The sequence below is a fragment of the Triturus cristatus genome, chromosome 6 (assembly GCF_964204655.1).
Source record: "Triturus cristatus chromosome 6, aTriCri1.1, whole genome shotgun sequence".
Taxonomy (NCBI): Eukaryota; Metazoa; Chordata; class Amphibia; order Caudata; family Salamandridae; genus Triturus; species Triturus cristatus.
The window spans coordinates 1245520255-1245592343 of NC_140589.1; positions in this window are offsets into that span (position 1 = coordinate 1245520255).

The window sequence follows — 72089 nt, forward strand, 5'->3', positions numbered from 1 at the left end:
CAGGATCATGTCGAAGTGCCTAGTAAATAGGCTCCATTCACTACTCTAACCCTTAGACTTGAATGGTAAGAGACTGAAGTCACATTCAATCACCTTTCCTCACAAGAAGGCCGGGAAAATCGAGCAGAACATTTCACCCTTGACTTCAGTCTATTATACATCCATTAAACAGAACTAATATCTGTGGAAGAATAATATGAAACAAAACTAACTGATCTATGTCTAGTACCAGGTGTGCAGAATTGAAGTAGTGAAGGAATACACTGAATAAAGCAACAGATAGAAATCAAAATGCCGATAGTAACCAGAATACCTCCTAATATCTGACGTAACATATGCAAATCAGGTAACCAATTAAAGAGCCAGTCAAACCAGCCCTGGTCAATGTGTTTTCTAACTTCTTCTGTCAAGTCATGTAGTTTATCAATGTGAGCTTGAATGGATTTTGTATGATCAGACAAGTTAAAACAACAAAGACCCTCAAAATCAGAACAATCGTGTCCATGTTTAAGCAAAAGATAATCAATGGCCGCTCGATTTTGCAAGATAGCTCTACGTTCACCCTGGGCGTCTAATAGCATGTCAGACAGGACTGTAGAAGTATGATTAATGGACTTTACCATCCAGCAGGCCATTTTCCCAATAGATTTGGCATTATAAACTGCCAAAGCAGGAACACCAACAATTGAAATAGCCAGGCTAAGGTATTCAGACTTGGAATATAAATGCAAAGATGAGTCACAATCCTCCTGTAACCTCACTGTATCTCGAATCACACGAGAGTTGGCATTCGGATGTGATGAAAACATTAACAAGCTCAGTCTAGTAATGGCACAAGGGCCTCCAGAAATATTTGCGGGGATATATGGCCAGGAAGTATTACCACATGAGAAAAGCCATCCGGCAGGTAGTAACATCGTGCGATAATGACTGGGGGTAACTACCAAACTCTTGCAAGTCATGTTATTCTGAACAGAAGTACATGTTTTCGGTGTCCTTTGAAGGCACAAAGTTCGTTCATGAGCGGTGAATGAAGTGGAACCTTTCAATCTTAAACGCATACATTCAGAAATCGCACTAGGATCACAAGTAAGGAAAAAACACAAATCACCCTGTGTGATATTATAGGTAACTATTTGGGACTGGATGGGGGGTATCGGGTCTGACAGTACAGTACACAAGGGGCAATACTCATGGGTAGCAAAATCGCCCAGAAGAACATTGGGGCGAGCATTCGATATATTGAAAATATGAGTCAAAGTCTCCAATGAAGCAGGGACAGCAACTAAACAAGTCGCTAGAATGTCAGTCACCGATCTCATCGGTGTCAAGCAGAAATGAGGGGCTTTAGTCACTCGTTTGGCTAACGTAGTCCAAAAGTTCGACGACGAATCCCACGCAGCGAAGGAACGCGACACTCGGGTTCTCAACTCAGCCCGGGTTGATGGGATCCCTCCTCTCTCGTCGTACCAGCCCAAAAGGAGTCCAACGCCGACACATCCTGCAGCAACAATCCAAAGAATGATCTGAAAGAGAATCAAATACAGGCATTATTCATTCTCGTAAGTAACATTTGTCAGCCGGGACTGCTTCCCAGCTATCTTTCCCTGGTCTCATAACTAAAATGGTGTTGTCTTGACCGGTTGCAATGACCTCTGCTTGTTCAGGGGGATTCTTAGGCGACTGCACCCAAACTCTGGCCCCAGGATTATCTGTGGAGCCAAAACCTTTCTGGCCTCGTACAGTTAGCAACGTTGGGGCAGTGCCTTTTGTGATCTCACCACTGAAAACAGGCATTATTAGCAATTGAGCCACTCGGTCAGTTTGATGTATCAGTAAGTCAACCTCACTGCTATTCAGCAGGAGCACCTTAATCTCTCCCTGATAATCACTGTCAATGATTCCTCCAAGCACCTGAACGCCTTTTACAGCCAGCCCCGATCTAGGGGCGATTAATCCGAAATTCCCAGTTGGTATATGAACACCAACACCAGTTTCAATGATGACTTGATTCTTACTTTTTATAACGGTGTCATCCATGGCATGCAAGTCTAAACCTGCCGACCCTGGGGTCGCTCTACATGGAGCCAAAGCTCCGGGAGTAAGTTCCCAGTACATCACAGTCTCTCTGATTTCATTGGGCTTAGCATCAATATTCGGAGGAAACAAACGCATAAGTGGGGATTCAGCATTTAGAAAAGGACGGTTATTCAAAATCAATAGCGCTTGAGGCAAAAAGTCTCGCCAATTCTTATACTTGTCATCTGTTAATTTACGTAACTGATCTTTCAGCAGGCCATTCAACCTCTCCACAAGACCCGAGGCCTGTGGATAATATGGTATATGAAACACCCATTCAATATTGTTTTCCACACAGAATTCCTGTACCAATCTTCCACGAAAATGGGATGCATTATCAGATTGAATTTGGAATGGCACACCATAATACATCATAATCAATTCCAATGTTTTAATAGTATTCAATTGGGTAGCTTGCTTACAGGGAAGGGCCACCAGCAGGCCACTGTATGTATCAACAATAGTGCAAACATATTGACAATTCCTACTCATAGGAAGTGGACCGATGTAATCAATCTGCCAAATTTGAGCGGGCAATTTCCCGCGATGTAAATGACCTTTAACAATTTGGGGCACTTTGCGCTGCCTGATATGCTGACAAATGGGACAATGTAAAATAACATTTTTGATTAAATCTAGGGGAATATAGATTCCTCGATCAGCAGCCCACCTGCTAGTGGCTTTCTCTCCAAAGTGTCCTGCTTTCTGGTGGGCCCATTTCGCCAATCCCGCAATATCAGAATCTTGCCTGTCCACCACTGCCTCAGCAATTTTAGATTTCTCATCTGCAATGTTATGAAAGAATTTGTCAAGAGAGTCTATCGGGGTATGAGCATCCACATGGAAGATTGTAACAGTACTCTGTGGGAGCATTTCCCAAATCTCCTGCCATAATTATTTTCCCCACAGTTCTTTTGAATGCAATTTCCAACTATGGGAATGCCAAGTCGGTAACCAAACTGCCAGTCCATTGGCAGTAGACCAAGAATCGGTGAAAATATGACATGTGCCAGGTAACTCTTGTTTCAGAACTTGATAAACAGCATAGAGTTCAGCAAATTGACTGCTCTTACCCTCACCAGTTGTACTCAGCAATTTTTGTGTGATCGGATTATAGGACACCGCCTTCCAATGCCGTTTCGTCCCTATGAACCTTGCTGAACCATCCGTAAACCAGACATGGTTTCTGTCCTCCGCGGACAAATCATCAAAAGGTCTACCCCACTTAACAGGAGACTCCTGTACTAAAGGTACGGAACATTCACTCTCAGTCTCAGTCGATGGCGCCCGCGCCACCTGCTCATGCAAAGATGCAACTCCTTTTTGTCCCACACGTGCCCTGTCTTGTATATACCATTTCCATTTAATCACACTCGCCTCTTGAGCGTGTCCAATTCGGTGAGTTTTCGGCGAACTCATAACCCACTGCATGATAGGAATTTCAGGTCGCAAAACTATATCATGTCCCAAAGTCAATTGCTCGGTATCCACCAGAGCCCAATAACATGCAAGTAACTGTTTCTCAAAAGGTGTATAACGCTCACCAGCATCAGGTAACTTTTTGGTCCAGAAACCTAACGGTACTCTACTCTTGCCTTGTTTCTGCCACAAACTCCAATTCGCATAAAGGCCTTGTACAGACACATTCAAATCCACATCACCATCACATACAGGCCATAAATCATCCAGAGCATGCTGAATTGCTTCTTTTGCCAGACTGAACGCATCTTGCTGTGGTTTATCCCATTCAAATGCATTCTTTTTACGAGTGACATGGTACAAAGGGGCCAATATTTGACTCAAATGAGGAATATGCTGGCGCCAAAAACCAAACAAACCAATGAAGCTTTGGGCTTCTTTCCTATTCCTCGGAACTGCAAAATCAAGAATTTTCTGTTTAACCTGAGGGATCACTTCTCGGTGCCCCTCATGCCAATTAATACCCAAAAATTTCACAGCCTGGGACGGACCTTGTAATTTATCCGGGTTGATTTCCCAACCTTTCTCACGCAGGCACTCAATGACTCTGTCCAATTGGGTCTGAACTTCCTCTTGTGTTTCGCCTTGGATCAAAATATCATCAATATAGTGACATATCTGAATTTGCGGATGAACCGGTACCTCAGCCAAATGCTCTGCCACCAGCCGGTGACATATCGTAGGACTATGCACATAGCCCTGGGGAAGACTTCTAAACGTCATCTGACGCCCGTTCCACGTAAAACTGAATTGTTCCTGACACTCAGGGGCAATCGGAATCGAAAAGAAAGCATTAGCAATAGCAATGGACGCATACCATGTACCTGGATGTTTTTGGATTCTTTCAATTAGGGTAATAACATCCGGTACTGCAACAGTCAAAGAGGGTGTGTGTCTATTCAATTCTCGATAATCAACAGTCATGCGCCAAGAATTATCACTCTTACGTACAGGCCAAACAGGATTATTCCAAGCAGAAGTAACTGGGGTTATAACTCCTGCATCCACCAACTCCTGAATAGTGGTACTAATCTCTTCATGACCACCTGGAATACGATACTGCTTCTGACAAACCACTTTTGTCGCCTGGGGAACTTTTATGGGGGGCATTCTTAAACGACCAACCCGTACAGGCCTGGACGATATATAATGTTTAGTTCCAAATTGGTAACATCCATCATCTAAGTGCAAAGTCATTCCTTTCAAAATATCAATTCCAATTATGAATTCTAAGAGTGGCACCACTAATACAGAGTATTCTTTTCTAGGAATTCTACCTATTCTCATTTCAAGTAAAGTTTGAACTGCGGGAGTTTCCTTTCCACCTAATCCGGTAATTGTAAAAGGCTGACCTTTAAACTTCTTTGATTTTCCATGAATAAGAGTGGCCTCCGCTCCTGTATCTACCAATGCTCGGGCCCTTTGGACATTACGATGTCTCCAATAAATATCAATATCTACATAGGGTCTATTATCTCTGTGAGCCCATCTGTGTACTGGAGCTTGACCTATTTCCTAGTCATTTTTACTGCGTTCTGTGTACCAGGATAAATCAGGATAAAGACTCTCACGTTTCTCAGGTATCGATACCTCCTGTTCATATCCATCTCTATTACGAAATGGATTCCTGTCCTCTGCATTGTACTGCGGGTTTCGATCGGCCAATCTGTGTCGATCCTCTCTCCTTCTCAACTCAGGGGATTGATCCCTATCATCTCTACGTCTGCTGTTAACATAATCATCTCTCCCCCTTTCTCTTTCCCCCTCTCTCTCTCTGTCTCTCTCACGACGGGGGGACAAATCACGTACATAACGTCGATCATCACGACGATTAGAGCGCCCACGGCGGTCGTCATCACCGCTACCGTCAGAAAAACCACGATCACACTCAGTCGTCCGAACACGCCGGGCACCCTCCTTTCGATCCAAGCCACGTTTGCGAAACATTTCCCACAAACGAGGAGTAGTCTCACCGTCAATGTCCTCCTTCCGCACACCATCGGCCATAAGACCAAAAAACATATCACGTCTAGTAAGTTTATTGTCACCAGGAGTACGAGTGTCAGGCCGGGACTGCCGTTCAGGTTTAAACCACTCACCCAACTCACCGAGTTGGCGTACCGATTCCAGCACCATAGATAACATGTTACCAGTCTGATTAATCAATAAAGTCATCATGACCTGCTTATAAGCAACAGGGGAAGAACGAATAATACGATTCCGCACAGAAGATGCCAACAAACCATCAAGCAACCTGTCAGCAGTATTCAGAAAAATTGCCGTTTTCATCACCCCCTCTTTGAGACGTTGTGCAGCATCGCGCAAAGTATACCACGGTTTGTCATTCACAGGCCAGTCAGACTCAGTAGGATATTTTTGATTACAACCCTCAGTCGCCAATTGAAGCAAAGTAATTTGACCACCACCATTAAAGTTACGAAAATGATCCTGTACAGTAGAATCCGAACTCAAGGAACAAAACTTCAAACAATCGCCAGCATCCAACATAATGCCAGCAGCGCCCAGTTCATAGAGGCGCACCATCCATGTGAGTAAGGTCTCACCAGCTCGCTGCCGAAATCGCTGCAAAATATCACTAATTTCTTGTTGAGTAAAATCCTCCAAAGAGTCTAAAGCAATACCATTCGGAGCACCGGGAGCCTGCTGCAACTTCCGCCGAAAAACTGGATGCACCGAGACCGCGGGACGAGCATCACAAGGAGCTCGATCAGTACACGTAGAGGAACAATCAGTGTAAGAAGCATCGACCCCACTCGAAGGACGAGCGCAATCACGGGGTGCACCATCAGAGGCGCAAGAAGCAGACTTACAATCACGGCCGGAGCGAGAGGACTCGCGCTTGGCAGACTCCTCACCCGAGGAACGAGAATCACTCGAGTTCCAGATATTACCATCCCATTCATCAGGATTCCAATCCAGTCCGGCTTTCGCCACGACCAGACGCACCTTTCGCGTCGAAACCCGACCACGCCGATTCTTGTATTTATAACGAGCAATTCGCACAGCCGCCCTCTCGGCAATAGTTTGGTACGTCTCAAGTTTGTCAGCAAGCAACTTATTTTGACACCGCAACAAAGTATGAGCATTCTGAATCTCAACAAAGTTCGCTTCCACATCCTTATGCAATTTCTGTAACTTCAACAACCTCTCATGCAGAATCCTGTACGCAGACAGAACAATCCAACCTCTGCGCCCCAAAACGGGAAGCTCATCACCCTTAGATACCGGCGCCTTCTGTAAACAAGTAATCACATTAGCCGGCTCCGCCAGCTCCAAAAAAGAATTCCAATTCTCACTCAAACCAGTAGAATCAGCCCACTCACGGGCTAAGGCTTCATAAGGCGTTGAATCCCAGCCGGGAATATCAACGGGCAACTTAAAAGTAGATTTCGACTTTCTAGAAAACATCTCGGAAAAGAAAGAAAAAAAAAACTATACACACAATTATATACAAATAATACACAAACGAAACCACGCACGCGCCGAAAGCAAACACGATACAACCACAACGCACACAGGTTTCGTAAACGGTTCGTGACGCCAAATGTTCTGCTTGGGTTTTCGGATCAGATAGAACCCGCTCATCAGAGCCTCACTAACCCAGCCAGAACGTTACCCCCTCCCCCTCCCCCTCCCTAGGGCCTATTTACAATAGGTAACCACATATATCTACCACCTAAGGACAGGGAATTCCTACTATACATACCAAGACCTCTTATAATCGGCGGCCTCGCGATCCCATACGGATCCAGACCTCTCTACCCAGACGGCAGTCTCAGCACAATCGGCGGCCTCGCGATCCCATACGGATCCAGACCTCTCTACCCAGACGGCAGTCTCAGCACAAGTGGCGGCCTCGCGATCCCATACGAATCCAGACCTCTCTACCCAGACGGCAGTCTCAGCACAAGTGGCGGCCTCGCGATCCCATACGAATCCAGACCTCTCTACCCAGACGGCAGTCTCAGCACAAGTGGCGGCCTCACGATCCCATACGAATCCAGACCTCTCTACCCAGACGGCAGTCTCAGCACAAGTGGCGGCCTCGCGATCCCATACGAATCCAGACCTCTCTACCCAGACGGCAGTCTCAGCACAAGTGGCGGCCTCGCGATCCCATACGAATCCAGACCTCTCTACCCAGACGGCAGTCTCAGCACAATCGGCGGCCTCGCGATCCCATACGGATCCAGACCTCTCTACCCAGACGACAGTTCATACGACAGTTCATCCTATGATCACCATAACATACAAAAAGGGAATCAGTCTCACTATTCATCAGATCACACAAGGACTGCCAGTTCGAGCATAGCCTGTTCTCCGGTTCGAGGGGCTCCTCTCTCCCTTATTCAGTTACCACTTACCTGATCAGGGTTAACATCTGTTCATGTAGCCGCAGCTGACTAGAAGAATAGGCTACCCTCTCATACAAGAACACGCAGCACATGTGGGTTCACTACAAACTGGGTACTTTATTACTCATTACATACGCAATCACATAACATTACAATATAACACATAACCTGCAAAGAAAAGTGAAAGATTAAGTTGTGCACTCTAATAAGAAAGGGTCGACATCACCTTAGTAGTGTGTAGCCTGCACTCAGTGGTCATCTAGGTTCCCTTCTCGTCTGTGCCTCGGCTCGCCTGGAAGTCACACCTCCGCAGTCACAGATACACGTCTGCACCACTATGCGCTGTTCCCTTCACCCTTCTCCGAGTCACTGGGACCTCTTCCTTATCGGCTACTCTCTCCTCTCTGGCTATTCTGCTAGGAGAGTATCTGTCTCTCAGTTTTTCTCCGCCTCCAAGATGGCGTCTGTCTTCCCTGGAATAAGTAGTAGCTTTACTGCTAACGGCTAGATGCCGCCTACGGACTGAACATGTAACTGCCTCAGACTTTCACTAATATAGAGGTGCGTTTCCTCATGGAAAATTCCGGCCCGTAACCTGCCGCCCACCAAATTCTTGTACCTCCCCGTACCAAGGACACGTTCCCAGCCGGCCGGCCTGATGTAGTGTCTTCGGCATGAAGAAAAATACAATCCTTCGATAAGGGCCGGCCTGAACCGGTTCTCTCCAAGCGAATAACACCTCATAACTAAAACATTACATTTGACCTAGAAGCATCCCAAGCTGCCGGAGCAGAAAGAAAGATGGAGTCTCTCCCGTTTGAGGCCTACCAGGCCTGAATTCAGCACGGCTCCATGAAATACCCTCACTACAGGACAGGTTATCCCTAATACTAACGAATCTATCCCCTAGGCTATGTGTGCAAGCCCTGATCTATGGGGAAGAGCACAGGATCACGTCGAAGTGCCTAGTAAATAGGCTCCATTCACTACTCTAACCCTTAGACTTGAATGGTAAGAGACTGAAGTCACATTCAATCACCTTTCCTCACAAGAAGGCCGGGAAAATCGAGCAGAACAGTTGGGTAACAGAGTCAAACAAGTGGAGGGTGATTGTGTGATCATAAATTTTCGTGACCCAAGGGTGGTGAGCCATATCTGCACTTTTCCCAACATCTTGAGAGCCACAGGTATATCCACTTTGGATTTGTCATATTTCTATCCACACAACTCTCATGCATTCCCATGTGACACGTCTACTGTTTGGGAAAGAGTTAACAGGAGCTTTCATCGACAGACAGGACATGATTTTCATTTCCCATTGTCCAATTTTTATGCCCCCTTGAATTCCTTAGAAGGGGTTGACTGACTACCTTCAAATAAGAAAAATCTGGGTAGTGTGTGTAAGGTCTGTCCTGGCCCAGATATCTCGGGGTTAGCAGGGAGGGGTGGGTTAAGGGGGGCATATGTGGGATCGGGTACTTTGCTTCCCAGTCCCACACTTATTCTACCAAATGGTCCATCCCTCACTCATATTGATTCCTGTTCCCCTGAGAGCGAGTGTAAGGGCTCTAATAACATCGCAACTCAACCAGCCATCTTGGGCCCCGCTCCTGCTTCCTCGTGGATTATCCCAACTAGCTCTTTTCCCATAACTCTGGTCTCGTGGAATGTCGCTGGTCTTCGTAGTAAGGTAACCTTGGAAGACTGGTCTGTCTGGGTAAATACCCATGATATCCTGGTTTTTCAGGAAACTTGGGCTGTGGATCCCATCTATCTTTCTGGGTATGTAAATTTCTCTAAGGGGGCCTTACGTGGAACAAGGGGCCGTCCTTCTGGCGGCCTTTGTATATGGGTTAAGCAAACTCTTGGGTATTCCCTTAGAGAATTGGTTATTGACAGCCCCGACTTATTGATTATCTCATTGCAACACAATGATGAACCTGAATTCTTGATCATAAATGTCTATAATAGGGGTCTCCCAGGTGGCCGTGGTACAAATACCTTTTCACAACTGGATGGGTTTTTGGACACCTTTAATATAAGCACTAATGTCTTAATTGTGGGTGACCTAAATTGCTGTTTTGAACCCCTGCTCTTTGCCTCTGATTCACTCACATGGGAGGTGGACGCGATCCTTAACATCCCACCTCTCGATCTCCCCCCTATCAAGAGGTGGACCGAGTCTGCTACCCAGTGGATGAGCTTATGTATGGAGCGGGGTTTCAGGGCTGCAAATGGACGGACCCCCTCTGATAAAGGTGATAAGATGACTTTTTCTGATGGTCGACGCTGTAACAGTAGAATCGACTATGCCCTAATCAAAGTGGAGTTTTGGTCCACATTATGCGACATGGTGGTTCAAGACCGCTCCGAGAGTGATCATAACCCATTGGTTTTGAGTCTTTTACTTTGTCCAGCCTATAGAAACAAACCCTCTGAAATAATGACTGCTGAAGCCGTTTTACTCAATAATCAACGGCGAGTACGCTGGGAAAAGGTTGCTATTGACGGTGCACTACTATCAGAGATTAGCTCCAAGGTTTCCTGTGCTTTGGATGATTTACAGTCTCTCCAGAGCACAGAGGATGTTGTTGGTGAGGCCGCACACGTACACGAACATCTATTCTCTGGCCTCAAATCCCTTTTTTCTAAACCTTGCAAGGCTATGAAATCTCCTATTTTAAAACCAACCTCCTGGTATAACAAAGCATGCCGAGATTCCTATAGCAAATTGAAACTTGCTATCACTATCAAAGATCCGGTTAACATCAGATTGGCTAGAAAAGACTATAATAAGGTCAAAGTCAAGGCCAAACAAGAGTGGGATAACGACCACTGGATTGACCTTCTGGCTGCCAGTAAACATCGGAACTTAACCTTGTTTTGGCATATTGTTAAGTGGGGCAACTCACAGAATACCCAGGTCCCTACCAACCATGTACCTCCGGATGCCTGGGTGACGCACTTTGAATCCCAGTTCTCGGATGCCTCTCAGGTCGAGGGGCTTGTCCCTGTAGCTAACAGGGACCTGTCCCCCTCCCAGACTTTAATCTTCGACTGTGCTGAGGTTGAAAAGGCTTTGAGTAAGGTTCCAAGTGGCAAGGCACCGGGTATGGACTGTGTTCCCATGGATCTTTTTAAATCTGACCTTGGGAATTGGGTGCCCTATATTGCTCATATTGCTACAGCCATAGCCAGAGGGGCCGCCATTCCTGATTCTTGGAGGGGCGCTGAGATCCTACCCATCTTTAAGAAAGGAGACCGCTCCTGCCCGGGGAATTACCGCCCGATTAGTCTTATTGATTCTGTTCAAAAAATCATTGCAAGAATGATCCTGGCAAGAATCCAGATTTGGATTGAGCAGGAGGACATCATCTCTCCTTTGCAAGCCGGTGTCAGACCGTGCACTAGTACCATCGACCAGGCTTTCAAGTTTCAATTGATTGTCTGGAAAACGGTCTATCTGTGTGTTGGTACTTTATATGCTGCATTTGTAGATCTTCGGTCAGCATTTGACTGTTAATAGGACTAAACTCTGGAGTGTATTGGCGGAGCTAGGGATCTTGGTTGATCTCTTGAATATCATCATTAGGCTCCATGATAAAAATTTCGCACAAGTTCGATGGGGGAAACAGGGCCAGGTTACTGATAGATTCAGGGTCAATAGGGGTGTCAGGCAGGGGTGCGTCCTTGCGCCTACTCTGTTTTTATTGTTTATTAATAGAGTTGTCCAGTATTTTTCCTCTACTCCAACGGACGCCCCAACGTTGGGTGGTATTAAAATTCCACTCCTTATGTTTGCTGATGACACCCTACTCCTTTCCCAGACTTTGTCTGGGTTACAGGTGGCTTTAAATGTATTTACCAACTTTTGCTCTGATTTTGACCTGTCTGTTAATGTCTCTAAAACCAAATATATGGTCTTTAATAAAGGGAGATGTGTGAAGGGCCATGTTTCCATGGACAATGACCTGCTTGAACGAACTAATGTTATGATTTATCTGGGGGTAGTATTTGAAAACAAGCTGGATTGGAGGCCGCAAATTGATGTTCTTACTCTTAAATTTGCCCAGCTTTCTGGTTGCCTAGTTAAAGAACAAAAGCAATCCCAGTCGAAAATGATAGGCCCCCCCCATTAAAATCTTTAATGTAAGGATTAATTCGGCGACCCTTTATGGCGCCGAACTTTGGGGTTTTGCCGATCTTTCTCCCCTGGTTAAGGCACAACATAAATTTCTCAGAATGCTTACGGGCCTTCCTTGTTCTACCCCAGTGAAACCGCTCCTGTTGGATCTTGGCTGTCATTCTTTTGATGACATTGCTAGGTTCAAGCCATTGGCCTTCTGGAGGAGATTATGGACAGTCCCCGAGCTAGGCCTCTATGCCAAGGCATTTCTTGATGTTCGATCGATCTTGGGAGCTGGTAACATTTCTTGGTTCAGGCAGGTTAAACAACTCTTGGATTCTATGGGGTTGGGAATTCTGTGGACCGACCCGGCTAATAACCCTTTCCCCTCCAAAAAAGATTTCAAGGGCCTTTATTGGTCAATGGTGCTGCAAAAACATCTATCTTCAGCTTCTGCTGAGTCCTTGACAGGCAGGTTTCTAGATCAAAAAAAAATCCCTCTTCTTGAAGCCTATTGGGATACTATCACCAGACCTGGAGACAGGAAACTCTACCACCAATTTAGAGTTGGCACTCTTCCGACTAATTCATTTACAAAAAAATGGAAGGGTGTATCTTGTGATTCTTGTAATTGGTGTACTGATTGTGTTGACTCTGTTGGTCACATCTTTTTTGTTTGCCCTGCCTATGCTGCCCCCCGGGCTAAATGGCTCAAACCAATATGTCGTACTTTGGGAACAAGACAAGGGTCAGAAGCACTTAAAATTAAAATTTTGCGTTTTGACTCAAGTGAATGTGTCGCAATTGCTGTCGCTACATTTTTGGCCTGGGTTTGGTATATTAGAAACAAGAGGCATTAGGTTACCGAAATCTGTTTATATGATTATAGTTTATTGTGACTACCTGGATTTGTTTTTATTATACATTCTGTTTGTATTTTTCTTTGTATTGTAACTGTCTTTTATGATGAAATACATCGATAATAAAGACTAATGAATGGAATGGACTTCCTGACATGAGGCAATATCTGCGTTGTCTCAATGTCTGTGTCATCAGTTTTTGACATGTACCCCTTCATGGAAATGTGTGTTATCTGTCCTTTTTCAGATGACATGTGACCTGTGCGTCTAGACTCCCGCCAGCTGTCTGTATGAGATGACATCCTTCAAATGCTGATATGTGGTTGTCTGTCACTCATGTAATGTGTCTGGCTGGTCACTTACACTGGCCCACAGCTATTTTAATGGCATGTCACGTCAACATTGCCATGCAACTATTGTGGCTGGCTCTTCGTAGGAGTATCACCTGGCTGGCCTACGTGTCCTGGATGTATTGCACAGACCAGACTCTGTATTAAGCAGATGTGTATTAGCTGTTGAACATGTGCTCACCTCAGTGACATTGGTGTGGTAATGTACTCACTCTTCGTTATTCCTTCCAAATCTCTGCAGGGCACCGCCTCTCCCTAGACGAATGCCAGACATGGATGCCATGCGTGAACATGACTGCATACGCAGATACCGCTTCTCGCAGGAGTTGATAGAGGACTTGACCCGCCGGCTTGAACCACAGCTCCAACCACAACACAGGTATCCTACAGCTCTGACCCCCAAGATGAAGGTGATGGCAGCCCTACATTTTTTTGCCACCGGCACGTTTCAATTGACCATAGCTGATGTTGGTGGCATGTCCCAGACAATGTTCAGCCGTGTCCTGCATGATGTTTTAGAAGCCATGTTGGTGCACCTGGATGAATTCATTCATTTTCCCACTCGTGAGCAGTTGACACGTGTCAAGGGTGAGTTCTATGCCCTGGGAGGGATGCCTCACGTAATTGGGGCCATTGATGGGACACATGTGGCTTTGGTACCACCACAGGCACAGAAGGTAGGTTTAAGTTAAGTTTAAATCACTTCTAAAGCGCACGTACACCTGACGGTTTAATGGCGCTGTGGTTCACTAAACCTCAATAAGCAGGAGGGGGCCAGGAGACAGGAAGAGACTCATTGGGGGAAGGCTTGTGAAAAAAGAAAAGTTTTTAATGCTTTTCGGAACAGAGGATATTGGGTAAGGGACCTGAGTTGAAACGGAAGTGAGTTCCAGAAGGTGGGGGCGATGGTGGAGAATTTGGAGCCTCCCCATTTTTTTCGACGAAACCGGGGGACAGCCAACAGATGTTGGGAAGATGATCGTAATTCTCTTGCCGGGGTATAGAGCTTTATCTCAGAGGAGATAAAGGCAGGGGCGGATCCTGACTGAGCCTGAAAGGTAATGCAACCCATCTTGAACAGTGAGCGTTCGCGAATAGGGAGCCAATGCAGGGATTTCAGGAGCGGGGTAATATGATGTGACTTGGCCAACTTATAGACTAGTCGAGCGGCCTGGTTCTGCACCAGTTGAAGCTGTCGAACATTGTAGGCGGGCATACCACAGTATAAGGCGTTGCCGTAGTCTAATTTAGAGACGACCATAGCCAGTACAATGAGTTTTAGGGCAGGGAAAGAGAAGAAGCGGGATACCTTGCGGATGGTGCGGAGGGAGAGGAAAGAAGAGGACACCACCAAACTCACCTGGGAGTGCAAAGTGAGTTGATCATTGATCTTGAAACCGAGCGCTTTGACGGAAGGAGAGGGGGAAGGGGGGGAACCCAAGGAAGGGGGCCAAAAGAGAGAGGACCAGGGGCTGGCACAACCACCAGTCAAAACCAGTTCGGTTTTATCCGGGTTTAGTTTCAGGTGGTTGTGGCTCATCCAGTCCCGGATGAAAATCATAGTGGTTTGAAAGTTGGATATAGGATCAGGGGATGAAGAAAGATTGAATATGAGCTGGAGGTCATCCGCATAATTAAATACGGAGACCTCCATTTGTTGAAGGGCGAAAATAAGAGGGGCAATATAGAGATTGAAAAGTAGTGGGGAAAGGGAGGAACCCTGGGGAACCCCACATGGAACCTTACAGGGCTCAGCCGAGAACTCGCCCAGCCGCACTGCTTGGGTGCGGTCCCTTAGGAAGGAGGATAGCCAGACCAGGGCTACTCCGCCGACCCCGGCCGCCCCGACACGGGAGAGTAGGATGGAGTGGTCCACCGTGTCGAAGGTGGCGGACAGGTCGAGGAGGACCAGGGCCTGGGGAAGGTTGGTGTCCATACCTTCTCTAAGGTTGTCAAGCACGGATAGCGCCACAGACTCGGTGGAGTGAGCAGGCCGGAATCCGGCCTGACGGGGGGCTAAAACCTGGTTTTCTTCCACAAACGAAGTAAGGGCTCTGGTCACATGCCGTTCCAGTACTTTCCCTAAGAAGGGAAGTAAGGAAATAGGTCGGAAGTTGGCAGGAGTAGAGGGGTCAGCGCCAGGTTTTTTTAAGATGGGAAGAATAATGGCTGTTTTAAGAATTGGAGGAACAACGCCCTGAGATAAGGAACAGTTGAGAAAGGAGAGTGGGGGTAGCACACAAGTTGTGAAAATGAGCCTGAGGATGTGAGCAGGGCAAGGGTCTAGAGGGGAACCTGATTTAACCAAAGGTAGAAGGGAAAGAAGAGATTCTTCTGTTAAGAGGGGGAGTGAGTCAAAACGAGCCTTTGCAGAGGGGCTGGGGGGATTGTGGAAAGAAGAAGAAGGGGGAGGAATATTGACTTTGATTTTTTCAATTATATCCAAGAAATAAGTATTCAAGGAATCGCATAGGGACGGTGACGGCGGGGGTTTAAGAGTGGTTCTGTCAGCGTAGGCAAGATTGTGGACTATGGAGAATATTTCTTTAGCCTGATTATCAGCGGCTAGGATTTTAGAAGAGAAATATTCCGTTTTGGTGGATAAAATAGTTTTTTTATATTGGGACAAGAGAGAGGTGTACTGGGTTTTGAGGTTAGGACAGTATTGGCGTCTCCAGGCATGTTCGGCATGGCGAACTGAGAGTTTTTGCGCCTTAAGGTCCTCACTGAACCAGCGGTTAGAGTCGTTAGGCCGTTTGGAAGAGACTCGTCGGAGGGGAGCAATCGAGTCGCAGCCTGACACGAGCCATAAGTTGATAGAATCAGCTTGGGTTGTAAGCGGTAATCCAAGTAAATCTGGGCAAAGGGGGAGGAGTGTGGAGACCACTAAGGATGTGTCAATCCGGCCCCAAGAACGTGCCCAGATATTTTTGGGAAGTGGGGGCTTAGAGGTTAAGTCAAGGGGTGAAGAGAAAGAAATCAAAAAGTGATCAGACCAGGGACAGGGGGAAATAGAGAGAGACATTATAGGGCAGTTAAGAGACCAGATCAGGTCGAGGGTGTGTCCCTGAGTGTGAGTAGGGGAGTGAACATAGGAATTAAAGTTGAGGGAACGAAGGGTGTCAGAAAAGTCTTTGGAAATAGCGCATTCAGCTGGGTCAGAGGGCCAAAAATTAAAGTCGCCTAGCACCATGATGGAAGAGTTGTTAACCGCTAGGGTGGCCACCAGCTCTTGAAACCCGGGGAGAAAGGCTGGGGAAGGTTGGGGAGGCGATACATGAGTAGACAAGTAAGGGGGACTTTGAGGGAAAGAGAGCGGACTACTAGGAAATCCGAAGTGCCAATAGGGGGGAAAGTGAGAGGCTGGAAGAGAAGTTCTTTCCGAGCGATCAAGGCGACGCCCCCGCCCACTTTATCCGTGGATCGATCGGCTCGGAGCGCGTAATAGGTGGCAGGGAGAGCCGCTAATAGGGAAGGGAGAGAACTATCACGAAACCAGGTCTCTGTGAGGAATAAGAGATCAGGTTTATGTAGATCTAGAAGAACAGAGAGCTCATGATAGTGCTTAACGGCAGAACGCGTGTTAAGGTAATAGATGGAAAGAGAAGCAAGTGTGGGTGCAGTAGGGTGCTCAGGACAGGAGACAGGAGGGGGCAAGGGGGGGAGGGATGGGGAGGGGGGAAAGGGTGAGGATATGGAGGCTGTGAGTCCCAGGCTGCTAATATGAGAAGTCACAGAATCGTAGATCGGCCAGGGGCCTTGAAGACCGTGAAGTTGGGCCGACGTGTAGTGTCTTAATGGGGCAGGGGGGGGGTGGCTCTAGGTCCGGTCGGTCGCGGACGGGCGCAGACGGGCTTGCCTTATTCGCACCTTCGGCGCGCAATCGTCGCGCCCGCTGCGCTCGTCCGCTGCGCTTCCGGTAGGGACACATACTTAATGCAAGTGGAAGAGAGGGTTGGGAGGGGCCGTGGCCAGCGCAGGTGGGCGTGTCCTGCTGGTCGCGGAAATGGCGGCAATAATAATAATAACAAAACACCTCCCTCGCTGCAGCGATAAATCCGCTGTGCAGGGTGTCTCTGCCAGAAGAGAATTCAATGTGCCAAGATAGGTGAGTAAGTAGTTAAAAACACAGTGAAATACAATTTTTTAAAAAGGTTGCAAAAGTTCGCTGCTCCCGGCTGTGCCTCAGGAGAAATACGGTGAACTGGACGGCGCTCGCAGTCAGCGCTAGATATAGGCTTGGTGGCGGGGGCGTGGCCAGCGCAGGTGGGCGTGTCCTGCTGGTCGCGGAAATGGCGGCAATAATAATAATAACAAAACACCTCACCCGCTGCAGCGATAAATCCGCTGTGCGGGGGTGTCTCTGCCAGAAGAGAATTCAATGTGCCAAGATAGGTGAGTAAGTAGTTAAAAACACAGTGAAATACGGTAGCCTTCCGGACCCGCAAACATTATTACCAAAATGCCCTTGTGGTGTGTCTGCCTAACATGTCCATTTCCCATGTCTATGCCTGTTTTCCAGGGTCCGCACACGATGCCTACATCATGAGGCATAGCAGGGTGCCAGAAATGATGCTGCAGCTGCACGCGGAACGAGCATGTCTTGTTGGTGGGTATACTCTGTTAGTCCTGTGTTTAGCGCTATCTTTGTATCTTACAGCATCTCCTGACTCACTTATTCACATGATGTTTCCATGTAGGGGACTCTGGCTATCCCAACATGCCATGGCTGATGACGCCTCTCCGCAACCCCAGAACAGCCGCAGAACACCGGTACAACGACACCCATGGGCAGACGAGGCGCGTGATTGAGAGGACGTTTGGACTCCTGAAGAGCAGATTCCGGTGCCTCTACAAGACCAGCGGCGCCCTCCCATATGCCTCGGTGAAGATCTGCAAAATCTTCATTGTGTGCTGCATGCTGCACAACATGGCAGTAGAGAAGGCCGTGCAACTCATCCTTGACCCGGATGAGCAGGATCATCCACACGTGGAGGATGAAGGGCATGGGGCAAGTGAGGATGAGGATGAGGATGAGGACATCCGGAGTCAGCTTATCCGCAACTTCTTCTCATAATGGTGAGTCCCTGTGTCTGAGTGTGCACGCTTTGAGCCTTGTGTGGCATGTGTTGCAATGTGTGTGTCCAGCTGACTGTGTGCTAAGTGACTTGGAGGTGTGTTCTGATGTGTCATTCAAGTGATGATGTCATTCCACACATTTTAGCTGGGACACTAAATTTTTTAAGAGCATGGTGACAACATAATTCCTGTAGAGTACATGTACATGTCTGCGGATTACTAGCTCTTCGCTGACTTGTTGTGTGTCTGTCCTCCCCAGGTTCTTGCGGCTGTCGTCTGCTCATGTCATCATTGCCCTCATGCTATTCCTCATGAGTATTGCAACGTGTGCTGGATCAGAGTTACATGCACAGACATGGTGAAAAGTCATTTTGGGTAAGGAGTGCAGCAAGGTATTTTGTGGGTGGTACGTGTTTGTGATATGTGGGGACTGCTCCTGTGCATTTTGTGTTACCATGCATACATGTTGACTCACCATGGGGCACATGATGTGTTGCATGGCTCCCATGAATTGATAGTCACCCTTCCTGACAGTCATCTGTAATGGTTTGTGGATTCTGATGAAGGCATCAATGTGTGTATAACGTCCCTCAGGAACATACGGGATGCTAATGGTGGACATAGTGTGGGACATCCCCATATGAGGCTCAATGGGGAATTGCAGACTCTCCGTGTGCAGCAAGGGGTGTTAGGCTCAACCCCTTCACTTGTGTGCCAGCTCAGTAGGATTTACCACATCTGTGTGTTGAAGGCGGTGTCCAGTGTAGGTCACACATGGTCAGCCAAATGACCTGTGAGTCTGTTTCAATTGATGCATTTCCCTTAGTGTGAGGCTGAGTAATAAAGGTGTTCGTCACACTCCAAGGTGCCTCATCTCTGTCAATGCAGGTCTCTTGCCACTTTGCATGCGGCATATCTGACATAGTTGTGGAAGATTATGCATAGGAGTCCATGTGTAGTTTAGCAACATGCATGCAGTTGCTCATGGATTAGGCTCCCTATTGGGCATGAAGTACATGGTAGTGTACGTTTTTTGGCATCTTGGTTCACACAATGGGCTATCAACACCTGCTGAGGGTGTGTCTCCTGTGCGCAGGTCGGCCTTCAGTTTCCTGATCCGGTGTCATGCTTCTTTGGTGATTGTGCATGCATTGTCTCTGGGTGTGCCATGTGACACTGGACACTCCTTACTTTACACACGCGCCTGTTGCAGTTGTCCTTCTGACATCCTAGTCTTTGTGTGCAAATTCTGGTATTTTGCAAGGAGATGCCGCCTGCTGCTGCGGCCCCTGCAGCAAGGGCCCACAGAGTATCCAGATTTGGCAACACACACGCCTCCAAGATGCTCCTCCCTTCCTCCCTCCACCCATTCATTTGGCTATCCTCAGCTTGTCTATGCCACTGTTGCCGCCACACGGTGCCAAAGGCTGGACCATTAGCACATGCAAGGTGCACATTGCACCACCATCCTGTCCTTGCATAACCCACATCACACTACAGTCTGATGTAGCAGCCACACTCCGAGCTATGTCCATCCGCACATCTAACGCCTGCTGTCAGATGTACCCTGGGCACACACAAGACACCTTTGCATGCTGAGTGTGCAACTCCAACTGCCAACACTGCGCTGCCCCGCCTTCCAGGCCCTGTCACACCAACCAGGTCACGTCCCTAATACTCCCCACCGGCTCTGTAGCCCAGCAAGGGCATGGGAGTGGGACTCAAGGCTTCAGCATGTAGTATGGTGTCATCGTCTGGAACATGGCACAGGTATCATCTCTCAGCGTGTCAATCTACAGAGTGTCCAGGACCCCCCTCTCCACCATCACATGCGCACAGCACCTCATCATCAGCTCGTATGCCATTGACAGCCAGGTGCTCCTCACCCTCAACAAAGACACAGACATTGGCAGTTCCATCATTCAAGTATGCATGAGATCCATTGATGAATGGCTGAACACGAGCCACCTGAGGCTGGACTTGTACAGGACTGAGGTGATTATCTGAGGATTGTCCCCTTCCAGCTGGGTCAAGTGCTTGTGTCCCACCCGCAAGAGCCCTGCACAAGCACCCAGTGGCCACACACACAAGATGGTGTGCATCATGTTTGGCTCGCTCACATTTGCCTTGCTAGTCCACAGCATCTGTACCTCATGCTGCAACGCCCTCTGCATTATGCACATGATCCACAGATAGATCCACTCCAAGAAAAGACAGACCATCCCCAGGTCCATGACAACATCCGTGTCAAATACTGCCCTGCCCTCTACGGAGCAAGTACATCCAAACTCCCAGGGAACTTGTCCACATCCAGGGTGCATCTGCACACCTCAGCTTCAACACCCTGCCTCCCAGCCACCTCACTGTCCACCATAGATAGCTGCAATGGATCACTGTCTGCTGCAGGATGACCTCCACACTCCCCACCCACACTCAGGAGGCAGTCCCCAACCCCGACCCCAAACCAACCTTGTGCGTCTGTCATCCTAGATCCTGTCGGGCCATCTCCGTGCATCCAACCTTGCCCTGGCCACCGTTCTTCACATCCACCGTACTCCAGCATACAGGACATTGTTCTCCCACCTGGCCACACATACCTGGGACTCCCTCCCCGGGAACCTCCACATGAGCCATGACCTCTACGCCTTGATGATAATCTCCCAAATAGGTCTGTCCGCACAGTTTAGCAAGCCCCCCCTCAGCAGCCAGAGGCCATCACAGGTGAGTGTTGTGCTCCATGCCTACATTGAATGATACCTTGTGACCCATGTGTGTCCTGTACCAGACTCTGATCCCAGGTTATGGATGGCTGGAGTTAGTTCAACACTCAGGCATAGTTTGACATTTCCACACACATATGTTGTTGAATAATGCAAAATGACAGGAATGTCTCATGACCAAAGTAATATATTTATTTGCGGTGGGGTACGTGTTTTGGTAGATGAAATTAGGTGCTTTACCGGGGGAATAGAATCCAAAGTTCACAGGGGGAGATGGTATCCTTGGCATTGGGAGTCATCAGAGTCCAGGCTACAGTGTTGGTCATCATTGGTCAGACTGTGACCAGCAGGTCCATGTGGCAGAGAATGTTATTGGATGAGGTGCTGCTGTTGCGCCAGAGGGCCAGGTGCCAGGCCAGGTGACCTGGGAGATGTGGATGGTCCGCTGACTCTCATGGTCTTTTCCGTGGACGACCCACCTTCCTGCGGGGACGCTCAGATGCAGGCCTTGACGATGTTTGGGACGCTCCGTCAGACGAATCCTCCTCCTCCTCCTCCCTCCCTGTGTCTGGTGCTGGTCTACGCCTGGTGGCACAGGGAGGGTTGCCCATGCTTTGGGCGATCTGATGGAGTGATTGGCTCATGTCCCTGTGCACCGCCAGGAGCTCAGCCATTCTTGCCTCCCTCCGTCCTTGGATTTGTTGATGACTGGCATGATGCTCGACCTGCAGGTTCTTTATCTCATCGAGGGTCCCCTGCATCTCTGAGAGTCTCGACACGACCTGGTTGATGCCTCTGGTGTCACGCCGGTATGTGTCCAGGATGTTGCGTATGTGTGACATACCGGTGTCCTGAGCTGGCTGGTCAGGTTCGCGCCTCTGCCTGCCTCCACTCCCACCACCCCTGCCCACTTGAGCCTGGCCTGCCCTTGTGGGCACATCGGGTCTACGGGACCCCTGAGGGATGGCATTTGCAGGGTTGCCTGCCTCCTCCTGGGTGCCCGGAGAACCTTGTCCCTCCTGGTCAGACTGGCTCTGTTGTTCAGTGCGAGCAGGGCTCCTGGGTGTGTCCTGGGATGTGGCAGGAATGGGGGGGTGGTTGGCACAGATGTACCTGACGCAGGGGCTTGGGCACCAGAGGGTCCAGGTTGGTCGGGGTCATCCATGGAGTGGTGAGAGTCGTCGCTGCCGGTGGGATCATCTTCACGCGGAGCCTGGGACTGTGATTCTTCCCCCCCCCAGTGTTGGGGGGAGATCGACGACGTTGCCCTGTGTGAGAGAGAGAGACAATGGTAATGGTGTTTCATGCAACATCTATGTTTCATACATATTCAAGTTGACACAGTTCCTCCAGATAGTTGGATGTGCCTAGCATTCCTCTCAATGTCCACTTGGGGATGGGTATGTTGCGGAGGACAGATTGGGAGGTTCTCCTGAGTGTTTGACCTGTAGATTGTTGGCTATGATGCTTATTTGGCTATGGATTGGTCTTGTTGTGTCACATGTCCATTGTGGGAGTGTGTAAATCCGTTGCCTGCCCCGGGGCTGTGTGCTTGTGTTAGGGGGGTGGTGTGACCGGGCCTGCTGTTGTGTGTAGTGTGAGTTGTCATTGGGTCTCCCAGGTGATGTGTCTGTCCCCTCATGGTGCATGCTGGCATGACAGTGAGTGTGAGTTCCTGTGCTAGATACCTGTGCGTGTGGAGTTGGTGTTTGAGTGTATAGTGGTCCCAGGAGGGCCTTGTGCTGCATACAGCAGGGCCAAGTGTCAGCTACCTTGTCAGTACTTTGCCAGTCCCTGCGCATTGTGCATGGGTATGTACCTATGCCATATGGGCTGAGGGCATTGGTGTCTGCGTCTCATTTTCACAATGTGTTGTGTGGGGCCCACCCTCCCAGCCTCCCGGACATCCAGTCTTGTGTTTGTGGTTGTTGTAGCCTTGGACATGGCCTTGCCTTTATTTGTGAAGGGTGCATGGAGACGTTAGTGGCATGAGCGTGGTTTTTGAGTGTGGTTGTGTGCGGTGAGTGCTTGGGGGAAGTTGCGTGCATTTGGTGTATATGTGGTGTGGACCCCATTGCCCCCATGTTACGTAAGTTGTTTGTGTACTCACCAGGCTCTGCGACTCCTTTGACTCCATGTACTCCCACCGGCAGTAGCAGGGCCATCACCTTCTCCTCCCAGGGATGGTAGCATTCACCTTATCGACAATCCTCTGCCACGTGGCAGATTTTTCAGCTATGCTGGTCTGTCTGACCAATGTTCCAAACAGCTGTGACTCGACTCTGATGACTTCGTTGACAAGGAGGTTCAGCTCCGCCGTTGTGAACTTTGGATTCTTGTCTGTGGGCATGGTGTGGGGTGTGGGTGTGGGTGTGGATGGTTGTGGGTGTGTGGGTGTGAATGTGACGGTGTGTGTGTGAATGTGAAGAGGGGGATGTTTGTGAAGGAGGTTGTGTGAAGGTGTGTGAGTGAAGGTGTAGTGAAGGTATCAGTAATGTAGAGTTGTTTCTCTGTGGGGTCTGGCAGCAGTGGGTCTGTTGCAAAGGCTCATGGGTTGTGTGTGTGGGCCCTTTTTATTGGTCCATTTTTGGGTGTGGCTGTGTTTGAATTTTGATGGGTGTGTTATAAGAGGTGGATGTGATTTATCGCCTCTGTTTGCCTGTTTGGATGTGCCAGGTCAGTCATTGAGATGTATTTTGTCATGTAGACGTGTTTTGTGGTGTTGTGCGAGTCAAATTGACCCTCCTTGTGCTGTTTTACAGTGTCCTGGTTCTGTAAGAGTCTTTTTCGCGTAGGTACGGTCCGTACATACGCGATGCTGGGTGAGGGTGCTGGGGTACGGTGTTGGAGTGCAGCGCGTACATGCGGTGGGGGTACGGTGCTTACACGTGCGGGCCTGGGGTACGGCGCATACATGCGGAGGTACGGCACATACATGCGGGGGTAAGGCGCGTACATAGGGGGGTACGGTGCGTACAGGTGCGGGCCTGGGGTACGGCGCGTACATGCGGAGGTACGGCGCGTAGATGAGGGGGTAAGATGCGTACATGGGGGGTACGGCGCGTACGGGTGCGGGCCTGGGGTACGGCACGTACATGCGGAGGTACGGCGCGTTCATGCGGGGGTAAGGCTTGTACATGGGGGGTACGGCGCGTACAGGTGCGGGCCTGGGGTACGGCGCATACATGCGGAGGTACGGCGCATACATGTGGGGGTACGGCGCGTACATGGGGGGAAGGCGCGTACATGGGGGGGGTACGGCGCGTACATGGGGGTTCCGGCATGTACAGGTGCGGGGCTGGGGTAGAGTGCGGACAGGGGGGGTAAGGCGCGTACATGGGGGGTACGGCGTGTACATGGGGGTACGGCACGTACAGTTGCGGGGCTGGGGTACAGAGCGGACAGGGTGGTGTATGGTGCTGACATATTGGGGGTGGGGGGGCTGTACGGCTCGTACACGGGCATAAGTTTACCTGTGTACATGTGTGCTACTGCGTTGGCTCCGTACGGGCCATTTTACGTGCAATTGTGTATTCAGACGGACGGTCGGGATCGTACTTGCGCGCTCGGACTTGTGTTTTATGATTTGCACGTAAAAATGTCCGGCTCACTCTCGTACACTTTTCCCGACGATATTCGGATGTAAAAAATTTCCGACGCCCTCTCGTACACTTTTCCCGACGCTATTCGTAGTTATTTTTCACGTACGAATCGTACTTGGCCGTTTGTACGGTACTTGTACGACTCGTACGTAAATACTTGTACGACTTGTACGTAAAAAATTACGGATACGGGTCGTACGCAAATTATTTTTAATAGATCGGAATCGGCACCATAATGGTAAGTACAAAAATATCAGAAAAAAATATTGTTGTAAAAAATATCGTTAAAAATGTACTTTTTTTTAAAGTTTATAAAATAATGTAAAATAAAGTAAATAATACAAATAATTTAAAGAAACATAGTTAAAATTATTTAAAAATGTTTAACTTTATAACTAATACATATAATATAAAAATAAATTAAACATATATATGTATAGAATATAATATATATACTTAATAATATTTTTAAATAATTATTTTATTAACTTATACATTGCTAAAAACATATTTAAAAATATAAATACATATATATACACATACACCAATAATACAAATAAAAATATAAAAAATATATATAACAAAATAAAAAATTAGAATATTTTTAATCTTTTTAAACTACATTATACACTACATTAACTAAAACATAAAATATTGGATAGCGGAAGGGATAAAATTACTATTCCTACTCCGGTGAATGAAACAGTAGGGAAAGTGTTAGATAGTGTAGGGGTAAAAAAATACTATTCCCACTCCAGAGAGTGCAACAGTAGGGAAAGTGTTGGATAGCATAGGGGTAAAATGACTATTCCCACTCCAGAGAGTGCAACAGTAGGGAAAGTGTTGGATAGCAAAGGGGTAAAAATTACTATTCCCACTCAAGAGAGTGCAACAGTAGGAAAAGTGTTGGATAGCGAAGGGGTAAAAATTACTATTCCCACTCCAGAGAGTACAACAGTAGGGAAAGTGTTGGATAGCGTAGGGGTGAAAATTACTATTCCCACTCCAGAGAGTACAACAGTAGGGAAAGTGTTGGATAGTGAAGGGGTAAAAATTACTATTCCCACTCCAGTGAGTGCAACAGTAGGGAAAGTGTTGGATAGCGAAGGGGTAAAAATTACTATTCCCACTCCAGAGACTACAACAGTAGGGAAAGTGTTGGATAGCGCAGGGGTAAACATTACTATTCCCACTCCAGAGAGTGCAACATTAGGGAAAGTGTTGGATACCGTAGGGGTAATAATTACTATTCCCACTCCAGCGAGTGCAACAGTAGGGAAAGTGTTGGATAGCGAAGGGGTTAAAATTACTATTCCCACTCCAGAGAGTGCAACAGAGGGTAACTGTAGGGAAAGTGTTGGATAGCAGAGGGTCAAAATTAACATACTTATCAATTAAATACTTTTTTAAATTAAATAACCAATTAATAATTAATGAATAATAAATTATATATAAATAATCACAAATAAAAATTAATAATTACTTCATTATAATTAAATTACTTCCCACTCTATTCCCCTATAAACCCACAACCTGCTCCTAAAAGAAATAACACAATTAATATAATTATCAATTAATCAATTAATAACAATTAATTACCAATTAATAATTAACAATAAATTATCAATACCAATAAATAAAAATTAATAATTATTTTATTAAAATTAAATTACTTCCCATCCTATTCCCCTATAAACCCACAACCCGCTCCTAAAAAACATAACTTAATTAATATAATTATCAATTAATCAATTATTAAAAATTAATTACCAATTAATAATTAATTAACAATACATTAATTATCAATACCAATAAATAACAAATTATAATTACTTTATTAAAATTAAATTACTTCCCACTCTATTCCCCTATAATCTCACAACGCGCTCCTAAAGAAAATAACACAATTACTATCATTATCAATTAATTAATAAAAATTCATTACCGCTTAATAATTAATTAACAATAAATTAACTGTCAATACCAATAAATAAAAATTAATAATACTTTAATATAATTAAATTACTTCCCACCCTATTCCCCTATAAACCCACAACCCGCTACGGAACAAAAACACATAGTTTAATTAAAATAATTATTAATTTCTAAAAATAATATTACATTTACTATAATTAAATTACTTCCCACCCTATTCCCCTATAATCCCAAAACCTGCTACAGAACTAAAACGCAAAATTTAATTAAAAATAATTAATAATTACTAAAAATTATTATTAAATTTACTAGAATTAAATTACTTCCCACCCTATTCCTCTATAAACCCACAACCCGCTACGGAACTAAAACGAAAATTTACTTAAAAAAAATTAATAACTTTTAAAAATGTAATATATTTAAAAATAAATACAATACTTAACAAAAAATATAGAACACATACATTTAAAATGCATACTAAAATACATAACACTAATATAAACATTGATATTATTAACAACGATATTTTTACAAATGATATTACTGACTTCGATATTAACAAAAAACGATGTTTCTTACCTTCATGTCGATATTCTGGTCACCGATATTCTTGATGTCGATATTCAGTCCCTTCGATATTTCCAACTCGATATTTTTGTACTCCGAAAATAAAAACTCGATACTATGTCTGTGCACCGGTCCGCCTTTCACCTTTGATTTGATCTGACCATCTGTTTACACCTTTCTTGTGCAAGTGTCATCCAAAACAGACAGTTGTAAAAATACCTAAAATTAAGTTGCAGAAGAAACAGCCACAGGCTAAGCTCTCAGTCGCATATCTGGGGCAGCACCTGAGGGACTCCAGGCCATCGGTAGTTGAATGGCAGGGATAGAAGGCTATGTGTTCAATACAGTCAGGCTTGTTTCTGCACTCGATAAAAAGCTGCCTCAGAGGATCATGAAAAATCATAGATCTAGACCTAGTGCTCCCTGGTACTCTCCCACTTTGAGGTAGGCTAAGCTGAGTTGCAAATATGTAGAGAGGATTTGGCATGTGGATTATTCTTACAGTGTGAGAGACACTAAAATGTGCCCAAAGGATTACAAGAGGCAGGTGTTCTCTGTCAAACCAGCCTTTCTTACTCAGCAATGGAAATGTTTGACATTTTTCATAACTACCATATGTGTGCAGGAAATCAAATTGTGAACTCTTAGGAGCTGCCATTTAGATGGTTTAATTTTTTTATGAGAAACTGTCTAATATTCTGAAATACTTATCACCTTGTGGGGCTGGAGAAGCTGGTCCTATACCCTATTGAGATGAGCAGGATGATAGGTAGAGGGCATCTATAAATGATTGTAATACCCTCCTGGAAAAATGGGAGCCATTAATGTCTGACGTCTTCAGTTCAATCACAGCTTTCCTCAGTCAGGATCTTCACTGGATCCTCTGCTCCCTCTCATTGAAAAGCAGCAGCAGAAACTCTTGATCTGTTATTTCTGGAAATCTGAAATGACTCGCTGCAGAGTGGACTTGTTCCAGGGGAATGGAAAAAACACTGGTATTCTTCCTAATAAAAAAGGTGAATGCTGATCCTGCTGTTCTTACAAACTATCAACTGATCTCTCTTTTGTAGTTTGCTGAGAAGATAGGGGAGAAACACTTCAACAGTTTCCTGTGGCAGGCAAGTGAGCAAAAATTTGACTCGGTTCAGTCAGGATTTCACTCACTACATAGTACAGCACAGAGACTGCCCTGTTAACCATGATGGATGACCTTCGAATGCTTACAGACAAGGCAGAATGTTCGGCCTTGGTGTTATTAGCTCTGTCTGCAGCATTCAATGCAGTATTTTATTCTATTCTTCTGATCAAGCTACAGGAAATAGGCACTGGATGAAAGACACTGGAGTAGTGCAGATCCTATCTCACCAAGAGGCCCCAGGCAGTTTTCCTACCACCATATATGTCTTCCTTCAGAACTATGATCCAATGAGTTCCTCTGGGTTTGGCACTTAGCCCTACATTCTATATTATCTACATCTGTCCACTGTTGAGACTCATATGAATTATGTAGGTAGCACTCAGCTTATCATCTTGCTGAATGGGTCAGGTGCCAATCCTACAGAACCATGTCATTGGTGTATGGCAGCAGTGTCTGACTGGATGAAGTGTAATTTGCTCAAATTCACTCAGACAAAACTGAGGTACTGCAGGTTTCTATGTATTGGAATTACTGCCATTTGATCTTTGGACCAATACCTGGGCTACCATTCAAACTCCTGCTAAAATGGTAATACATCTACGTATTTATTTGGAATCTGATCTTTCCCCGGCGAGCCAAATAAAACATGTTGCATCAATGTGTTTTTTCTCCTTAAAACGACTTAGGAAGATCTAACCCTTTCTTCCTAAATCATCCCACTGTGTAGTGATCCAAGCGACCATACATAGGGTTCGATTAGGATGGCGGTCGGAAAACCATTCTGACCGCCGTGGGTGCGGAAATTAACCGTCCGCATGTACCGCGGGAAAACCAGCAGTCAGATTAGGATGAAACGCCAGAGAAATCCGACCGTGGGGACGGATTCCACGAAAGTCCGCCGGGAACGTCCAGAGCAGGTGAAAATCCATCCGCGGCGGTCCGATTTGATGTAGAAAGACCCAAAACCGCAGCACGGCCAGTGGATTGACCGCACATGAAATTAGGATACTATTGCAGTGACAGTGGAAGGATCAGTTGTTTCCAACCATCGCAATCGCAACAATTGCTGAATGGGAGAGCCAGCGAAAGGGCTGTTGTATTCCAACTGCCGCAGTCGCTCAGGAAGAGTAATGGCGGTCGAAAGCAACCACACAACAAGGCTACCAAGTGTGCCCATTAATCTGGCTTAGCCTCAAAAAATAGCTAACACACCCCAATGGCACATCCCCATGGCAACTAAAAAATAAAAATCCCAGGTCAACCCACACAACACACCTGACATGAATACTCCATTTTGACCCACCCACATAGCGGAGTATAAAACCAGCCCCTTTCCTGACCATAATCCTTTGCACAACTCCACAACTGAAGGGCCCAACCCCACAGCACAAAGGAGAGGCAAATCTGCACACATCACACCCTCACAACCACACACACACCACACACATCACCACCACCACCTTCACAAGAAAATGCCCAAATTCACGGACAATGAGTTGTCTGTGATGGTAGATGAGGTAATCAGAGTCGAACCAAATTTGTTTGGAAGCCTAGTCCAACAGACACCATTAGCCACAAAAAACAAATGTGGGCAAGGATAGTCAACAAGGTCAATGGAGGAGGGACCATGCCTGTGCACCCAGAAGGAGATCAGAAAGAGGTGGAATGACCTCAAGACCAAGGTGAAAGAGCGTGCCAACAAGAACCATGAGCTGGCTCAGAGGACTGGCGGTGTCCCTCCCATTTCACCACGAACATTCACTGAATGGGAGGAGAAAGTGCTTGCCATACTGCATCCAGAGAGTCTCACAGGAATACCCGGGGGAGTGGAGGCTGGTAAGTACCAACACATGTCTACCATTACACTGCTATGTACTGTCTTGCACAACTACAAATCTACACTTCTTAGGCTCAAATGCACTCATGTGCACCACACTCTTCCCAACACATGTCTCACAGATCTAACATTTACTCCCTCTGAATCACCCCAAAGGTAGCTAGCAATATTTCCATGGGGGCATGTGTACAGACAGCCAGCGCTACAACTCCCACCAGGCACTCTTGTCGCACAGCTGTGCAAGATGGAGCACTCCCCCCACCCAGAACCATGTGGCAGCCATTCCATTACTTACCTTCACCTAACAGGTAGGTAGCCATCTTAACAGGGAGGGGTGTTTGTGGGTGGGAAGCCAGCACTACAACTCCCACCAGACCCCTTGTCCCACAGCTCAGCAGGATGGAGCACTCCCCCCAAGCCAGGACCATGTGACAGACCAGTTGCAATGAAATGCAGGGCCGCCACCACCTTACATGTTGGTGTCAAAGCAGTTGGATAGGTTCTACGAGGCCTCAGATGGAGCTCCAACTGACCACATAGGTCTTGAAGGGTAGGTCAATCCGAATAGACTTTACGTATGATGTCCTCATCCTCCATATCCGCCAGCAATGTGAATGGACAATGCGCATTTGGTCGTCTCCTACATAAAATAAAAGGGGACACATGTCAATCAAATTCCCCTATGAGATGTGTCCAACATCTTACGTCTTGACTGACACAGCGCAAACAATGACTGGACAGAAACAACAGCTTACAGCACAAGTTACATGCAGAGACACCTTGATCTCAGGTAGTTGTACATGTGTTCAGTAAGTACATACTGAGTACCCCCAAAACAGATTCAGACTATGTGAATGTAAAATGGTGGATTCTGACATCTTGTGTCACCAGCCCTGAGAGTAGTTGACACAGTATGTGTTGGAAACAGCAACACTGCTGGCTTCTATGTAGCTGCTGTACCTGCCACACCTTCTTGCGTGAGTCGGACAGAGCACACATCAACACCACAATGAGCACAGTGTCTGTATAAAGATCAACTATCAACATGAGTTCAGTAATCTACACAGTGAAATAGGCACATTATGTAGTCAGTCCATCATTACTGTGGGTTCATTAGCCATCTCACACATTGACATGTTTACAAATTTGAGAGTCCATTACACAACAGATCTGTGTACATGCACACAAATATCATATGTGACATGTCAGGGAGTACATGCCAATCCATGTAATCCTGTGCACTGACATGGCATGTGTAGTCGTCAGTGAGTTCAATGTCACACTTGCATTGAATTGAACAATCTGGTGGCATAATTCATTGTAAGTGTCTCCTTTCCAATGATGAGAAGTGGCCATTGCCATTGCTACAGCATGATGTGTCCATAGGTGCCGTAAGCGTGCACCACCACCTCAATCACGGTCATTGGCATCAATTGAAAAATGCCAATTCACAGTAGCGACCACCTGGCCCCGCAGTCTGACACCGCCAATGCCCATGCCCTTTCAGCCAATGGGAACCATGATCGCGGTAGTGAAATACACATTTGAAAATCGCAGTAGGCCTGCTGCGCTACCACGGGCCCGGTCATTGGCACCGATTGAAAAATGCATGATTGCGGTAGCGACCACCTGGCCCCCGTGGTGTGACATCGCCAATGCCCATGCCCTCTTAGCCAATGGGAACGGTAGAGAAATACACATTGGAAAACCGTGGTAGGTGTGCACCGCCACCGCGATCCCGGTCATTGGTTACATTTGAAAAAGCTGACCTGGAATACCAATTGGAGCAGCTGGGTGGCACTGAAACAACCCCAGGGGGCTATATATCTCTGTGAGAGAGCCACACATTTCCACTGCATCCAGACACTGCTGCCTGCCATTCTTCAACCCCAACTGCTGCTGTTCCTGTCTCCTGGACCCAGTGATGGCGAGAACTGAGAACATCAGGGCCTGTCCCTTCACCACAGAGGAGCTGGAGGTCCTGGTGGGTGAGGTGCTTTCACAGTATGGGAGGCTATATGGTGCTACAACAAACAATTGATGGACGGAATGCTGACAATGCAGACATTCTCCCCCAGTCAAGAGATCTGGGTTAAATCCATCGTTCTTTTGCCCACTACACCACCCCAGTTTAGACATGGCCATATGCAAATCAGTCTTGACCCTGTGCCTCATGGGAACAGTCCAGCCCGAACTGCCAAGCCATGTCTTCCCTGGACCGGAATCAAGCATCCTAGGACCGGTTTCTGGCTATCAGCCGTCATCAGCCAGGATAGCTTGACTCCAGTGGCGTAGTGAGCACGGGTCCCACGTCTGGGAATACCCATCCCACTTAGGGCGAAAAGCGTTACAACAAACAATTGATGGACGGAATGCTGACAATGCAGACATTCTCCCCCAGTCAAGAGATCTGGGTTAAATCCATCGTTCTTTTGCCCACTACACCACCCCAGTTTAGACATGGCCATATGCAAATCAGTCTTGACCCTGTGCCTCATGGGAACAGTCCAGCCCGAACTGCCAAGCCATGTCTTCCCTGGACCGGAATCAAGCATCCTAGGACCGGTTTCTGGCTATCAGCCGTCATCAGCCAGGATAGCTTGACTCCAGTGGCGTAGTGAGCACGGGTCCCACGTCTGGGAATACCCATCCCACTTAGGGCGAAAAGCGTTACAACAAACAATTGATGGACGGAATGCTGACAATGCAGACATTCTCCCCCAGTCAAGAGATCTGGGTTAAATCCATCGTTCTTTTGCCCACTACACCACCCCAGTTTAGACATGGCCATATGCAAATCAGTCTTGACCCTGTGCCTCATGGGAACAGTCCAGCCCGAACTGCCAAGCCATGTCTTCCCTGGACCGGAATCAAGCATCCTAGGACCGGTTTCTGGCTATCAGCCGTCATCAGCCAGGATAGCTTGACTCCAGTGGCGTAGTGAGCACGGGTCCCACGTCTGGGAATACCCATCCCACTTAGGCTGTTCACCCTATGTGGGAAGGGTATGCCCAGACGTGGGTCCCGTGCTCACTACGCCACTGGAGTCAAGCTATCCTGGCTGATGACGGCTGATAGCCAGAAACCGGTCCTAGGATGCTTGATTCTGGTCCAGGGAAGACATGGCTTGGCAGTTCGGGCTGGACTGTTCCCATGAGGCACAGGGTCAAGACTGATTTGCATATGGCCATGTCTGAACTGGGGTGGTGTGGTGAGCAAAATAACGATGGATTAAACCCAGATCTGTGACTGGGGTGAATGTTTTGCCATTGTGCAACATTCCGTCCATCATCTTGTGTGTTTTGCTGTTCACCCTATGTGGGAAGGGTATGCCCAGACGTGGGTCCCGTGCTCACTACGCCACTGGAGTCAAGCTATCCTGGCTGATGACGGCTGATAGCCAGAAACCGGTCCTAGGATGCTTGATTCTGGTCCAGGGAAGACATGGCTTGGCAGTTCGGGCTGGACTGTTCCCATGAGGCACAGGGTCAAGACTGATTTGCATATGGCCATGTCTGAACTGGGGTGGTGTGGTGAGCAAAATAACGATGGATTAAACCCAGATCTGTGACTGGGGTGAATGTTTTGCCATTGTGCAACATTCCGTCCATCATCTTGTGTGTTTTGCTGTTCACCCTATGTGGGAAGGGTATGCCCAGACGTGGGTCCCGTGCTCACTACGCCACTGGAGTCAAGCTATCCTGGCTGATGACGGCTGATAGCCAGAAACCGGTCCTAGGATGCTTGATTCTGGTCCAGGGAAGACATGGCTTGGCAGTTCGGGCTGGACTGTTCCCATGAGGCACAGGGTCAAGACTGATTTGCATATGGCCATGTCTGAACTGGGGTGGTGTGGTGAGCGAAATAACGATGGATTAAACCCAGATCTGTGACTGGGGTGAATGTTTTGCCATTGTGCAACATTCCGTCCATCATCTTGTGTGTTTTGCTGTTCACCCTATGTGGGAAGGGTATGCCCAGACGTGGGTCCCGTGCTCACTACGCCACTGGAGTCAAGCTATCCTGGCTGATGACGGCTGATAGCCAGAAACCGGTCCTAGGATGCTTGATTCTGGTCCAGGGAAGACATGGCTTGGCAGTTCGGGCTGGACTGTTCCCATGAGGCACAGGGTCAAGACTGATTTGCATATGGCCATGTCTGAACTGGGGTGGTGTGGTGAGCAAAATAACGATGGATTAAACCCAGATCTGTGACTGGGGTGAATGTTTTGCCATTGTGCAACATTCCGTCCATCATCTTGTGTGTTTTGCTGTTCACCCTATGTGGGAAGGGTATGCCCAGACGTGGGTCCCGTGCTCACTACGCCACTGGAGTCAAGCTATCCTGGCTGATGACGGCTGATAGCCAGAAACCGGTCCTAGGATGCTTGATTCTGGTCCAGGGAAGACATGGCTTGGCAGTTCGGGCTGGACTGTTCCCATGAGGCACAGGGTCAAGACTGATTTGCATATGGCCATGTCTGAACTGGGGTGGTGTGGTGAGCAAAATAACGATGGATTAAACCCAGATCTGTGACTGGGGTGAATGTTTTGCCATTGTGCAACATTCCGTCCATCATCTTGTGTGTTAGGCTATATGGTGCTCCAGATGTACTGGTAGGTGTTTCAGAGTGAAAGTTCCAAGAGTGCTCACATGATGTTGCTCTGCAGTAGTATGTGTCTGTGAGTGCAATTTATGGTTTAATCCTTTTTTATTAAGAGCTGCAGAAGGTAAGTGCACATTATAAGGGTCGCGCAAGACCCGGCTGGGATATGAAGCAACGTAACAGGATCCCGAATTAAACAATTAACATACGCCTCCCACCCACCACCCGGAGAAGCGAAAGGAGGAAAGGAATAGAGAAAGCGTAAGCCACCCCCCACCCACCCATGGTCCAGTTTGGTGATAGAGCACTAGGCCAGGCAATGTGTCAGTCCTGGTGTTCGTACAATTTACAAAGCGGGTTCTGGTGCTGTTAAGCGTAAGAGACGCAGATATCTCAGGTAGGTCAGCTCCCGAAAGTCTTGTGCGAGCAGAGTGAGAAATGGCTGCCATAGGTCGCTGAAGGAGGAGCCTTTCCCGGCCAGAGTAAGAGAGATCTTCTCCACTCCCACGACATGCCATAGTCGTTGGTACCATCCCGTGTGTGCGGGAATGCAGGGGGTCTTCCAGTGAATCAGTATGTTCTGGATGGCTGTGCCTACAGCTATAGCTATCTGTTTCCCTCGCCTAGATTTTAGGGGATAGGTAAGGGGGTTGGGCACCCCTAGGAGGACATATGCAGGGAGTCTAGGGATCTCTGTATCAAGGTCTTTGTCCACTTCGTCCAATATGTGTGTCCAGTAGGCCTGGAGATGTTCACAGTCCCAGAGCAGGTGGACCAGTGTACCCCTCCCTCCACATCCCCTCCAGCAGTCAGGGCTCTGTGTCGCGTCGGCTTGGTGGAGTCTCTCTGGGGTGTAGTACCAGTGATAGACTAATTTAGTGAATGTTTCAGTGAGACCTACGTGTGTTGCTGTGTGGTGTGCCCAATAGCATATACCTTCCCATTCCTCGGGATTGAGGTTGCGCCCTAATTCCTGTTCGCAATGGGCCCGCCCTGCATGGTAAGTGTGGGTGTATCTGGATTGTAGCATCTTATAGAGATCCGAAATCAGTTTCTTGTCTGAGGACCGTGTTATAAGCCAACGCTCGTATGGCGTAAGGAGCCTCGCCGCCTGTGGACAGCTGTCAGGGTGCATAGCCAAGTGTCATACCTGGAGGTAGCGCATGCGTTCCGTCTCTGGTGAGGTTCCGTGTGGGACGGAACGACACTTTTGAGTGGTGACGAATATGGATGAGTTGGGTATCTACGAACCGCAAATGACGAGTATAGTGGGTGTACGCAGTTTCGCTACGCAACCACGTATGGTTCGTCTTATTTTCGGGTTTGTTCATCTGAACCCTCGGGTTCCATTTTAGATACGGCATCCATTTTGTTTCTTGCCCTCAAGTAGCCAGCGAACGGACTTTGTCCGCTTCGTGACCCTGGGACTCCCAAGCTTACACGAGGGACACGTGTTCCTTTGAGTATGACTTTTATGACGAGGGAAATGACACGACGAAGGCAGATGGCCCCGCTCAAGGCTCATCTTGCCGTGCCGGTCTATTGTTTCAGTCATGCATACATTAGACACGGGGTCTCTGATCCCGTTATCAAGTTTCCTTTACTACTCCTAACACTCTTCTCTAATCTGTTGTGCATCCTTGTCCTTTCTTTGCATCTGTTTTTGTCCCTTCTCCTAATGTGTTTACGGTCAGGATGGAATGTGTTTTATTGCAGAGAAGGTATGTTTTTACAGTTGGGAACTGGCAATACTGTTGTAATTATGTTCCGGCCTCCTGAAACATGAACGCGACTCTTTTGAAGTTTATTGTGGGAACTGAGTTGTAATCTTTGTTCACCATACTGTTCTATGGGAAAAACGTGTATAAAAGGAGCGATCCACTTTTGCAATTTGAAGCAGTCTCCGAGAACCTACACGTTGTGTACTTCTTGTGACCTCTGTATCCCTGCAGTAAATAAACGCTGATCTCTGACGTCGCTGGAAGTGTCCCGTGTCTCTGTGTTTGGTACGCCAGAACAGGTAACCCACGAAGGTTTCAGGTGTTGTTCCCTGGCACCGCTGGGTCTTAGAATAACCCAGTCCTTCAGTTGGCGCCCAACGTGGGGCGACATCAACGGTACCGGTCCAAAGCCCGACGATCGTGAGGAACTTCGTGTGAAATCTCCGAGGGAAGGTGCACCCCGCTTCATCGATCCAGTTGTCGAAATAAGTGGCCCGACGTCTTTTCCCGCGAAGATCCCCGCCTCCTGACGGCTGCGACGGACTGATGCCCTGACTGTCGACCTGTTTTGGCGCCTGGCGTAGTCCTTTGTACGGCGAGACGATAGACGGGCCTTCCTGGTGACGCCATTGTTCTCTCAGTTAAGTATTTGTGGGTCGCTCCCAGTGTTCCTTTGTTGTTTGCATGGTACCATAGCATTCGTGGTTCTTAGTTGTTGGGTTTTATTTGACGATTGCAATTGCCAAAAACCGAGGGTCTCGCAATTTTTTTGCGAGGATATCATAAATTCGATAGCCCTTGAAGTTTGTAAACTCGGTTAGTGTGCGCGATGCCTAGCCGTAGTACTTTGTTTGGGTTTCTCAAATGTTGCAGAATGGATTCCCGGCTGGAGGATTCATGTCCGATACCTCCGGTTGGAACTCCAATTTACGAGCTCTATAGTCGCCATGGTGTGGGTCCTATCGTGTATAATGAATATTGGGTCCGCTACACTAAAAATGATGGTGTTCTTAGTTGGCCATCTCATGGTAGTTTCGAAACTGCCGTTTTAGATAATTTGGAAGCTAAACTGTTTAAAAAGAAGGCTAGGCCGGCCATGTTTGATTCCTTCCGGTTATGGCGGAAAGAGGCCTAGCAGAAAGAAATCAAACAGAGTAAGAAAAATAAAAGAGAAGGCGTTATTACGGTGATGCGAAATGCTGAACAGTATCAGCGAGACAAAGATGAGAAAGAGCAGGAAGTTAGTGCTCGACTTCATCATATGGCGGTGGATAAATGTTATCCGGTGCTACCGTCTAATGTCGATAAGTCGGGAGAAGAAGCGATAGAGGATTCGCTATTGTCTTATCTGTTGAAATCACCACCTCCCTATGCTCCCGATGCTGTGGGCCCTGTGATTCTACCTCTTCCTCCACCTGCTGTTTTGGCGGCTGCTGGTCAGCCCGCCGTTCCTCCCGCTCTCCCGAATCCCCTTGTGCCGCAGATCGTTCATCCTCTTTTACCGGTTTCTCTTCCTACTACGCCTTTTCAAGTCCCTCCTCAGTCTGTCGTTCCCGCTACTCCTGGTGCCGCGTCTACTTCTACTGCCTCCACCCCTACTGTTGCTGCGCCTGCATCTTCTTCCTCTTCTCCTTCTGTTCGTAGCCGTCTCCTGACTGCTGTTGCTACTCTTTATTCTCCGCTTTTTGGGCCAATACTCGGCTCGACTCTTTCAGATGTCGCTCAGAGGCGCAGCCAGCTTCCTGATGGTAGGGAACGTGAATCGCTGGTAAAAATGGCACGTAAATGGATTCGTAATCCTGTTAAATACACTTCGCGTGTAGTGTTTGAAACATTTTCTCAGTTTAATGCGCCCACTCAACGATTCGTGTTTGAGGAATTGTGTAAATCGTTGAAGGAGGAGTGGGATCATGATGTGGTAGATAATGTACCGTCTGAGGTTTCTGAGCTCCAGCATCAGTTCACAACTGGTGTGATCGTAGGTGACAAGGTTCAAGAAGCTCTAGAACGTTTGTTATCATTTCGATGTACAGTGCAACCTCGAGCATTGTTTAAGGAAGAGACTGCAGAGTGGATGGCAAAACCTGGTCAATATCCGATGCGGGAAGTTCCCCCAGTATGGATGCCAGGTGATCCTAATGCTAACCCTGCTGTCCCAGGCCATTTTCAGAGAGTGTGGATACACCTCCCTTGGAAACGATCGGAAGTCTTACAGGTGAAGCAAACTTTGCCTGATCCCCGTAAAAATCCAGCAGGTTATTATAAGGAGCTGTCCCAATTGGTGGATGCTACTGTTATGAACCTTGCTGATATTGACATGTTGTTTGGCAATGTAGTGCCTCAGCCGATTTGGGCGAAAATTCGTCACGAGAATCACGCGGCCGAGTTAGGCGGTGACTGGGCTGCCCTTACGGCGGCAGACGCTCAGCAAGTCGGTGGGGCTAAGCCTGAGCAGCTTATTGTGGATTTGCCCCAGAGGATAATTACCCTTATGAAAACGCTTATGCCGGCGATGCGCGTCAATTGGGACAAGTTGTCCGCGTGCAAGCAAAAGAGGGATGAAAGCGTTTCCGATTTCTTTACGAGATTCGAGGAAGCATTCGTTGATCATAGTGGCCAGGACATGGGTTCAGAGGGTGGTCAGCGGCTGTTTGTTGATAAGTTTGTATCGAACTTGTTGCCCGAACTTAGCAATAAGTTGAAAAATTCTGAGAGTTCGTGGGCTGTTTCTACCACTGCTCAAATATTGGCTACGGCCCAATATTACGAAAATAGGGAAAAGGAGGAAAGTGAACGTGCAGATAAGAAAACAAAGGATCTTAAAACTAAGGTCTTATTGCAGCAAGCGTATCCTCCGCGCTCGAATTTCAGTGATTCGCAACAGCCAAATCGATCGCAATCACAGTTCTCCAGATCGCAGACGCGAAATGACTCTCCCGCACCTCGTTTTGTGTTGGGATATAATCAATGTGCGTATTGTCGAGGGGAGGGCCATTTGAAGTTTAATTGTCGGTTCTCCGTGATAGGAATAATGGTGTGTCAGCTCGAGGAGGTCGTGGTGGTCCTCAACAAGCTTCACGTGGTAGAGGTCGTGGAGTTACTCAGAATCAGGCCGAGCGTTTTGCCACTTCCTCAGACTCGCAGAATTGTTTCGATCGACGCGAACCATCGTCCGGTAGATCTGCACAGTATCATGTGGATGACTGTTACGTCGAGCGTGATGTTGATACGGATGGTATCTACTAGGACAGCCATAGACAAAGGAAGGGAGAAGTATCAGTTCCGGTTGATCAGAGAGGGCCTTATGTTGCAGTAGCCACATTGGGCGTCGTTGAGCCTTTTCTGTTGGACACTGGTGCAGCAAAAAGTTCCATTATGCATTCGAAACTCCCTGGCGCGCCTTTGTCTGGCTTAACGAATGTTTCCGTTGGATTCTCTTGCGCCCCCGTTAGCAATCCAGTTTCTAGCCCCTTGCCCCTTACGATTGGGTCTCATGAGTTAGAAGCTCCTTTGATTTTAACTACTGGTTGTGGTGAGAATCTTTTGGGCTTGGATTTGTTGAAGAGGTTACATGCGACTTTGTACTGCTCTCCTACGGGCGTGGAGCTTACATTGGGTGAGAATGTGATTTCCCCTATGTATCTATCGATCGATAAGCTCCCACCGGAATTGAGTTCTCTTCCGGTTTCTTTGTGGGCGACAGGTCCCAATGATGTGGGCCTGCTGGATATCCCACCTTATGTTGTTCAATTGAAAGTTGATGCGCGCTTACCACGCATACCCCAGTATCGTATTTCCCTTGATGGTGAACTGGCACTATTAGCGATCATTTATGATCTGATCGGTAAAGATGTTATCGAGGAGACACGAGGTAACGTGTGTAATAGTCCCGTGTTGCCTATTCTGAAACGAACTGATCCGTCCAAGCCTCCCGTGTACCGTCTAGTTATTGACTTACGGGAAGTAAATAAAATTGTTGTCCCGCAGTTTCCTGTGGTTCCAGACATTACAGCTTTACTGACTCTGATTCCAGCCTCTGCATCATGGTTCTCGGTAATCGATCTGAAGAATGCGTTCTTTAGCATTCCGATTGCTGAGGAAAGTCGTGATTTGTTCGGATTTTCGTTAGGAGGTCGCAGTTTCCGGTTCAAACGCGCACCTCAAGGCTACTGTGAGAGCCCATCGATATACAGCCAAGCTCTTAAGAGTCAACTAGATGCATTTGTGCTGCCGACTGGTGCGGCTTTGATTCAGTACGTCGACGATCTGTTGGTAGCTGCAGATACTGAACAAGTTTGCAAGACTGCTACTGTGTCACTGTTACAGCATCTCTGTGACTTACACCACAAAGTGTCACCTTCTAAATTGCAATATTGTTGTCAAGAAGTTACCTACTTAGGTCACTTATTGTCAAAGGCGGGAAGAAGGTTGACCCCTGAAAGAATCGCAGCAATTGCTCGAATGACTGTGCCAACAACCCAGAGAGATGTGCGTGCCTTTTTAGGTATCACGTCATACTGCAGACAGTGGATTCCGAATTTTTCACTGTTAGCGAAGCCATTGATAGCTCTCACGTGCAAGGACGTTTCGACTCCTTTGCCATGGACGGAGGAATGTCAGAAAAGTTTTTCTGAACTACGTGATTGTTCTGCTTGGGTTTTCGGAACCCGCTCAGCAGAGCCTCTCTAACCCAAACCAGAACGTTACCCCCTCCCTAGGGCCTATTCACACCTAAATAACCACATATATGTACCACCTAAGGACAGGGAATTCCTACTATATATACCAAGACCTACAAGTCACAGCCTCGCGGTCCCAAACGGACCCAGGACTTCCTGCCCAGACGGCAGCCACAGACTTCCTGCCCAGACGGCAGTCACAGCCTCGCGGTCCCAAATGGACCCAGGACTTCCTGCCCAGACGGCAGCCACAGCCTCGCGGTCCCAAACGGACCCAGGACTTCCTGCCCAGACGGCAGCCACAGCCTCGCGGTCCCAAACGGACCCAGGACTTCCTGCCCAGACGGCAGCCACAGCCTCGCGGTCCCAAACGGACCCAGGACTTCCTGCCCAGACGGCAGCCACAGCCTCGGTCCCGAACGGACCCAGGACTTCCTGCCCAGACGGCAGCCTTAGACAAGTCACAGCCTCGCGGTCCCAAACGGACCCAGGACTTCCTGCCCAGACGGCAGCCACAGACTTCCTGCCCAGACGGCAGTCACAGCCTCGCGGTCCCAAACGGACCCAGGACTTCCTGCCCAGACGGCAGCCTTAACACGAGTTCATCCTATAATTACCACGACATAATCAGTGTTACTATATATCAGATCACACAAAGACAGCTAGTTGAGCACAACTTGTTCCCCAGTTCGAAGGGCTCCTTTCTCCCTTATTCAGTTACCACCTACCTGATCAGGATTAACATCTGTCCATGTCAAGTCACAGCTGACTAGAAGAATAGGTTACCCTCTTACACAAGAACACGTAGCACATATTGCTTTACTACTTTATTTAGTTATTACATACACACTCACGGAACATAATACATATCACATAACCTGCAAAGAAAAGTGAAAGATTGAGTTGTACACTCTAATAGTAAGGGGTTGACATCACCTTGGTCGTATGTAGCCTGCACTCAATGGTCATCTAGGTTCCCTTCTCGTCTGCGCCTCGGCTTCGCCTGGAAGTCACACCTCCGCAATCACGGGTTTACTCCCGTCTCCCTCTCCGAGTCACTGGGACCTCTTCCTCATCGGCTACTCTCTTCTCTTTGGAATATCTATTTCTCGGTTTTTCTCCACCTCCAAGTTTGTCATCTGTCTTCCCTGGAATAAGTAGCAGCTTTACTACTAACGGCCAGGTGCCGCCCATGGACTAGAAGCAAGTGCCAGTATCTGCCTCAAACTTTTACTAATATAGACGTGCATTTCCTCATGGAAAATTCCAGCCCGTAACCTGCCGCCCACCAAATTCTTGTACCTCCCCGTGCCAAGGACACGTTCCCAGCCGGCCGGCCTGATGTAGTGTCTTCGGCATGAAGAAAAATACAATCCTTCGATAAGGGCCGGCCTGAACCGGTTCTCTCCAAGCGAATAACACCTCCTAACTAAAACACTGCCTATGACCTAGAAACATCCCGAGCTGCCAGAGCAGGAGGAAAGATGGAGTCTCTCCCGTTTAAGGCCTACCAGGCCTGAATTCAGCACGGCTCCATGAAATACCCTCACTACAGAACAGATTACCCCTAATGCTAACGAATCTATCCCCTAGGATGTATATGCAAACCCTGATCTATGGGGAAGAACACAGGATCATGTCGAAGTGCCTAATAAATAGGCTCTATACACTACTCTAACCCTTAGACTTGAATGGGAAGAGACTGAAGTCACCTAAATCACCCTTCAACACAATAAGACCGGAAAAATCGAGCAGTACATTTCACCCTTGACTTCAGTCTATTATACATTCATTAAATGGAGCTAACATCTGTGGAAGAATAATATGAAACAAAGCTAACTGATCTATGTCTAGTACCAAGTGTGCAGAATTGAAATAATGAAGGAATACACTGAATAAAGCAACAGATAGAAATCAAAACAACAACAGCAATCAAAATACCACCTAATATTTGGCGTAGCACGTGTATATCAGGTAACCAATTAAAGAGCCAGTCAAACCAGCCCTGGTCAATGTGTTTTCTAACTTCTTCTGTTAAGTCACGCAACTTGTCGATGTGAGCACGAATGGATTGTGTATGGTCAGACAAGTTAAAACAACAGAGACCTTCGAAGTCCGAGCAATCATGTCCATGTTTAAGCAAAAGATAATCAATAGCTGCTCTATTTTGCAAAATGGCCCTACGTTCACCCTGGGCGTCTAATAGCATGTCAGACAAAATTGTAGAAGTATGATTAATAGATTTCACCATCCAGCAGGCCATTTTCCCAATAGATTTGGCATTATAAACCGCCAAAGCAGGAACACCAATAATTGAAACAGCTAAGCTAAGGTATTCAGACTTGGAATATAAATGCAAAGATGGGTCACAATCCTCCTGTAACATTACAGTATCTCGAAGCACACGAGAGTTGGCATTCGGATGCGATGCGAACATCAACAAACTGAGTCTCGTAATGGCACAAGGGCCTCCGGAAATGTTTGCAGGGACAAATGGCCAGGAAGTATTACCACATGAGAAAAGCCATCCGGCAGGTAGTAACATCGTGCGATAGTGACTGGGGGTAACTACCAAACTATTACAAGTCATATTGTTCTGAACTGAAACACATGTGGTCGGTGTCCTTTGAAAGCACAAAGTCCGTTCGTGAGTTGTAAACGAAGTGGCGCCTTTTAGTTTTAGGCGCAGACATTCAGAGATCGCACTAGGATTACACGTAAGAAAGAAGCACAAATCACCTTGTGTGATATTATAAGTAAGTATTTGGGACTGGATGGGGGGTTGCTCGTTCGGCAATTCAATACATGGGTAGCAAAATCACCCAGGAGAATATTGGGACGGGCCTTCGAGACATTAAAAATATGAGTTAAAGTTTCCAATGAGGCGGGGACAGCAACCAGGCAGGTCGCCAGAATATCATGTACAGATCTCATCGGTGTCAAACAGAAGTGAGGGGCGTCAGTCACCCTTTTAGCAAGTGCGGTCCAAAAGTTCGATGATGAATCCCATGCAGCGAAGGAACGCAACACTCGGGTTCCCAGTTCATCCCGGGTTGATAGGATCCCTCCTTTCTCGTCGTACCAGTCCGAAAACAGTCCGGCTCCGACACATCCTGCAGCAACAATCCAAAGAATGATCTGAAAGAGAACCAAATACAGGCATTAATCATTCTCGTAAATAACATTTATCAGCCGGGACCGCTTCCCAGCTATCTTTCCCTGGTCTCATAACCAAAATGGTATTATCCTGACCGGTGGCAATGACCTCTGCTTGTTCAGGGGGATTCTTAGGCGACTGCACCCAAACTCTGGCCCCAGGATTATCCGTGGAGCCAAAACCTTTCTGGCCACGTACAGTTAGCAACGTTGGAGCAGTGCCTTTCATTAATACACCACTGAAAACAGGCATTATGAGTAATTGAGCCACTCGGTCAGTGCGATGTATCAGTAAGTCAACCTCACTGCTATTCAGCAGGAGCACCTTAATCTCTCCCTGATAATCACTGTCGATAATTCCTCCAAGCACCTGAATGCCTTTTACAGCCAGCCCCGATCTAGGGGCGATCAATCCGAAATTTCCAGGTGGTATCTGAACACCAACACCTGTCTCTATGATGACTCGATCTCTACTTTTTATAACAATGTCATCCATAGCATGCAAGTCTAAGCCTGCCGACCCTGGGGTCGCTCTACATGGAGCCAAAGCTCCGGGAGTAATTTCCCAATACATCACAGTTTCTCTGATTTCATTAGGCATAGCCTCAGCATTCGGGGGAAACAAACGCATGAGTGGAGATTCAGCATTTAAAAAAGGACGATTATTCAAAATCAATAGTGCTTGGGGCAAAAAGTCTCGCCAATTTTTATACTTGTCATCCGTTAACTTACGCAGCTGGTCCTTTAGCAGGCCATTCAATCTCTCCACCAGGCCCGAGGCCTGTGGGTAGTAGGGGATATGGAATATCCATTCAATATTGTTTTCCGCACAGAACTCCTGTACCAATCTTCCACGAAAATGGGATGCATTATCAGATTGAATTTGGAATGGCACACCATAGTACATCATAATTAATTCTAATGTTTTAATGGTATTCAATTGGGTATCTTGCTTACAGGGAAGGGCTACCAGCAGGCCACTGTATGTATCAACAATAGTGCAAACATATTGACAATTCCTACTCATGGGAAGTGGACCAATGTAATCGATCTGCCAAATTTGAGCGGGCAATTTGCCAAGATGTAAATGACCTTTAACAATTTGGGGCACCTTACGCCGTCTGATATGCTGACAAACGGGGCAGTGTAAAATAACATTTTTGATTAAATCTAAGGGAATATAAATTCCTCGATCAGCAGCCCACCTGCTAGTGGCCTTCTCTCCAAAATGTCCTGCCTTCTGGTGTGCCCATTTCGCCAATCCCGCAATATCAGAATCTTGCCTGTCCACCACTGCCTCAGCAATTTTAGACTTCTCATCTGCAATGTTATGAAAAAATTTGTCAAGAGAATCTATCGGGGTGTGAGCGTCCACATGGAAGATTGTAACAGTACTCTGTGGGAGCATCTCCCAAATTTCTTGCCATAACTCTTTTCCCCATAATTCTTTGGAATGTAACTTCCAATTATGGGAATGCCAAGTTGGCAACCAAACAGCCAGTCCATTGGCAGTAGACCAAGAATCAGTGAAAATATGACATGTACCAGGTAACTCTTGTTTCAAAACTTGGTAAACAGCCTAAAGCTCGGCAAATTGGCTGCTTTTACCTTCACCAGTTGTGCTCAACAATTTCTGTGTGATCGGATTATAGGACACCGCCTTCCAGTGCCGTGTCATCCCTATAAACCTCGCTGAACCATCAGTGAACCAAACATGGTTTCTTTCCGCTGCGGACAAATCATCAAAAGGCTTACCCCACTTGACAGGAGACTCCTGTGCTAAAGGTACGGAACATTCACTCTCAGTCTCAGTCGATGGCGCTCGCGCCACCTGCTCATGTAAAGAAGCAACTCCTTTCGGGCCCACACGTGCCCTGTCTTGTATGTACCATTTCCATTTAATCACACTCGCCTCTTGAGCGTGTCCAATTCGGTGAGTTTTCGGCGAACTCAGAACCCACTGCATGATAGGAATTTCCGGACGCAGAACTATATCATGTTCCAAAGTCAATTGCTCGGTATCCACCAGAGCCCAATAACAAGCAAATAACTGTTTCTCAAAGGGTGTGTAACGCTCACCAGCATCAGGTAACTTTTTGGTCCAAAAACCTAACGGTACTTTACTCCTGCCTTGTTTCTGCCACAAACTCCAATTTGCATAAAGGCCCTGTACAGACACATTCAAATCCACGTCACCATCACGTACAGGCCATAAATCCAGAGCATGTTGAATTGCCTCTTTTGCCAGACTAAACGCGTCTTGCTGTGGTTTATCCCATTCAAATGCATTCTTTTTACGCGTGACCCGGTACAAGGGGGCCAATATTTGACTCAAATGAGGAATATGCTGGCGCCAAAAGCCAAACAGACCAATGAAGCTCTGGGCTTCTTTCCTATTTCTAGGAACTGCAAAATCAAGAATCTTCTGTTTAACCTGAGGGATCACTTCACGGTGCCCTTCATGCCAATTAATACCCAAAAATTTTACAGCCTGGGACAGACCTTGCAATTTATCTGGGTTGATTTCCCAATCTTTCTCACGCAGGCACTCAATGACTCTGTCTAATTGGGTCTGAACTTCCTCTTGTGTTTCGCCTTGGATCAAAACATCATCAATATAATGACATATCTGAATTTGGGGATGAACCGGTACCTCAGCCAAATGCTCTGCCACCAGCCGGTGACATATCGTAGGACTATGCACATAGCCCTGGGGAAGACTTCTAAACGTCATCTGACGCCCGTTCCACGTAAAACTGAATTGTTCCTGACACTCTGGGGCAATCGGAATTGAAAAGAAAGCATTAGCAATATCAATGGACGCGTACCATGTACCTGGATGCTTTTGGATTCTCTCAATAAGTGTAATAACATCCGGTACTGCAACAATCAAAGAGGGTGTGTGCTTGTTCAATTCTCGATAATCAACGGTCATGCGCCAAGAGTTATCACTCTTACGCACCGGCCAAACAGGATTATTCCAAGCAGAAGTAACTGGGGTTATGACTCCTGCATCCACTAACTCCTGAATAGTGGTACTAATCTCCTCATGACCACCTGGAATACGATACTGCTTCTGACAAACCACTTTTGTCGCATGGGGAACTTGTATGGGGGGCATTCTTAAACGACCAACCCGTATAGGTCTGGACGATATATAATGCGTTGTTCCAAATTGGTAACATCCGTCATCTAGATGCAAAGTCATTCCTCTCAAAATATCAATCCCAATTATGAATTCTAGAAGTGGCACTACTAGTACAGAATACTCTTTTCTGGGAATTCTCCCTATTCTCATTTCAAGCAAAGTTTGAACTGCAGGGGTTTCTTTTCCACCTAATCCGGTAATAGTAAAAGGCTGACCTGTAAACTTCTTTGATTTTCCATGAATAAGAGTGGCCTCCGCTCCTGTATCTACCAATGCTCGGGCCCTTTGGATATTACGATGTCTCCAATAAATATCAATATCTACATAGGGTCTATTATCTCTGTGAGCCCATCTGTGTACCGGAGCTTGACCTATTTCCTAGTCATTCTTACTGCATTCTGTGTACCAGGATAAATCAGGAAAAAGACTCTCACGTTTCTTAGGTATCGGTACCTCCTGTTCATATCCATTCCCAGTACGGAACGGATTCGTATCTTCTGCATTGTACTGCGGGTTACGATCGACCAAACTGTGACGATCCTCTCTCCTCCTCACCTCAGGGGATTGATCCCTATCATCTCTACGTCTGCTGTAAACATAGTCAGTTCTCCCCCTTTCTCTTTCCCCCTCTCTCTCCCTGTCTCTCTCTCGACGGGGGGACACATCACGTGCAGAACGTCGATCATCACGACGAACAGAGCGCCCACGGCGGTCGTCATCACCGCTACCGTCAGAACCACCACGATCACACTCAGTGGTCCGAACACGCCGGGCACCCTCCTTTCGATCCAAGCCACGTTTGCGAAACAACTCCCACAAACGAGCGGTAGTCTCACCATCAATGTCCTCCCTCCGCACACCATCAGCCATAAGACCAGAAAAAATATCACGTCTAGTAAGTTTATTTTCACCAGGAGTACGAGTGTCAGGCCGGGACTGACGTTCAGGTTTAAACCACTCACCCAACTCACCGAGTTGGCGCACCGATTCCAAAACCGTAGATAATACGTTACCAGTCTGATTAATCAATAAAGTCATCATGACCTGCTTATAGGCAACAGGGGAAGATCGAATGATACGGTTCCGCACAGAAGATGTCAATGAACCATCAAGCAACCTGTCAGCAGTACCCAGAAAAATTGCCGTTTTCATCACCTCCTCTTTGAGACGTTGAGCAGCATCACGCAAAGTATACCACGGCTTGTCATTCACAGGCCAGTCAGATTCAGTAGGATATTTTAGATTACAACCCTCAGTCGCCAATTGGAGTAAAGAAATCTGACCAACACCATTATAGTTACGAAAATGATCCTGCACAGTAGAATCCAAACTCAAGGAACAGAACTTTAAACAATCGCCAGTATCCAACATAATACCAGCAGCGCCCAGTTCATAAAGGCGCACCATCCATGTGAGCAAGGACTCACCAGCTCGCTGCCGAAATCGCTGCAAAATATCACTAATTTCCTGCTGAGTAAAGTCTTCTAAACAGTCCAAAGAAATACCCTGCGGAGCATTGGGAGACTGCTGCAACTTCCGACGGAAAACTGGATGCGCAGAAACCGCGGGACGAGCATCACAAGGAGCTCGATCAGTACTCGTAGAGGGACAATCAGTGTAAGAAGCATTGATCCCACTCGAAGAACGAGCGTAATCACGGGGTGCACCGTCAAAGGTGCGAGAAGCAGACTTACAATCATGGCGGGAGCGAGAAGACTCACGCTTGGCAGACTCCTCACCCGAGGAACAAGAATCAGTCGAGTTCCAGATATTACCATCCCATTCATCAGGATTCCAATCCAGCCCGGCTGTCGCCACGACCAGACGCACCTTTCGCGTCGAAACCCGACCGCGCCTGTTCTTGTATTTATAACGAGCAATTCGCACAGCCGCCCGTTCGGCAATAGTTTGGTAAGTCTCAAGTTTATCAGCAAGCAACTTATTTTGACACTGCAACAAAGTATGAGAATTCTGAATCTCAACAAAGTGCGCTTCCACATCTTTAAGAGATATCTGTAGCTTCAACAGTCTCTCATGCAGAATCCTGTATGCAGACAAAAGAATCCAACCTCTGCGCCCCAAAATGGGAATCTCCTCACCCTTCGATACGGGTGCCTTCTGCAAACAAGCAATCACATCAGCCGGCTCTGCCAGCTCCAAAGAAGAATTCCAATTCTCACTCAAACCAGTAGAATCAGCCCACTCACGGGCCAAGGCTTCATAAGGCGTTGAATCCCATCCGGGAATATCAACGGGCAACTTAAAAGTAGATTTAGACCTTCTAGAAAACATCGTGAAAAAGGAAAAAGAAGAAAAGAAGAGAAAGAAAAGAAGGAAGAAAAATAAAAACTATACACACAAATATACAAAAATAAAATGCAAACAAAACCACGCACGCGCCGAAAGCAAACACAAGACAACCACAACGCACACAGGTTTCGTAAACGGTTCGTGACGCCAAATGTTCTGCTTGGGTTTTCGGAACCCGCTCAGCAGAGCCTCTCTAACCCAAACCAGAACGTTACCCCCTCCCTAGGGCCTATTCACACCTAAATAACCACATATATGTACCACCTAAGGACAGGGAATTCCTACTATATATACCAAGACCTACAAGTCACAGCCTCGCGGTCCCAAACGGACCCAGGACTTCCTGCCCAGACGGCAGCCACAGCCTTCCTGCCCAGACGGCAGTCACAGCCTCGCGGTCCCAAATGGACCCAGGACTTCCTGCCCAGACGGCAGCCACAGCCTCGCGGTCCCAAACGGACCCAGGACTTCCTGCCCAGACGGCAGCCACAGCCTCGCGGTCCCAAACGGACCCAGGACTTCCTGCCCAGACGGCAGCCACAGCCTCGCGGTCCCGAACGGACCCAGGACTTCCTGCCCAGACGGCAGCCTTAGACAAGTCACAGCCTCGCGGTCCCAAACGGACCCAGGACTTCCTGCCCAGACGGCAGCCACAGACTTCCTGCCCAGACGGCAGTCACAGCCTCGCGGTCCCAAACGGACCCAGGACTTCCTGCCCAGACGGCAGCCTTAACACGAGTTCATCCTATAATTACCACGACATAATCAGTGTTACTATATATCAGATCACACAAAGACAGCTAGTTGAGCACAACTTGTTCCCCAGTTCGAAGGGCTCCTTTCTCCCTTATTCAGTTACCACCTACCTGATCAGGATTAACATCTGTCCATGTCAAGTCACAGCTGACTAGAAGAATAGGTTACCCTCTTACACAAGAACACGTAGCACATATTGCTTTACTACTTTATTTAGTTATTACATACACACTCACGGAACATAATACATATCACATAACCTGCAAAGAAAAGTGAAAGATTGAGTTGTACACTCTAATAGTAAGGGGTTGACATCACCTTGGTCGTATGTAGCCTGCACTCAATGGTCATCTAGGTTCCCTTCTCGTCTGCGCCTCGGCTTCGCCTTGAAGTCACACCTCCGCAATCACGGGTTTACTCCCGTCTCCCTCTCCGAGTCACTGGGACCTCTTCCTCATCGGCTACTCTCTTCTCTTTGGAATATCTATTTCTCGGTTTTTCTCCACCTCCAAGTTTGTCATCTGTCTTCCCTGGAATAAGTAGCAGCTTTACTACTAACAGCCAGGTGCCGCCCATGGACTAGAAGCAAGTGCCAGTATCTGCCTCAAACTTTTACTAATATAGACGTGCATTTCCTCATGGAAAATTCCAGCCCGTAACCTGCCGCCCACCAAATTCTTGTACCTCCCCGTGCCAAGGACACGTTCCCAGCCGGCCGGCCTGATGTAGTGTCTTCGGCATGAAGAAAAATACAATCCTTCGATAAGGGCCGGCCTGAACCGGTTCTCTCCAAGCGAATAACACCTCCTAACTAAAACACTGCCTATGACCTAGAAACATCCCGAGCTGCCAGAGCAGGAGGAAAGATGGAGTCTCTCCCGTTTAAGGCCTACCAGGCCTGAATTCAGCACGGCTCCATGAAATACCCTCACTACAGAACACATTACCCCTAATGCTAACGAATCTATCCCCTAGGATGTATATGCAAACCCTGATCTATGGGGAAGAACACAGGATCATGTCGAAGTGCCTAATAAATAGGCTCTATACACTACTCTAACCCTTAGACTTGAATGGGAAGAGACTGAAGTCACCTAAATCACCCTTCAACACAATAAGACCGGAAAAATCGAGCAGTACAGTGATGCACTGTGTTCGGCTCCCGTGTTAGGTACTCCTGATTACAGCAAGCCATTCACATTATACTTTCACGAGAGGGAAGGTTGTGCGTTGAGTGTTTTAACGCAACAATTTGGTGGCAAGCAGCGCCCGTGTGCATATTTTTCCTCGACCTTAGACCCGGTAGCTAGAGCGTTGCCAAGTTGCTTGAGGGCGACAGCGGCAGCAGCGGCGTCTATTCGGCAGTCCGCAGGTCTTGTTATGGATAATATGCTCATGGTGATGGTTCCGCATGCAGTTGATACTCTTTTGAATCGGACAAAGACTCAACATCTGACGAGTGCAAGGTTGTCTGGGTACGAGCTGACCCTTTTGGCAAGTCATATACAGATCAAACGTTGTAATGTACTGAATCCGGCGACATTGTTGCCGATTAATATGGAATCAGATGATGTGCCACCACATGATTGTTATTTACGAACTGAGGAGGAAACAAAAGGTCGTGTGGACCTGAAAAACCCTCCCTTGACAGATCCCGATGGTACTTTGTATGTGGATGGCTCGTGCTTTAAATTGCCGAATGGCGATGTGACGACTGCGTATGCTGTAGTGACGTTGAGTACGGTTGTGGAAACTGCGAGATTGAATCAGAATTCAGCACAAGCTGCAGAGTTGATTGCATTGACAAGAGCGTGCGTTTTGTCTAAAGGAAAGCGAGTGAATGTGTTTACCGACAGTCAGTACGCATTCGGTGTTGCGCATAACTTTGGAAGATTGTGGAGAGAAAGAGGATTTATGACATCGCATGGTACGAAGATTCAGCATGGGCAGCTCGTGAATGACCTTTTGGATGCACTTACACTGCCTAAACAAGTGGCGATTGTTAAATGTAGTGCACATCGGAAAGTGACGGATGATGTTGGTCGTGGTAATGCGTTTGCGGATGAGATTGCTAAGGAAACGGCTAAGGATCTTGCGACTCGAATGTATGTCACGAGTTCAGTGAGGTGGCCGACGGAGACTGGTATGTGTGAAAATACTATTGAGAGTGTGAAAGCAATTCAGAACGAAGCTACTAAAGCTGAAAAGACTAAGTGGAAAGAAAGTACGGGAAAGTTGGACATGCATGGATGTTGGGTTGACCTGACGGAATGTCAGAGGTGGATGTTACCAGATGCGTACGTATTAGCTGTTGTGACGATGGCTCATGGGTTGTCACATATCAGTGCGAAAGGAATATGTAGGTTCTTGTCCCCTGTATGGAGGAATGAGGGTATTGCTAAATGTGCCGAGAGAGTGGTTAAGAATTGTATGGTGTGTTTGATGCACAATCCTGGCAAGGGCACCCCCACTCCACCTGGTCATTTTGCTCCTCCTGTTTGTCCCTTTGAGGTTATCCAGCTGGACTTTATCCATATGGAGAGATGCAATAACCTAAAGTATGTTTTGGTTGTGGTTTGTGCGTTCTCCAGATGGATTGAGGCCTATCCTCTTAAGGATAACACTGCCCTGTCCACAGCAAAAATCCTGCTGAAGGAATACTTTCCTCGGTACGGAATGCCACGGATCGTGTGGTCGGATAATGGAAGCGAGTTTGTGGGAAGTGTAATGCAGAGTGTGTGTAAGGGTCTTGGAATTCGTCAAAAATTCCATAGTGCTAATCATCCTCAGGCAGCGGGTTTGGTTGAAGGGTACAATGGTACCCTAAAACTAAAACTCGCCAAGATTCAAGCTACGACTGGTCTATCATGGCCTGATGCCTTGCCTCTGGCTCTCCTATCGACCAGAGCGACCGTACACTCTCGAGTAGGGCTTAGCCCATATGAGATTGTGTTCGGCCGCCCTGCGAATATTTGGGGGGTCCCGAGGCCAAGGGCTTTTGATAGTCTTGAGTATCCAATGTTAATTGATTACCTGCATGATTTGACCACTAAACTACGGTTAATCCATCAACAGGTCTTTGAAGCTCTACCGGCACAGACAGAGGGTCCTGGACACCAGCTCCGGCCAGGCGACTGGGTCGTTACCCGAAATTTCGGTCGGAAACGTAACTTGGAGCCAAGATTTGTAGGACCCTTTCAAGTCTTGTTGACAACGAGGACTGCGGTTCGACTGGAGGGCCGGAAGAACTGGGTACACGCCAGCCACACGAAAAAGGTACCGATTCCCTTACCAACGGATGGTTGGGTGAGGACTGGGATTTCGGCAACAGAAACTGAGACTCCTTTGCACTTTGTGCCGTTTAGCGACGCTCAACCTGTGGGGAATGATTTGTCACTGCCAAACCCACATGTGGAGTCATCGGTAGCAGAGAGCCCAAGGTCTGACTCGTTGTCCACTTCATCGAATACTGTTGCGCCAGCTGAACAATTGTTTGTAGAGCAAACTCGACCTGGAAGAAGTCGATACTTTCTTCGTTCAAGGACTAATAAAAATTAGTTGTATATTTGCTTTTGATGCTATGAACATTATGGACAATTATATCCTTTCTTTTTGAGTTTTTATGTGCTGTCCCACGGCTAAGAGATTTGTAATAACACTGAACGTTTCGAGGAAACCTCTCCATCCGGGTCACCGTAGGGCCGTGCGGGTACTCCTTTCTGTTTAGCAGGTTTCTGACGCTAGGTCGGTTACTTTTGTCGATTCCTGGGAACTCCTGGGGATTGATAATCGCTACTCAGAACGAAGTGCGTCAAGTACGTCACGGACGGTTTGTAGAGGATGGCATTCTCTAAGCTGTTGGAAGTAGAAAGGATGTCGGCGCAGAGATCAGAATTAAGAAGAGTTGTACGTACAAAATGTTTTTTGTTTCAGGTGTTCCTACTGTTCCTGACCGTATCTATGTTATTGGTGGGTGGAGTGTATTTTGGAGTACAGTTGTTATTACCTTCTGTTTCACCTACCTTTTCTCCTAAACTAAGCTCCCTCACCACTGTTTCCCCACATTCTTTTCATCCTCTGCCTCAACATGAACAGGTTAGACGTGCGGAATTTATGAATAACTCCTTCGTTCAACTTCTACATCAGCATCAGTTGGTGATGAATACTACCAATTGTTGGGTGTGTGGGTTAATGCCACATACCATGGATAGGGGTATTCCATATTTGGTCCTTCCTTACAGCTCCCAGGGTTCGGCTCGAGCATTCCAAACTATGTTCCGTAGTGCACTAGATTCCTACCCCAGTCGAGAGCCACGTTCTGCCAATTTTGGTCCTGGGCCGTATCACAAACCTTTGGCGATAGCGGATTTAGATAGAGATGTTTTTGATGCATCGCTTATCCCAAATGAAGAGGTGCAGGCTTATAAGGATCTGAGCGAGGCTGAGTATAGTACGTCAGTGGGTGATAGACAGCTTAAGAGCTCGTCCCCAATATGGATTGTACCACACCTCGGTAATTTCTGCTTGAAAGGTTTGGGTCGAAATCCGAGAGCACAACTTGGGAACAGTGCTTGCACTGACACGTATGTTCTGCCGATGCTCTCTTCCCCTGTTTTTCTGACCGCTAAGGGCACTTATTTTGTATGTTATGAACGCGCATATACATGGTTACCCCGTGATTTTTCGGGTACCTGTTATATTACGAATCTTTTACCACCGACTTTCACAGTCGCCTCAGATTATCACAAAACTAGAGTTGTGAGAGGCGTTATTAGCAAAGAGGATACTGCCGGTCAAGAAGCAGGAGACTTCTTTAAGGGTTTCTTGCCGTTTTGGGGACCTATGGTTAATAGTAGGAACCTAAGACAGTTGACACGTGTAGTTGAGTCGACTGCTAATATTACTGCAAGTGCCCTTGGTAATTTAACAGCTGAACTTCAGGCGGATAGACTCATGACGTTGCAGAACCGTATGGTTCTAGATGTTGTTCTCGCAGATAGAGGTGGTGTGTGTAAAGTTATCCATTCGAGTTGTTGCATTTTTATTCCTGACAATGCTCCAACTGTCTACCAAGCCATCTCGAAGTTGCACAAGATTTCCGAGTCCATACACGTGGACGAAGGTAATTGGACGCTTCTAGGATGGTTTTGGGGCCTGATGTCAACTTGGGGTTGGAAGATTCTGATGATCATAGGGGTTGTTGTAACGTTTCTGTTCACGTGTTGTCTTTGTGTACAGTGTGGTCCTGCCTTATGTGGCCTATGTGCTACAACGTGTATAAGACGGCCATCTGTTACCAAGGAGACGTTGATGAATAGAATGATGTTCCAGCAGCAACTGAACGATCTGATGAATATTGAAATAGATTCCGATCTTGACTAATGCTTGCCTACATGAGGGCAAAAGGAGCGTCTGAGGTTCCGTGTGGGACGGAACGACACTTTTGAGTGGTGACGAATATGGATGAGTTGGGTATCTACGAACCGCAAATGACGAGTATAGTGGGTGTACGCAGTTTCGCTACGCAACCACGTATGGTTCGTCTTATTTTCGGGTTTGTTCATCTGAACCCTCGGGTTCCATTTTAGATACGGCATCCATTTTGTTTCTTGCCCTCAAGTAGCCAGCGAACTGACTTTGTCCGCTTCGTGACCCTGGGACTCCCAAGCTTACACGAGGGACACGTGTTCCTTTGAGTATGACTTTTATGACGAGGGAAATGACACGACGAAGGCAGATGGCCCCGCTCAAGGCTCATCTTGCCGTGCCGGTCTATTGTTTCAGTCATGCATACATTAGACACGGGGTCTCTGATCCCGTTATCAAGTTTCCTTTACTACTCCTAACACTCTTCTCTAATCTGTTGTGCATCCTTGTCCTTTCTTTGCATCTGTTTTTGTCCCTTCTCCTAATGTGTTTACGGTCAGGATGGAATGTGTTTTATTGCAGAGAAGGTATGTTTTTACAGTTGGGAACTGGCAATACTGTTGTAATTATGTTCCGGCCTCCTGAAACATGAACGCGACTCTTTTGAAGTTTATTGTGGGAACTGAGTTGTAATCTTTGTTCACCATACTGTTCTATGGGAAAAACGTGTATAAAAGGAGCGATCCACTTTTGCAATTTGAAGCAGTCTCCGAGAACCTACACGTTGTGTACTTCTTGTGACCTCTGTATCCCTGCAGTAAATAAACGCTGATCTCTGACGTCGCTGGAAGTGTCCCGTGTCTCTGTGTTTGGTACGCCAGAACAGGTAACCCACGAAGGTTTCAGGTGTTGTTCCCTGGCACCGCTGGGTCTTAGAATAACCCAGTCCTTCACTGGGAGACCATAGTCGGCCCGGAGCTGCGGAAAGGGGATGATGTCACCCTTGGCAAATAGGAGACCTAACACGTGACATCCAGCCTCTCGCCACAAATGAAAGGATTGTGAGTCTGTCCCGGGGCTAAAATAGGGGTTATCCAATATCGACGTGAGCGGTGAAGGGAAGGTCGTGAGGTCGTGGCGTATGTTCATCTGGTCCCAGACCGTGAGGATTGTGTGTGTCACCTGCGAGGCATATAGATTGGGGGGGCGGTGGGCTTTCAAGAGAAAGGTAATCTTCATGAGAGAGGTACCTGCAACGGCTCGGTCCTGGAAAAGCCAGTTTTTTTCAGATTCGGCCTGGCTCCATTCGACCAGATATCTAAGCTGTGTGGCCTTGTAATAGAGCGCGAGGTCCGGGATCCCCTAGTCCCCCTTCATGGGGAGGGAGAAAGCCGACTGCTCGTTTTAGTCGTGGTTTATGTCCCTGCCAGATTAAAAGGGAGAGGTCCGATTGCACCTTCTGAAGCCAGCCAGTGGGAGGTGGCAGGGGAAGTGTTTGAAATAGATAGAGGATTTTGGGAAGGACTGTCATCTTTATCGCAGCGACACGCCCCAGCCAGGAGATCTAGTGATGCTTCCACTTCCTGAGCTCAGTGCGGATGTGAGTGTGAAGAAGTGAGAAATTAGCTAGTCTCATGTCCTGTAGGGTTGGGGCCAGAAATATACCCAGATATGGGACGGTGTCATCAGTCCACCGCAGGGGATAGCGGGCCTGTAAGTCAGCTCTCTCCTGGGGTGGCAATGAGAGGTTCATCGTTATAGATTTAGTCAGATTGACCTTGAACCCAGAGGCTCAGGAGAAGGTGTCTAGTTCCTCCAGAAAAGCGCCCAGTGCTCTCTCAGGGTTCGCTAGGGTGACAAGCACATCATCCGCGTACAAACTGATAGTATGGGTGTCCCCACCAAAGCGAATGCCTGTGATCTGAGTGTGATCCCTGACCCTCTGCACCATGGGCTCCATATAGAGAGCGAAGAGTAGAGGCGACAGGGGGCAACCCTGTCTCGTTCCCCTGTGAATAGGGAAGGGAGCGGAGGTGTGCCTGTTAGTTCTTTCGGTCACCGTGGGAGATCGGAAGCAATTAAAAATACGTGTCTGCATTTTCTCCCCAAAGCCTATACGGGTCAATACCTGCTCAAGATATGGGCACTGGACCTGATTGCAGGTCTTCTCTGCATCGATCGTGAGAAGCATGTACTTCTCTGGTATGCGGGAGGCTTATTCTATGAGGTGAGTGACACGTTTCGTGTTGTCGCTTGTCTGCCGTTGCAGTATAAACCCAGCTTGGTATATAGGGGGCGAGTCGGCTTGCCAGGATGCTGGTGTAAAGCTTTAGGTCTATGTTCAGGAGTGAGATAGGCCGATATGATCCGCATTCTGCCTTGTCTTTCTCGGGCTTAGGGAGGATGACTATTGCCGCTTCCAGCATGGAGGAAGGGATGGCTCCCGATGCCACCTGGCCCCGCAGTCTGACACCGCCAATGCCCATGCCCTTTCAGCCAATGGGAACCATGATCGCGGTAGTGAAATACACATTTGAAAATCGCAGTAGGCCTGCTGCGCTACCACGGGCCCGGTCATTGGCACCGAATGAAAAATGCATGATTGCGGTAGCGACCACCTGGCCCCCGTGGTGTGACATCGCCAATGCTCATGCCCTCTTAGCCAATGGGAACAATGATAGCGGTAGAGAAATACACATTGGAAAACCGTGGTAGGTGTGCACAGCCACCGCGATCCCGGTCATTGGTTACATTTGAAAAAGCTGACCTGGAATACCAATTGGAGCAGCTGGGTGGCACTGAAACAACCCCAGGGGGCTATATATCTCTGTGAGAGAGCCACACATTTCCACTGCATCCAGACACTGCTGCCTGCCATTCTTCAACCCCAACTGCTGCTGTTCCTGTCTCCTGGACCCAGTGATGGCGAGAACTGAGAACATCAGGGCCTGTCCCTTCACCACAGAGGAGCTGGAGGTCCTGGTGGGTGAGGTGCTTTCACAGTATGGGAGGCTATATGGTGCTCCAGATGTACTGGTAGGTGTTTCAGAGTGAAAGTTCCAAGAGTGCTCACATGATGTTGCTCTGCAGTAGTATGTGTCTGTGAGTGCAATTTATGGTTTAATCCTTTTTTATTAAGAGCTGCAGAAGGTAAGTGCACATTATAAGGGTCGCGCAAGACCCGGCTGGGATATGAAGCAACGTAACAGGATCCCGAAGTAAACAATTAACATACGCCTCCCACCCACCACCCGGAGAAGCGAAAGGAGGAAAGGAAAAGAAAAAGCGTAAGCCACCCCCCACCCACCCATGGTCCAGTTTGGTGATAGAGCACTAGGCCAGGCAATGTGTCAGTCCTGGTGTTCGTACAATTTACAAAGTGGGTTCTGGTGCTGTTAAGCATAAGAGATGCAGATATCTCAGGTAGGTCAGCTCCCGAAAGTCTTGTGCGAGCAGAGTGAGAAATGGCTGCCATAGGTCGCTGAAGGAGGAGCCTTTCCCGGCCAGAGTAAGAGAGATCTTCTCCATTCTCAAGACATGCCATAGTCTTTGGTACCATCCCGTGTGTGCGGGAATGCAGGGGGTCTTCCAGTGAATCAGTATGTTCTGGATGGCTGTGCCTACAGCTATAGCTATCTGTTTCCCTCGCCTAGATTTTAGGGGATAGGTAAGGGGGTTGGGCACCCCTAGGAGGACATATGCAGGGAGTCTAGGGATCTCTGTATCAAGGTCTTTGTCCACTTCGTCCAATATGTGTGTCCAGTAGGCCTGGAGATGTTCACAGTCCCAGAGCAGGTGGACCAGTGTACCCCTCCCTCCACATCCCCTCCAGCAGTCAGGGATCTGTGTTGCGTCGGCTTGGTGGAGTCTCTCTGGGGTGTAGTACCAGTGATAGACTAATTTAGTGAATGTTTCAGTGAGACCTACGTGTGTTGCTGTGTGGTGTGCCCAATAGCATATACCTTCCCATTCCTCGGGATTGAGGTTGCGCCCTAATTCCTGTTCGCAATGGGCCCGCCCTGCATGGTAAGTGTGGGTGTATCTGGATTGTAGCATCTTATAGAGATCCGAAATCAGTTTCTTGTCTGAGGACCGTGTTATAAGCCAACGCTCGTATGGCGTAAGGAGCCTCGCCGCCTGTGGACAGCTGTCAGGGTGCATAGCCAAGTGTCATACCTGGAGGTAGCGCATGCGTTCCGTCTCTGGGAGACCATAGTCAGCCCGGAGCTGCGGAAAGGGGATGATGTCACCCTTGGCAAATAGGAGACCTAACACGTGACATCCAGCCTCTCGCCACAAATGAAAGGATTGTGAGTCTGTCCCGGGGCTAAAATAGGGGTTATCCAATATCGACGTGAGCGGTGAAGGGAAGGTCGTGAGGTCGTGGCGTATGTTCATCTGGTCCCAGACCGTGAGGATTGTGTGTGTCACCTGCGAGGCATATAGATTGGGGGGGCGGTGGGCTTTCAAGAGAAAGGTAATCTTCATGAGAGAGGTACCTGCAACGGCTCGGTCCTGGAAAAGCCAGTTTTTTTCAGATTCGGCCTGGCTCCATTCGACCAGATATCTAAGCTGTGTGGCCTTGTAATAGAGCGCGAGGTCCGGGATCCCCTAGTCCCCCTTCATGGGGAGGGAGAAAGCCGACTGCTCGTTTTAGTCGTGGTTTATGTCCCTGCCAGATTAAAAGGGAGAGGTCCGATTGCACCTTCTGAAGCCAGCCAGTGGGAGGTGGCAGGGGAAGTGTTTGAAATAGATAGAGGATTTTGGGAAGGACTGTCATCTTTATCGCAGCGACACGCCCCAGTCAGGAGATCTAGTGATGCTTCCACTTTCTGAGCTCAGTGCGGATGTGAGTGTGAAGAAGTGAGAAATTAGCTAGTCTCATGTCCTGTAGGGTTGGGGCCAGATATATACCCAGATATGGGACGGTGTCATCAGTCCACCGCAGGGGATAGCGGGCCTGTAAGTCAGCTCTCTCCTGGGGTGGCAATGAGAGGTTCATCGTTATAGATTTAGTCAGATTGACCTTGAACCCAGAGGCTCAGGAGAAGGTGTCTAGTTCCTCCAGAAAAGCGCCCAGTGTTCTCTCAGAGTTCGCTAGGGTGACAAGCACATCGTCCGCGTACAAACTGATACTATGGGTGTCCCCACCAAAGCGAATGCCTGTGATCTGAGTGTGATCCCTGACCCTCTGCACCATGGGCTCCATATAGAGAGCGAAGAGTAGAGGCGACAGGGGGCAACCCTGTCTCGTTCCCCTGTGAATAGGGAAGGGAGCGGAGGTGTGCCTGTTAGTTCTTTCGGTCACCGTGGGAGATCGGTAGCAATTAAAAATATGTGTCTGCATTTTCTCCCCAAAGCCTATACGGGTCAAAACCTGCTCAAGATATGGGCACTGGACCTGATCACAGGTCTTCTCTGCATCGATCGTGAGAAGCATGTACTTCCCTGGTATGCGGGAGGCTTATTCTATGAGGTGAGTGACACGTTTCGTGTTGTCGCTTGTCTGCCGTTGCAGTATAAACCCAGCTTGGTATATAGGGGGCGAGTCGGCTTGCCAGGATGCTGGTGTAAAGCTTTAGGTCTATGTTCAGGAGTGAGATAGGCCGATATGATCCGCATTCTGCCTTGTCTTTCTCGGGCTTAGGGAGGATGACTATTGCCGCTTCCAGCATGGAGGAAGGGATGGCTCCCGATGCCACAAAAGAGTTAGAAAGCCGGGTTAGCAAGGTGGCAAGTATCGCGCAAAATTGTTTATAAAAGGCAGCTGTGTAGCCATCAGAGCCAGGAGATTTACCCAGTTTCAGGCAGGTGTTGGTGGAGATAACTTCCTCTGGCCTGACCTCCCTTTCTATATGGGCTGCCTGGTCCGATGTCAAGGTGGGGAGACGGGCCTCGGTTAGGTAATAATCGATGTCCGCCTCGTCCAGAGGCTGGTCATCGTAAAGTTGGGCGTAAAACTTGCGGAAGGTTTCGACAATAGCCACGTCATTGGAGCATGCTTTACCCGTACCATCTCTGATTTCCTGGATTCCCTCGCGTAAGCCAACTTTACGGAGCTTGTGTGCAAGGAGGCGGCCACATTTATCCCCGCCAGTGTAGAAGGAGTGTCGTAACCGCATTGCAGCATATTCTGCCGTATCCCGTTCTAAAGCCGTCAGTTGTGTCCGAGCGGCTGTGAGCTGTGGCCATATATGGGGGGCTCCGGTTCGTTGGTGCATCTGCTCCAATTCCCGCACCTTCTGTGTCAGCTCCTCCCTTTTTGCCTTGCGACCCGTGTTATCCGCGGAAGAGATAGCGATGACCTCAACCCTGATGACCGCTTTAAGGGCCTCCCAGCGCGTGGAGAGAGCGGTGTCTGGGGTGTCATTGTGCGAGAGGTAATCCTCTATTGCACGTTTTATCTGGATGACCGTAGCTGGTCTGTGCAAGAGAGCGTCACGAAAGCATCAGTGTCTGGCCAGGCGTCGGATCTGTGGGAGAGCTAGCGTGATTTCCACTGAATTGTGATCCGACAGGGATGCCGCTAGTATGTCGATTGGGAGTGTGGCCTCGTGGAGGGTTTTAGTACCAAAAAAATAATCGAGTCTCACGTAGGTTTAGTGGTTGTTGGAATAGTAAGAGAATGCCTGTGAGTGAGGGTGTTGGTGTCTCCAGAGATCTGTGAGGTCTAGGTCGTGAAATCTTGAGAGCCCTGTGGAAGAAAGAGCACCCACCTGGCTTGTGCGTTGTGCCGACCTGTCATGGTCATTGTCAAATACTATGTTGAGGTCCTCCCTAGTAATATGTGGCGTTCCTGAGTTGCAGTGGCAGCTGTAAGAGCATCGTGCAGAAAGTGTTCCTGTCCATCATTAAGGGCTTAAACCGAACCCACAACCACAGCGTGACCCCCTATAGTAAAGTGGTAGGTGAGAAGTCTGCTTTGATCTCGACTCCCTTCTGGATCGCCTTCCCCTGGAAAGCCCTGGAAACTAGAATAGCTACCCCTGCCGTCTTAGAAGATGTGGAAGAGAAGAATTGGGTCGGGAAAGCGCGGGAACCATAGTCCATGGCAGTCCTTGGTAAGGAGGTGGATCTCTTGAAGGAGGCAGATGTCTGCCAACGTACTCTCTAGGTAGGAGAGAAGTGCCCTGCGTTTGATGGGATTGTTGAGTCCTCTCACATTGAAAGTGAGAACCTTAATTGAAGGTGGCAGCATCTTATATCTAAATATGGGTTAACGCCAAGCAAGAGCAGCAGAACTACCAGGGCTCCTCAATGCTAGCGCGAGAGTAAAGGCATAATGGCGTCCTCTGGACCGGCCCCCCCAGAAACAAAGGACAGCGAAGAGAGATAGGCAAAGAGAAGAGAGGCATAAAGACCCACAAGAATTGAAAGAGAAAAAATAAGGCACAACTGGTGCCAAAAGGAAAAAATGAAGAGTTTGTGAGTTCAATCATTAGTCCGTCATCCCAGGATGAGTAGAAAAAGTCTTTGGGGTTGAATGGTGGCCGATGGAAGTTCTTCCCCTCTCCCTCCGCCCGAACATCTGTGAAAGACCGCATCATGGTAGCCGGAGTCAATTACATGCTTGTTGTGTTGGCCAGAGCTCCCGGCAACACCGCCAGAGCAGCCTGCTGCACCCTCTTGACCTCCTGCGGATCCAGTCTTCGGACGGCGGCGCCGGCGGCGCTGCTGCCTCCACCTCAGGCAGCCTTCCTTAGAGTCTTGGTCCGAGCGCTCTCCATCGTGGTTGTCCTCTGGGAGAGGGATCCCCAGAAGTTTACTTGCCTCAGACAGGGAGCAGAGTTGGAACAACTTCCCCTTGTGCGAAATACAATGCGGAACAGATGCCCCCAGGAATAGGAGATGTTTCTTGGGCGCAGGGCCTCCGTGATGGGCCGAAAGGTCCAGCGTTTTTGAAGTGTGATGGTGGCAAGGTCCTGATAGAGGGCCAGCGGCTGGGTATGGAAAGTGATCGGTTGCAGCGAGCGGGCTTTACGGAGGATATCTTCCTTGGTGTGGTAGTCTTGAACGCAAACCAGTATGTCCGCAGGAGGAGTCGTCGGCGCCCTGGGGCGGCCTACTCTGTGCGCCTTGTCCAGTTTAAGATCAAAGACTGGAGGATTGTCCAAGACATAGTTGAAGAGTTCTCGAACACAACCAAAAATGTCGCCTGCCTCTTCGTCAGTGCTCACTCCCCTAATACGAATGTTGTGTCGGCGGGAGCGGTTCTCGAGGTCCTCCAGGTGAGATTGGACATCCACTTGCTGCTCATGTATCTGCAAGACCTCCTGTTGCATGGCTGCGAGTTCAGTGTCCCGGGTATTGCTTTTGGTCTCCAGAGACGCCACTCTTTCCCCTATATCGTTCACATCCTTGCGGATGTCTTTGGTCTTCGGCGTGAGATCGCGCTTCACCGTCTGGAGGTCGTCCCGGAAGGCTGCGAACAGTGATTCCAGGAAGGCCCGGGTCACAGGCGCCTTCATGGTAGTGGCCATTTGTGCCGTCGCTTCCTCCCAACCTGGCTCCGCCGGCCCCACACTCCGTGCCCAGGCGAAAAGATCCTTGAGTGAGTTCTCTTTCGGAGCTTGTTTGTCCTTCCTGCCCCGGGTGGATGTCATACTTTGCCGTTCCCGCAGTGTCGTCCCTTCCGGCCTCGGGTCAGGTCCCACGGGCTGCCCCCACCAACCAGCGGCCTCTGCTGTGCCAGTCCGCGGCCCGTGGTGTCTGGGCCAGATGCTGACGTGCTCACTCTGCCGCTCACGAGAGTCAACGATGCGGGGTGTCAACTGGTGATCTATGTGGCCTCCTCCGGTGAGAAGATCTGCCTCTGCCCTTCGGGTCTGTGAGAGGCCCAAGTAGGATGTGCTTGGGGGCAAGGTGCGGGGGGAGGCAAGATCATCAAAACGGCCTGCTGGTAGGACCACTGGTCGCAGAGGTGAGGTGAGGGGACAGTTATGGCTCGATGGACAACAGCAGCCCGCCGAGGCGAAGTGTCCCTCAATGTGTGAGGCCAGGGGCAGTAGGCCCGGTGAGGAGGTCGGCTAGGTGCTGCTTCCAGAGCCCGATTGCCTTGCTGAGCCAAGTAGTCCCCCCGCCCAGAACAGATCTGAAGTGTCCCAAGGAGTCAGGCTGACCGAGTTTAAGGAGCCCCCGTGGTCTGTCCAGTAGGTTTGCCAGCTGTGGAAAGTGGCCCAGGTGCCCCCATCGGGCCTGGACAACAGGGACTGCTACGGGGGCAGGGCGTATAGCAGGACTCAACTCCGTAGGTCACTGGTGTGCGATCCACGGTGGGGGCCGGGATGCCCCGGGATGGCTCATTCTGCTCGTTGCAGGCCTCCCGTACCCTCCGGGCTCACCACATTCTTCGACTGCCCCCAGATGGGCTCTCATCTACGTCCCATGGACCTCAGGAGCGGGCCCGTAGGCCGCAGCAGGAAAGGCCGGTGTGACCTGGCCCGCCGCCGCAGGGCGCCGGGTTGCTGTCTCTAGCTGGGGGCCAGAGGCCGAACTACCCCCCGATGGCCCACTTCTTCCATGGCTGGCCCCAGGGCCGTGCGGATGATGTTGCCTCCTCCGGCCGCACCCCCACAGGCTGTGACCCCCACGGCGGCGGGTGGCGGCTGCAGTGGCGAAGCGCAGCACACCGGGCCCTGCGTCTATTATTCTTTGAGCTGCTGCTGCGTGGTTGGGTCAGGGAGCTCCAGACGGGCCGCTGCCCTCCCCACCAGCTCCAGGTTTGCTCTGAGCTCACCCCTCTCCTGGGCAGTAATCACTGAATCCGCCACTCCCAAACCGAAAATGGCAGGCGCCGTGTCTAAACTTCAGGTCAGTGCCTTTTGATGGGCTCCGGTACCGGAATCAGTGCTTATTTGTCGGCGGGCGGAGGAGAGGAGAGAAGGCATGTCCTAACTCTCCGCTATCTTGGCCACGCCCCTCTGTGAGTGCAAGTTAATGAGGATGCAACCTCATTTTTCATATACCATGCTCCATACATGGCCTAGTAAATATTGCACTTGAGTATTTGGGGAGGATGGCAACATTTCTACAGCCCTTCTTCAGCAATAACAATACAAACATTGGTCTGAGACTGGGTAATTTAAATGTGTGATACACTGCCTAGCATGCTGACTTCATGTCAATGGGGTGTGTAGCCTTATTTCCACAGATCCATGGCTGCATTGAAGGATGGGAGGGACATGCAGTGTTTTTGCAGCCATACAGTAACACTGCTGGTTTGTACAGTTGAAGTCTGAACAAACATTGCCTGTGCTATGTGATGTCATAGTCCATGAGGTTTTCACATGCTCATATGTGACATTACAAATGTATTTCATCCAGAGGGTACTGAAGAATGTGTACACATTTTTCAAATTGCCCTCATGGATATGTGTGCATTATGCACAAGATTAAAATGCATGAGAGTAACTCTTGGCAGTAATTCACCTATGACACATCAGATAAATGTAATTTGGAGATATCATCCTTCCAGTGTTTTCATTATGTGTTCTATCTCGCATGTGTAGGCACTGTTTGCCCTCTCATCTTGTACATGCATGTGAAGTTTCTGATGGCCCACGTTTCACCTCAGTGTGAGTCACCCTGGCCTGCACAGAAGCTGCCCAATTTTAAAAGGACCCCTCAGTAAATGGACTGAGTGAAACATATGTGTTATCCACAAAACTTTTTCTCAATGAGCTATCTTAGGCCTGAGGATTGCACAAGACAGGCCTACACTATGTGAGAAGAGTATGAGAATGTAAGATCATGTCCCTAAATGTGATCTACATGAGACAGGTAGCCATTCACTGGCCAATGACATTGAGGGGTTTGTAGTGTTGGACACAGTGATCCTCCCGACACATCATTTCAAATGCATTGTATGTATTGCTCACTCACATACCGCATCACAGATGAGGGCCTTCTTCACAATGGTTTCAGTCTTGGCATTCTGCATGTGTATGAGATGGCCAGGTGCTGTGTCCATCATCATACATGTATACATTTCTATGGGATTACTTGATGCAAATGTACTACGTGTCATGCTGTATGGGCTCTGCTCAACATTTATGTATTGGTGTGCTATGTTTTTTCATGCTCCTGTACTGCAACACAGTGATACATGACACAGTGTCATTGAAACTTCCTCTTCGTGTCTACCATGCCTGCAGCTTGAAGTCCACCACCGTAAGGCCATACGGAGGGCCATTGCACGCAAGGTGCGGGCTCTGGGTGTCTCCTACCGACGGCACACACACTGTCACAAGAGGTGGGATGACATATGCCAGCTGAGCAAAAACGTGGCCGAGATGACGCTGGGGATACTCCCCTGGACTGGCAGGTTGGCGCGCAGGAGCATGACACCACTGGTGGCCCGCATCTTGGCAGTGACACAGCCAGAGCTGGATGGACGTTTGAGGGCCCATCAGCAGCAAGTTGGGGGTGAGTATTCTGTGAAGGGTAACTTTGGGTGTGAGTGACTGCAAGTATCCCAACCCTGAGCCAGTGCGGAGCTCTGTGATGTTTCTAGTGTAATGCAATGGCTTGTAAGTGGCCTATGTGTTGAGTGCAGCTGTCATGCATTTTCGCTACATGTACTTCCTCATGTGTTTAATACCATGGCCCTTGACATTGAAAAATGAGATGTGGCCTTCTGACATCTGCTACTTTATGGGTGTCATATACATCACCGGGCAGTGAACAGCAGTGTGCATCATCTTAGTGTGCTTTTGTAGATGTGTGCAGTGCTTAACTTGGGAATTGTGAGAACTACACATCTGACACCAATGTGCAACTGTCGTTGTGCTTCAAAGCTCATAGCCATTGCAAAAGGGCATTTGGGAGTCAGTATCTGTGTAGTTCCCTTAAAGTGACTCCATATGTGACAGAGACAACATGTTGAGATGTATATCTATCTCACTTACAGGCATGTAGGTATGGTTACAGAAATCAGTATGTTAGGTTACAAGGAGGCACGGGGCAGCTATTTGGCTGTGTCAACGTCACATGGGTCATTAATGTCAACTATGCATGTTTCCATGCATCTTCTGAGGATTGCATAAAGGTTGCACATGCAGACTGCACATGGTGGTGGGCAACATGGGGGTATCATTTTCTAGTTTTGTGCTTTGTTTGCATGTGATGTTTATGAGTATGACACTATACTGAACCTATGTCTCTGTCTATTGCAGCATCTACCGAGGGCACGGAAGGACAGGGGATGGACACCAGTGGTGAAGCTTCTGGCACAACTGCTACACATGAGCTCACTGACACTGATGTGACCAGTGCCTCGGAGGGGGTCAGGAGTGCCCTGGAAGAATCATGCCCAGAAACACCAGCCTTGATCGGACTCCAGCGGTGACTCCTCAATGTTGGCAGGCACAGGGAGTTTGAAATCTGCCTCTTTTTCCACCACACATCGTCCAGTGCCCACCCTACCACCTGCTACCACTAGTGCTGGCTGTACCCGCAGCTCTGTGAAGGGTAGAGTGTCCTTCCCCCCAGGCACCGCTGCCCCTGCACCTGTCTCCCCTACGGCCATCAGTGTGGAGGCGGTGGACCTTTTGCACCAGCTGTGTGTGGGTAAGGCTGCTCTCCTGAATGCCATCCTGGATCATGACAAGAAGTTGGCACAGGTAGTTGCCTTCATGGAGGGCATTCATTCTGACGTGGGTGGTCTACACAGAACTGTCCAGCCTTTGTCCTCCACAGTGACAACAGCCATTCAGCTGTCACAGGCTCCCAGTCCAACTCCAGTCCCTTCTGCAACCACCTTGCCATTGACACCACCTGACGAGAGTGCCCACATGCCACAGCCCTCAGGCGCAAGTCCTCCACACACAGCACACAACAGCAGCACTACAAGCGGCCCAGAGCACAGACACCATCCCCAAAACACAAAACAGGCACACAGGCGCGCAAAGGCAAAAGCCCTTCAAGTGACACTGAGGGGCATCAGGCCAAGAGGCAGGCCCCAAGCTCACATTCATCCAAATCACCCCCATCCAAGGGCACTCCCATCCCCACACCTGCTCCCAAAGGCAAACAAACAGTTGCCCTGTCTTCTGTGAACCTGGTGCCTGCAAAGACTCCGCACAAACACCTCTCTGAGGCAGATTCATCCACAAAGTCAACTCCCACCCACACCCCTGTGAAGCAGGGACGGGAGAAGAAAGTGGGGGGTTTACCTGGACATCAGGGGATGGAGGGGAAAAGGCAAGGCCACCTCAAGCGTACCACCAGATCCAACAAATCCCCACAGGGAGAGCCACCTGCACCTGATACACCTTTGTTGCAGAGTTAGGCTGTTGTGCCCACCCCACTTCCCACTTCTGCCAAGACAATTGTTGGCTATTGAATCCCCAAGAAGTTGAGACCCAGCCCTCAACATTCACCCTCACACACTGTGTCTCACGGCAGCATGTCTCCGCCTCCCCGTGCCACCACACCACCCAGTCCAAGCAGCCCTCAGGCTCCCACAGCCACTGATGCCTCTACCTTAGCTGGTCCTCTCTCTCCCAGGTCCAGTCCTTCAACTGGCCCCAACAGTGAGCCACCTCCCAGTTCAACTGACAGCCAAATCTGAGGCAAAGTCCCCCTCCCAACCCCCATCTCTCCCACAGCGGTGCCTGGACTGCCCATTTGTATTCCCGGAGCTGGGGTGATTCCCATGGCAGTGGACGGTGTTACCCATTCCCTGTGCAGTTTCTCATGCACACATGTGCACACCGGAACTCTGGACTGGCCAATGGCCTTGTTGTTTTTCACTTTGGATGCCCATTCCCGGTGCAGTTTCTCATGCACACATGTACATACTTTGAATTTGTACTGGCCAATGGCCGTGCTGTTTGTCACTGTGGATGCCCATTCCCTGTGCAGTTTCTCATGCACACATGTACATTCTTGGAATTTGTACTGGCCAATGGCCTTGCTGTTTGTCACTTTGGATGCCCATTCCCTGTGCAATTTCTCATGCACACATGTACATACTTTGAATTTATACTGGCCAATGGCCTTGCTGTTTGTCCCTTTGGATGCCCATTCCCTGTGCAGTTTCTCATGCCCACATGTACATACCTTGAATTTGTACTGGCCAATGGCCTTGCTGTTTGTCACTTTGGATGCCCATTCCCTGTGCATTTTCTCATGCACACATGTACATACCGTGAATTTGTACTGGCCATTGACCTTGCTGTTTTGTATTTTTTATGGCTATCTGTGTATTATGTAATAAAGACAGTTACTCCTGTTGTCTGCTTTGTCAATGTCCTTGCCAAATAAAATGTTTTCTGTATGGGTATGGTTGCATGTGACACATGCTCTGTATGCTACTTTAACATTGCCAATTGCGTGTTTTACTTTTTCACAGTTTGCCAGAGGTGACAGGCACTTTTGTTCTTGTTGACTCTGAGGCTTGAGGGTGCAACGATGGTTGTTTGTGATGATCTACTGTTATCCTAATCATTCTATGATCAGGTTTGCTAAATTGTACATGTCAAGTTAGGATGCAATACCACAACAGAGGTGAATTCTATCCACAGGATTACTTGCGGGGTGGCCAGGGTGCATCATATCTGTGTGATCTTTCTTGATGTGTGAACAGCAGTGTTGATGTGTGGTCATCTTGTGTAGGCCTGTCTTCATAGTCACACAGGTACATTTGAATGTGTGAACTTGAGTAGTCATACAGTGTGAATGGGCTGTTCTTGTCAGTTGTGTTGATGTGTGTGCCCCTGCAATGCCAACTACACACATGTATGATCCATGTAATGAGGGCCTATTTGTTTAAATTTGTCAGCCATGTGCTTCAGATTGTGGGCACATGCAGGGGTTGTGGGTTGGGCACTGTGCAGTGTGTTGGTGTGTCCTTGCACTCCTGGGGGACACCAACTGCCAGTTGTGAGTATGCAGAGTGTGTGACAGCCAAGTCTGTGATATGTTTTGTTAATCAGCCATGTGTCTTGTTTCTGTTTGTGCTCACTGTGCAGACCTGCTCAGCCACACAGACATTATTTGTGAGTTTTCTCATGATTTGCTGTCACTTGACCAATTTATGGCTCCAGTATGGTATGTGATCTGTGGAGTCATACCTTCCCCCATATGTGCTTCTGATGCCTACATATTGTGGGTTACTCCTCTATGTGTTTGTGGACTGTACACTCCTCACCTGTCCACCACTTAAGTACACACCACTTAAATCTCATGTGTTCCACCCCATGCCTTGCAAGTATGTGAGACTCCCCGCCACTTCATAGTGTGGGAGGATGATCTATGTACAGGACCAATGTGCCACTCAGGACAGTTTCACAATTAGTTTTATGTTATTTTCTTCTACTGGTTTGTAGTCATGGTTGCTCATGTGCAGTGCATGTGTTTGAGCATCACAGTCCTCTAGTCATGTTGTTTGGATCTGGGTTTCCATGAGATGTGCATCTGTGGGTGAAGGCTAAGGTGTATGTGTGTTTGCTGAGGTACTGATACCCTTCCTGAGTATGATGTTATGTTTGTGCTGTGATTATTTGTGTTGTGGGAGTTTATGGCATGGCACTCATATATATGTGCTACTGGTTTTGTAGTTGTGCACACACTGTGTGGTGTGCATGCAGTGCTGTCAGTGTATGTTGCCTTGTACTTGCTTGGTGTTCATCCCCTTGATGTCCAGCTGAGTTTGCTATGTGATGGATTAGTATGTGCCTCTGTTATGTTGTTCTTGTGGATGTATGCAGGGTTTGGCCTGTGTTGGCTCTTTCTGCTGACAGGTGCAATGTGTGTGTTGTTCTATTTGAATGACATTGTGTGTGAGTAGCTTGTGCATTGTAATACATTCATATGTGTGTTGCATGTGTAGTGTGCATTTCATGTGTGTATGTCACATGCAGCTATGTGGATTCATGCTCATGAACTTGTTTTGAGTGCACACTAGTGGTTTGTCCTCCTATTTTGGGCCTGTCACTTATCAGGATTGTGCGTGTGCATGCTTGTGGTACACTATGACACCATGTTCACTTGATGACTGGTGTGGTGTGTATGTGTGTGTTAGCTGATGTGTCCCCTTGATCCCAGTTGTTGTTCATCATTGTTTTTGGAGGAAGCAATTCTTGTTTGTGTTGGGGTATGGTGTCTGTGCATTTGTCCAGAGTGACAATGTTGTGTATTCCTGTTCTGTCTCGGTCACATTGCCTTTCCACTGTTTGGCTGCACATGGCTGGGGTT